We start from the raw sequence: 72,089 nt of genomic DNA, 5'->3' as shown, positions 1-72,089 counted from the left end.
CGAAAAAACACAAAATCGCACAAAAAAAAACGCTCGAAAAAACGTACGAACGCATGAAAAAACGCACGAAAAAACGCACAAAAAAAAGCACGAAAAAACAAAAAAACGCACGAAAAAACGCACGAAAAAACGCACGAAAAAACGCACGAAAAAACGCACGACTGATGTCTCCTCCTCAGGGACTGATGCCTCCTCCTCAGGGACTGATGTCTCCTCCTCAGGGACTGACGTCAAAACCCGAAAAAAAAAAAAAATAAACCCGAAAAACCAGAAAATAAACCAGAAAAAAACAGAAAATAAACCCGAAAAAACCCGAAAATAAACCAGAAAAAACCCGAAACACACCCGAAAATAAACCCGAAAAAGCCCAAAAAAAACCCTGAAAAAACCCGAAACACACCCTAAAAAACCCGAAACACACCCGAAAATACCTGGCGTGGCGTGGCGCTGCGGGTGGGTCGCGCTGCGGGTCCCGCCGCCTCAGGAGCCGTGGCTTGGCGGCCCGCAGCCTCTGCCTCACGGCCTGCCGGCTGCGGTGCCACCAGCGCCTCCAGCGCTGCGAGCTGCTGCTCACCCTGGCCCTGGAGCAGCTGCCAGGTCCGCCAGGGCCTGGCAGCTGCTCCAGGGTCCGCTCCCCGCATCCCTCCTCCATCCTGTCGCGCCCCACGTTGGGCGCCAGTGTAGCAAGGCTGGACTGGACCCAAGTCTAGACGTGGAGGGGGGGGGTTACAACTAACACACACTCAGACCCCGTTTCCACATAGCCGGGTATTTACAAAAACGGATATTTCCCCCTCTACGTTTTTAAAAATTCCATCGTTTACACAAGATCGTTTTCAAAATCTCTTTGTTTACACAAATCCGCATAAATAGGCTGTTAACGTCATGCCAGCCAATCAGAATCCTGGAAAAACATCAACAAATGACACGTGTAACTTCCAGTTAAGGCTGATTTATGGTTCCGCGTTAAATCGACGCAGAGCTACGGCGTAGGGTATGCGGCGACGCACACCGTACGGCGCGCATCGCCGCGTACCCTACGCCGTAGGCTCTGTGTCGATTTAACGCGGGACCATAATTCAGGCTTTACTTCTAAGACGGAACGAGAGTCTTTGGTTTGGAGTGACAGAGAAGTGGAGTTACTTTTAAGTGTGACGTTAGAATATAAAACAGGTAAAATACAAGAAAATATTGACGGTTACAAACTAATTGTAACCACAGGTGTCACTCATGACGCTGGTGACGTTTCTGTCTCATAATGTGACGTTCTGAAGCCTAAATGTCCGTTTTCCTCCGTTTTCCTCCGTTTTCCTCCGTTTTCCTCCGTTTTCCTCCGTTTTCCTCTGTTTAAACGCAAACGTGAAAACAGAGTTTTTGAAAATCTCCACTTTGGCCGGAGTTTTCAGAAATGATGGTTTTTGGAGACTTTGAGCTTCGTTTTCGTGTAAACGAACGAACAAAACGCACGAAAACACCACCGTTTTTGCTCCGTGGAAATTTTTTTCCAGTTTTGTGTGTCATTTCTGTATTTAAAACACACACACAGCGCACCGACCGAAAAAGGCGCCGTCTACACACACATATGGAGCGCCGCCTTACAACACACGCGCGCCGCACAACACACACACACACACAAGTGGGTATTTAAAAATAGAGCGGGAGCAAAACTTAGTTTGATTGTACTTTATTTAAGTTATTACATTAATCAGTTGTCAGGATTCAGTGATTCAGGTTTCATCCGAGCCTGATCAGCTGAGACCGGGAGAACTGATCAATGAGACCGGGAGAACTGATCAATGAGACCGGGAGAACTGATCAATGAGACCGGGAGAAGTGATCAATGAGACCGGGAGAAGTGATCAATGAGACCGGGAGAAGTGATCAATGAGACCGGGAGAACTGATCAATGAGACCGGGAGAAGTGATCAATGAGACCGGGAGAAATGATCAATGAGACCGGGAGAAGTGATCAGCTGAGACCGGGAGAACTGATCAATGAGACCGGGAGAAGTGATCAATGAGACCGGGAGAAATGATCAATGAGACCGGGAGAACTGATCAATGAGACCGGGAGAACTGATCAATGAGACCGGGAGAACTGATCAGCTGAGACCGGGAGAACTGATCAGCTGAGACCAGGAGAACTGATCAGCTGAGACCGGGAGAAGTGATCAATGAGACCGGGAGAACTGATCAGCTGAGACCGGGAGAACTGATCAATGAGACCGGGAGAACTGATCAATGAGACTGGGAGAAGTGATCAGTGCTGTCTTATTTCATTCAATATCAAAACAAATGCAGCGACGGGGACAGGAGTTTTCCGGCAGTAGCGCTGGTGCTCATGGGAAATGTAGTTCTTTCTGGTAAAGCACTACCGCTTTGGTCCAAAGGAGTCGCCAAACTCAACCAAAGCTGAAAGTTACATTGTGCTGCTTTAAAGCGACTTCGAACCAGAGTTGGTAGTAACGAGTTACATTTACTCAGTTACATTTACTTGAGTAAGTTTTGGGAAATGTTGTACTTTTAGGAGTAGTTTTGAATCACTATACTTTTTACTTTTACTTGAGTAGATTTGTGAAGAAGAAACTGTTACTCTTACTCCGCTACATTAGGCTACGTTGAGCTGTTACTTTTCTTTTATCCCTTTTATCCACGTACGCGTCAATCTCATGACATCACTGGGTGATTCTTTGGGAAAAATGTTAGTTTTTGCATGTTTTGTCACATTTACACAGACTCAAACACACACAGAGTTTCTATGAGTTCATGTTTGTTCTAGTTCTGCTGGTTAAAAAAGAAAAGGCTTGACATTTTGTGCTTAATTTATTTAATTAATTAACTAATTTTTTTTATTCTGTTATTATTTAATTTATTTTATTATGTATTAAAGTACTTGAATTTACTTTAAGATTATTTTAATTTAAGATATTTTTTATTTTTTATTAATTTTAATTAATTTTAATGTATTTTATTGATTTAATTTGCCTGAAGATGATTATTTTGTACTTTTGTCTGTTTGAATGGTTGTGTTAAAAAAATAAATCAGACGTTACTCAACAGTTACTCAGTACTTGAGTAGTTTTTTCACCAAGTACTTTTTTACTTTTACTCAAGTAATTATTTGGATGACTACTTTTTACTTCTACTTGAGTCATAATATTCTGAAGTAACAGTACTTTTACTTGAGTAAAATGTTTGGCTCCTCTACCAGCTCTGGTTCAAACAGAGGAAAACAATCAGTAACAAAGTGGATCACAAAGTGGGTGCAGATAAAATAGTATTCCTTTCGTAGTTTCACAAGGGATAAAAAGAAGAAGTGAAAGTTGGTAGAAAAAGGAAATACAAAAGAGAACCAAGCCATGGTAAAAAAAAGAAAAGGAAATAGCTTTTGCCAGAATAGTTGTATGTTGCAGGGGTGAATAAATCTGGTAAAAAGATAACGTTTATACATGTTACTTGTCTGATATCCAGTGTGGCGCAATCACCACATCCACCGTCTTAAGTCATGTGGGACTCTAGTCATTCTTCAATATTTGTTCTTGTCTGTTTTCGTGTTCCTCTTAAACCTCATTCATTTGGTTGAAGTTCTGGTCCACTCAGTACTGGAGTTGTAAAAATAAATCAGGGGGGATGGTGGATTTGATCATATGGGGACAGATCATTTGTGCTGATTACAAATAATATAATATATTACAAATAATAGCAGTGACCAAAACACCTGCAGAAATACTGCAGGAATGACATAGCAGCAGTTAAATGCAGCCTTCTGTAAGCTTTAAATATCCACTGGGCTTACATCAAATACATCAAAACACAACAATAAAAACACTTTTCTGAACTTATCAATATGACTCTGTCCTTCACAGGATAAGTAACATGGATCACTGCAAAAACTCACAATCTTAACAAGAATATTTGTCTTATTTCTAGTTAAAATGTCTCATTTTAGTAAAAAAATCTCATTACACTTAAAACAAGACTCATCACTGGAAAAAACAACAATTCTCACCTGTTTCAAATAGATTTTCACTTAAAATAAGTAGAAAAATCTGCCAGTGGAACAAGATTTTTTTGCTTGTAATGAGAAGATAAATCTTGTCCCACTGGCAGATTTGCCTACTTATTTCAAGTGAAAATCTACTTGAAACAGGTGAAAATTGTCAAATAAGTTATTTTTCTGGTGATGACTCTAAATGTTGAAATAGCAGTAAAACCACATTCATTGATGAAATGACATAAGGGATGGAAAGGGGGGATGGCAGTTTTACAGGGGGGATGATTTGGACCGTTTTTATTTCAGGGGGGGGATGATTTGGACCGTTTTTATTTCAGGGGGGGATGATTTGGACCCTTTTTATTTCAGGGGGGATGATTTGGACCGTTTTTATTTCAGGGGGGATGATTTGGACCGTTTTTATTTCAGGGGGGATGATTTGGACCGTTTTTATTTCAGGGGGGGATGATTTGGACCGTTTTTATTTCAGGGGGGGATGATTTGGACCGTTTTTATTTCAGGTTGATTTGGACCGTTTTTATTTCAGGGGGGGATGATTTGGACCGTTTTTTTTTCAGGGGGGATGATTTGGACCGTTTTTATTTCAGGGGGGGTGATTTGGACCGTTTTTATTTCAGGGGGGATGATTTGGACCGTTTTTATTTCAGGGGGGGATGATTTGGACCGTTTTTATTTCAGGGGGGATGATTTGGACCGTTTTTATTCCAGGGGGGGATGATTTGGACCGTTTTTATTTCAGGGGGGGATGATTTGGACCGTTTTTATTCCAGGGGGGATGCCACCCCCCCTCATCCCCCTCAACTCCAGTACTGGTTCCACTTCACATCCAGACCAGTTCCATCCCAATCCTGGATATGTGCTGTCACTCATCATTTTACCCAGAATGCACCTGGTGCACACCGTTGAGAATATGAAACAATGGACGAGGCATTTGGTCGCCTGACCCACTGAATGAATGAATGAATGAATGAATGAATGAATGAATGAATGAATTAATTAATTAATTAATTAATTAATTAATTAATTAATTAATTTCGAACATGTATATAAAAAATAAAAATAAACAGTAACATCTTCATATGCACATAGGTTCAAAAAAGGAGTAGGAAGAAGTTTACACTTTTTCCTAGTTCCTGCCCCTTTATAACTATGAATTTACATTATTATGGGCATGCCAAGTAGTGGCATGCCCATATTGCAATCGTCCAGAATGGCCCAAATGGCAATGTTGCTAGCATTTTGCTAACAAGCTAAAGTCGCAAAAGTCCCACGTCACACCAGCGGGTGTACAGCATGACCCCGCTCGGATGTGGAAAAAAAAAATCCCCAAAAACTAAAACACGGCCGGAAAAACGAGGAAAAACATGAAAATGAAGGCGATATATTAGTATCTAGAAAAGGTTTCCCTTTTCTTATTATTATTCCGCACTCTTTTTTCGTCCGTTAATACGGGCCGAACCGGAACGTGCACCCGTGCATGGCATACATCGTTGGATGCGTCTCCATCATGCCTCGATGGGCATTACTTTTCTCCGTAATAGGGGTTACCGTGGCAACGCTAGTTGCCAAAAAGCAAAAAAAAAGCCGAAAATTCAGACGCTTATTGCTCGGCCGAACTTTATCGTAGAGACATCGTTCAAACTTTCAAACACTCAACCCAATTGTCCCTAACCGACCGTACAACCTTATTATGCCAAGTATTACAGTTTTTGTGATATTGACCTTTCATTTTTTTTTTTTTTTCCGTTTGACTTTGGACGCTTGTTGCTAGGCAACAAGTTATCGTAGAGACATGGTACAAATGTTTCCCGACTCAGCACGCTGTGGAATTCAACATACTCAAATTTCATGAAGCTGGGATTTAAGGAAATTTTATGTCAAAATCCAGGCCACATGGCCCCATTCATTCGGATGGAGTTTTTTACCACGGTGAAACAAAAACCTATCCGTCAACGTAGCCTGAACCGGAACATGCACCCATACATGGCATACATCGTTGGATGCGTCTCCATCGTTCCTCGATGGGCATTACTTTTCTCAGTAAAAAGTGTTACCGTGGCAACGCTATACGCCAAAAAGCAAAAAAAAAGGCGAAAATTCGGACGCTTATTGCTCGGCCGAACTTTATCGTAGAGACATGGTTGAAACTTTCAAACACTCGGCCCGATTGGCACTAACGGACCCTACAACCTCATTATGCTAATTACTACAGTTTTCGCGATATTGACCTTTCATTTTTTTTTAAATTTCTGTTTGAATTTGGACGCTTGTTGCTAGGCAACACGTTATCGTAGAGACATTGTACAAATGTCCCCTGACTCGGCACGCTGTGCACTTCAACATACTAAAATTTCATGAAGCTGGGATTTAAGGAAATTTTATGTCAAAATCCAGGCCAAATGGCCCCATTCATTCGGATGGGGTTTTGTACCAGGGTGAAAAAAAAAACCTATCCGTTAACGTAGCCTGAACCGGAATGTGCACCCATGCACGGCATACATCGTTACATGCGTCTCCATCTTGCCTCGATGGGCATTACTATTCTCAGTCAAAAGCGTTACCGTGGCAACGCTAGATGCCAAAAAAGCGCGCCCCATTAATAACTATTGGGAGCACAGGAATGAATGAAATACAAGCGTAAAAACACCTCAAACTGACATAGAACCACCCCGAACACAACCACTACAGCCCCAAACCAAAGCAGCGAGAGGGGACGAATGGGCAGTAGGGCATGCCCATATCAAAATTTCCAGAAATTTTCTAGTTGCTATTATTATATCTACACAATATCCATGTAAATATAGTCTATATCAATACTACGTAAACATGCCTATTACTACATAATTATTCATATAAGTATATAGAAAATATAAATATTACAAAAATATTATATCAATATATAGAAAATACAAATATTATATAAATCTATATAAATATAACTATATAAACTACATAAATATCCCTATATATATATATATATATATATATATATATATATATATATATATATATATATATATATATATATATATATATATATATATATATATATATATATGCTACCTACATAAAAAATATATTACATATATTACATAATTATCCCGCCCGCCCGTCCCCGGCCGATGAGGGAACGCGGGTGATGTGGGCCCCCCTCCCGCCCCTGGTGTTGAGTGCATGTGGCTAATGCAATACAAACAGGGAGGGGGAGGTCAGGGTATCATATTGACAATGAACCCCCCTCCAGGATGCTAAGTATCGTGTAAATGTATTTATTAAATGTTGAGTGTGCGGTGTCTACGGTGTTATTAAAACCATGGGGAGTACTGGGCCACGCGGGACAATGTCCCCCACGCCTCGGAACCCCCGCCCCTGCCTATTATATGTGCGTATGAATCGTGTAGGGGGGGAGGAGGGGGAACAGAGGCCGAAGGCAGGAGGCAGGACCAGTAGAGCCGGCCCCGGAAGATGCCCACGCTCCCCCGCCGGCCATCCAAGTCGACGGGAGCCGGCCCTCCAAGCCGGGCCAGGGCCCCACCGTACCTCCATGAGCGCCCCCGGCACCGCTGGAGCCCCCAGGCGGAGGGGGAAATGGCCCAACATCTCTCCATTCATACGGACGACATAAGACATAGACACCTGAGAATGACTCCACCCCGCCGTCGCGCCCGCCCGCGCACCCCTGGCCAGGGGAGGCCCATCCTTTGTCCTGTATAATGTATTCTATGAAGAACTTTGTACTGTATAAGTTGTAAATTTGGATTCTTAGTCATAGTGAAAGTATTTAAACATATTTGTGACCAAGAGATCTGGTCCGTGTTAAGAGAAAGATCCGCTTCCCATTTTGAAATCGGAAGAGAGACTGAGTTGTCTATTTTGGACACTAACCTGTAGAGTTTCGACAGCAACTTTAGGGTGCTTAGGTTCAATAATTCTATTATCCTGGCGGGAAGTTGTAGATCCAATTGGTTAAGTTTATATTTTTTATTTATTATGGCCTTAAGTTGTTGGTATTCTAAAAAATTGTTACTGCTAATTCCATATTGAACAGTGAGTGTACAAAAGGGTACAAACTGTCCACCTATGATTACACGCTGTAGATAGGCTGATTGGGTAACGTATTGCGTCACGCATCGCGTCACTTCCTGGTGTTGCGGTCTGTGCTGCTGCCGTCTCACGGCGTTTGCAGGCTCAGATCTCTCCCGACTTTTTATCTAAAACTTAGACTGTTTTCTGGTAAAATAGCACTATATCTGGTACATTACTGTCTTTATTTCAACACTCGCTCATTTTCTCTTCCGTAACTTTCACTGTCACCAATCACCGATACATTTTCTGTCCGTTAGCCTCCGTTAGCATCTTAGCATGGCCGCTCCGGCTCCCACCGCTTCACCTCTTTCCTGCTCAGTGTGTGAAATGTTTAGTTATTCCTCTGCCTCCTTTAGTGAAGACGGTAAGTGCTTAAAGTGTAGCTTATTTGCAGGGCTGGAGGCGAGGCTCAGTCAGTTAGAGGTCCGGTTTGGCCAACTAAACCATAGTCCGAGAGCCTCCTCAGCTAACCAGGCTAAGCTAGCGGCGGACCGGCCCGTAGCAGCTGAGCGTAACCGCTCCCCTGCAGCTCCCGAGCAGCCGGCCAGGCAGGGCAGCTGGGTGACGGTTCGGAGGAAGGGTAGTCTTAAAGGGCTCACGGAACACCACCCGCTTCATGTGTCTAACCGTTTTTCCCCACTCAGCGACACATCTGTTGAGAAACAGACCCTGGTGATTGGAGACTCTATTGTGAGACATGTGAAGCCGACTCCAGAGACCTTAGTTAGGTGTATCCCGGGGGCCAGAGTGGGCGACATAGAAGCAAATTTGAAGCTACTGGCAAAGGGTAATCGTAAATATGGTAAAGTTATCATCAATGTCGGAGCTAATGACTCCCGTCTTCGCCAGTCGGAAGTAACCAGAATGAATATTGTCTCGGTGTGTAACTTCGCCAAGACCATGTCGGACTCTGTAGGTTTTTCTGGCCCCCTCCCCAATCTGACCAGCGATGACATGTTTAGTCGCATGCTCTCGCTCCGCCGCTGGTTGTCTCAGTGGTGTTCAGAAAACGACGTGGACTTTATTGACAACTGGGAGACATTCTGGGGAAAGCCCGGTCTGATTAGAAGGGACGGCATTCATCCCACCCGGGATGGTGCAGCTCTTATGTCTAGAAATCTGGCCAATGTTATTAGACACTCCCCCTGACAATGCAGGGTCCAGGCCAGGATGCAGAGCTGTAGTTTAACAGGGCTGGAGGCGAGGCTTAGTCAGTTAGAGGTGCCTAGCAAAATAGAAGTGGTTGCAGTTCCCCGCCCTCCAAAAGTTCACCAGGTGCAGCGTTATAGAGGCGTTAACCAAGATAACCTTGTAAAAATTAAAACCAATGTACATTTGGTACCAATTACAGACCTAAAAATTAGATGCGGACTACTAAATATACGATCATTAAGCTCTAAGTCTCTGTTAGTAAATGATATAATTACAGAGAGCAGGAGTGATATTTTCTGCTTAACAGAAACATGGTTACAGGAGGAAGAGTATGTTAGTTTGAATGAATCAACTCCGCCCGGCTACTTTAATCATCACATTCCTAGAAGCACGGGCCGAGGCGGAGGAGTCGCAGCAATTTATAACTCCGGTCTCGAAACAAAAATTGAACCTAAGTGCAACTATAATACATTTGAAAGCCTCATGCTTGGTCTGAAATTTCCGAGCCGGAAATCAGAGAAGCCAGTTGTGTTAGTGGTAGTGTACCGGCCCCCTGCTGGTGCGTATCTGGAGTTTTTGTCTGAATTTTCAGATTTCCTTTCTGGATTATTGATCAGCACAGATAAATTCATCATAGTGGGTGATTTTAACATTCATATGGATGTTGAAAGCGATAATCTTAAATTAGCCTTCGATTCTCTTCTAGAATCAATGGGTATCTCACAAAAAGTGGATAAACCGACGCACTGTTTTAATCATACTCTCGATCTCGTTCTCACCTACGGTGTTGAAACTGATGGTCTGTTGGTGTCACCTGTAAACTCCCTTTTATCCGACCATTACTTAATAACGTTTGAATTTAATTTTGTTGATGTTGAAGTGCAAAATAGGAGGTATTATTTTAGCAGATGTTTGTCTGATGAAGTTATTGTTAAATTTAGGGAGGCCATTGCTTATCTTACGACAGTGCGAAATAGTGATGTAGTCGAGGCCAGTGACCTGGGTTCTACCTCTGCAGATGTTGATTTCCTTGCTAGTAACACTGCTGATTTGTTGCATTCAGCTTTAGATGAAGTTGCTCCTTTGAAAAGGAGGGTTTCTAGCCACAGGAGCTTAACTCCCTGGTATAATTCAGATATCCGCATGTTGAAACAAAACGTGCGTAAAATGGAAAGGAAGTGGTACTCTTGTAGGTCTGTAGACTCTCATCGTGAATGGAAAGATATTCTAATAGTATATAAAAAAGCCATTCGCAAAGCCAGAACAGCTTATTATTCAACGTTGATAGAGGATAACAAAAGTAACCCACGTTTTCTGTTCAGCACTGTAGCCAGGCTGACAAAGAGTCACAAATCTGTTGAGCCGTGCATTCCTGCAGCTCTCAGTAGTGAGGACTTTATCTGCTTCTTCAACAGTAAAATCGCGAGAATTAGAGAAGAAATCAACCAGCCGGTTGTAGGTGTTTCTTCAGCTTTAGCGACTTCCCTAGGCTCTGACTTGTCTCTAGACTGTTTTGATCCTATAGACCTCCCTGAGCTGACTTCACTCGTTAATAGAGCTAAGTCAACCACATGTATGTTAGACCCCATCCCGACTCGACTATTCAAACATATTTTTTCTCTTATTGGTACGACAATACTGGACCAAATTAACTTATCCCTAAGTTTAGGATATGTACCACAGGTTTTCAAAGTCGCAGTAATTAAACCTTTACTTAAAAAACCTTCTCTTGACCCAGACACCTTAGCTAATTATAGACCAATTTCCAACCTTCCATTTGTGTCTAAAATTCTGGAAAAGGCAGTTTCAAGCCAGTTATGTGACTATTTGTATAGAAATGATCTGTTTGAAGTCTTTCAGTCAGGGTTCAGAATGCATCATAGCACAGAGACAGCACTTGTTCGAGTCACGAATGACCTCCTTATGGCCTCAGATAAGGGATTAGTGTCCATACTGGTTCTTCTGGACCTCAGTGCTGCTTTTGACACTATAGATCATGGCATTTTACTGCACAGGTTAGAGCATGTTGTTGGGATTAAAGGGACAGCTCTATGTTGGTTTAAATCATACCTATCTGACAGGTTCCAGTTTGTTCATGTACATGAGGTTTCTTCAGAACAGTCAAGGGTCTGTTATGGTGTTCCGCAGGGTTCAGTGCTAGGGCCAATCTTGTTCAGTTTATACATGCAGCCGTTGGGAAGTATAATCCAGAATCACGGCATACAATTTCATTGTTATGCTGATGATACGCAGCTCTATTTGTCTATGAAGCCGGATGAAACAGAACCGTTAGTTAAACTTCAGGCATGTCTTAGGGACATCAAGGACTGGATGTCCAGAAATTTCCTGCTTCTAAATTCAGATAAAACAGAGGTTATCATTCTTGGTCCAGAGCATCTTAGGAAGGGATTAGATGGTGTTGCGATGGCTTCCAGTGCAACTGTGAGAAATCTTGGTGTTATTTTCGATCAGGATTTGTCGTTTAAACCATATGTCAATCAGGTTTGTAAAATAGCCTTTTTCCATCTCCGTAATATTGCAAAGATTAGGAAAATCCTCTCACAGAGTGATGCAGAAAAACTAGTTCATGCGTTTGTATCTTCTAGACTAGATTACTGTAACGTGTTGTTAGCAGGATGTCCAAGTAATTTGCTGAATAGGCTCCAGCTGATCCAAAATGCAGCAGCACGAGTACTGACAGGAATTAGCAGGAGAGACCACGTCTCTCCAGTGTTAGCGTCGCTCCATTGGTTACCCGTAAAATTCAGAATCCAATTTAAAATTTTATTACTTGCGTATAAAGCCCAAAACGGCTTAGCTCCGCATTATTTGCAAGACCTGATAGTGCCTTATGTTCCTGTCAGAGCTCTCCGTTCTCAGAGTGCAGGTTTACTCGTAGTTCCTAGAGTATCTAAATGTAGATTTGGAGGGCGGGCGTTCTGCCATCAGGCGCCACTACTATGGAACCAACTTCCAATCTGGGTTAAGGGGGCTGACACCACCTCCACCTTTAAAACTAAACTTAAAACCTTTCTGTTTAGTAAAGCCTATAGTTAGTGTTTAGTAAACCTCTAGCTGGTGTTGGTAAATCTCTAGGTAGTGTAAACTTTTAGTGTGTCAGAGTCGCTCCTGTGGTTTCTTGTGCTGGCCCCCCCTTCTCCTCCCTTTTCTCTCTTTTGTCCATGTTGCAGCATCCTTTGCCGGACACCGGAACCTGCAGTGTGGGAGTGAGGGGGGCAGGGTAACGGCCCCTTTTGGGCGGGGGAGAATGTTCGTCCCTCAAGACTCCTCTCCCTGGCCCTGCCCCTTCTCAACCTTTCCCCGACCCTGCACCCCAACCTGGGACTTGATGATTGGGCCGGAGCTTCGGGAGCTGCGTGCTGGCCTGCGGTCCCCACCCCTGGTCATCCCGTTGCTGGCCCCCCCTTCTCCTCCCTTTTCTCTCTTTTGTCCTGCAGGTGGCCGTGGGTGGCTTGTAGCTTGCATTACGGAGCACAAGTCTTTTCCTGACCCTGCACCCCAACCTGGGACTTGCTGATTGGGCCGGAGCTTCGGGAGCTGTGTGCTGGCCTGCGGTCCCCACCCCCGGTCATCCCGTTGCTGCTTCCACCTGCCTGCTGTGCTGTTGCCGTCCCTGACCCACCAGTCTGGCCCTCGGCAGGAGGGTCCCCCCTGATGAGCCTGGTCCTGCTCAAGGTTTCTTCCCTCCTAAAGGGGAGTTTTTCCTTGCCACTGTTTGGCTTAAGGTTTTTCTCCCACTAGGGGAGTTTTTACCTGCCATTGTTTATGTAATAACTGCTCGGGGGTCATGTTCTGGGTATGGGTCTCTGTAAAGCGTCTAGAGACAACTCTGTTGTATTAGACGCTATATAAATAAAATTGAATTGAATTGAATTGAATAGATACCGTATTCCTTGGTCTCTCCATTGAACAAAGTTTACCATCTTTTTTATTTATTTTTTTTTATTTTCAGGATGTCTGGGTTGTTCCATATGGATGTGCGGTCACATGGAAAAAGTGAAACTTTAGCTACTTTAAGGAATTCCCACCAAGCTGATAAAGTGCTAATATTAATGCTTTTGAAACATTGATGATGTTTGATGCTTTGACTAATAAATGGTAACTCTGAGATTTCCAGATCATTGCAAAACACTTGTTCCGAGTCCAGCCATTGACTATCTAAAGGATGATTTTTCGACCATTTTAAAATATACTGTAGTTTATTCGCTAGGAAGTAATACTGGAAATTAGGTAACTCTAAACCTCCACATTCTTTGGGTTTTTGCAATGTCTTTAAACTAATACGTGGCGTTTTATTCTTCCACAGAAATTTTGACACATATGAATCAAAAGACTTAAACCAAGAAGGACGGGGTTTGGATGGTATCATTGAGAAATAATAGTTTATTTTCGGTAAAACCATCATTTTAATGGTGACTATTCTTCCCATAAGTGAAATGGGAAGAGAGTTCCATCTGGAAAGATCATCTTCTATTTTCTTTATAAGCTGAACATGATTTAATTTTATTAACTCTGACAGCCTAGGGGAGATGTTTATGCCTAAATATCTAATGTTCCCTGATTGTAATTTAGTATTGGCTATATTCCTAAAATTACAGTTAATACACAAAACAGTGGATTTAGACCAATTAATAGAATAGTCAGACAGAGATGAAAATCCCTCTATGAGTGCAATTGTCTGTGATAGTGAAGATCGTGAGTTCTGGAGGAAGAGGAGTACGTCATCTGCATAAAGACTTATTTTGTGCTCTAATATTTTGCATTGCATACCTTTAATATTTTGATTTTGTCTAATAGCTGCTGCTAAAGGTTCAATAAATATTGCAAATAGTGAAGGAGAAAGGGGACAACCCTGTCTAGTGCCTCTTTGCAAGTTAAAGCTTGTTGAGACTTGATCATTTGTCCTTACACGTGCCTTGGGAGAGCTATATAATATTTGTATCCAGTCGAAAAAAGATTTGCAAAATCCAAATTTATGTAAAGTTGCCAATAGAAATTTCTAATTTACCCAATCAAATGCTTTTTCAGCGTCTAAAGATATAATGGTAGTTTCCTGTTTATTGATACTCGAATAGTCTATAATATTTAATAATCTACGAGTGTTAGTAGAAGAATGTCTACCCTTAATAAAGGCCTGTTTGATCCGGATGTGTAATAGAAGGTAGGTAGGTAGGTAGGTAGGTAGGTAGGTAGGTAGGTAGGTAGGTAGGTAGGTAGGTAGGTAGGTAGGTAGGTAGGTAGGTAGGTAGGTAGGTAGGTAGGTAGGTAGGTAGGTAGTTAGTTAGGTAGGTAGGTAGGTAGTTAGGTAGGTAGGTAGGTAGGTAGGTAGGTAGGTAGGTAGGTAGGTAGGTAGGTAGGTAGGTAGGTAGGTAGGTAGGTAGGTAGGTAGGTAGGTAGGTAGGTAGGTAGGTAGGTAGGTAGGTAGGTAGGTAGGTAGGTAGGTAGGTAGGTAGGTAGGTAGTTAGTTAGGTAGGTAGGTAGGTAGTTAGGTAGGTAGGTAGGTAGGTAGGTAGGTAGGTAGGTAGGTAGGTAGGTAGGTAGGTAGGTAGGTATCAGAGGGATGTGGCAGAGCATCTAAGCCATTAGTGACTACAATCCCACCAACACCACCTCCTCTGACAATAATCTCAACTTCCTGAATGAGATAAACTACTTCTACACTTGCCCCTACCCCCAGCACCTAATTACGCACGTAAAAATCATGTATATAAGTTATATGCACATTACAAATGTCTTTTTTTGCACTTCATCCAGTTGCTGTAGACAGAGGTGGGCTTGGTTTGCTGTCACTTCTGGGACAGATAATCACAGTACCCTAGTCTTAATTCAGTTGTAGAGACCTGGACTGGTTGCTGTTTGTGTCTCTGCCTGTTCTTGTGTTCTTGTTTGTTTGTTTGTTTTCTCTCTTGCAGATTTCAAAGGCTTGTGTGCCCGTCTCAGACTTGCAGCAGATAGGAGCGAATACACATATTTTAAAAAATGATTATTTCATGCATGTCTCCTGCTGTTTTCCAGCGTGATGCAGGTCTTCTGTGATTTCAGAGTATCCTATGTTCCCTGTAATGTGTAGAAGCCGCCTGAACCTGTTAGTACTGTACTGCATCTCTGAATGCACAACACCGGAACCTGCAGTGTGGGAGTGAGGGGGGCAGGGTAACGGCCCGGTCAGGCGGGGGAGAGGTTTGTCCGTCGACACAAGACTCCTCTCCCTGGCCCTGCCCCTTCTCAACCTTTCCCCGACCCTGAACCAACCTGGGACTTGATGATTGGGCCGGAGCTTCGGGAGCTGCGTGCTGGCCTACGGTCCCCACCCCCGGTCATCCCGCTGCTGCTTCCACCTGCCTGCGGTCCCCACCCCCGGTCATCCCGCTGCTACTTCCACCTGCCTGCGGTCCCCACCCCCGGTCATCCCGCTGCTGCTTCCACCTGCCTGCGGTCCCCACCCCCGGTCATCCCGCTGCTGCTTCCACATGACTGCTGTGTGCTGCTGACGTCCCCGACCCACCAGTCTGGCCTTCGGCAGGAGGGTCCCCCCTTATGATCCAGGTCCAGGTCCAGGTTTCTTCCTCCTAAAGGGGAGTTTTTCTTGCCACTGGCTTAAAGGAGCTTGAGGCTCCTTTTAAGAAATGAGACTCTATAGCGCCACCCTTCACCACGACCAGCCAACAGCGAAGCCGGCACGGGATAACGGGGAGAACGCGCATGCAGCGTCATGTGATGTCACATCCGCAGGACAGCGCGGGAAATTCCAGCACTGCAGCACATTTTGCAGCACACAGCCTGTTCAAGGCAACGGAGAGATACACTAGAGGAAACATTCTTTTTGGTTTGGAACGCTTCATCTGACATTATTACTAGAAAACTTAAAATGTATACAAATTTTTTTCATAAATCCTGCCTCAATCCTGCCTCATGCTCCTTTAAGGTTTTTCTCCCACTAGGGGAGTTTTTACCTGCCATTGTTTATGTAATAATTGCTCGGGGGTTTATGTTCATGTTCTGGGTCTCTGGAAAGCGTCTAGAGACAACTTTTGATGTATTAGATGCTATATAAATAAAATTGAATTGAATTGAATTGAACCTGCTAGTTATCTTCTCGACTGGAACGTGCCCAGTAGTCTTGCTAAGACACACAAGAGGAGCCTCACCTACATAGATAGTCTTGTTCAGGATGTTGCTGAAGGGAAATGCATGAGTCTTTTAAACAAATAAGAAACTGTGGTTAATTCTTCCACCATTTCAACCCACCAGTTGGTTGTTATTTCCTATCACTGTTGAGCAGTTTAGACCATTTTCTATCATTTTCTGGCTTTTCCTGCAGGTCCGGTGTGCCACATGTGGACCGACGTCCAGCAGCGTCTCCAGATGTGTCGTCCCTCCTTCCTGGCTGCCAGAAGTGACAGAAAGACCTGCTTTTACATCAAGTAGAAAAGCTGTTTCCAGCTGAAGTCAGTGATGTTATCTGACTTCCACGTAGAAACACACCCACATTGACGCTGCAGCGTGTTGCAGGACTTCCCTCCATCCGTCAGCAGAGCTGAGCACTCGCTGGGGAACTACAGACCTCCACGGAGCTGCACTGGTGAGTCCACCTCTGATCCACATCACACTGCTTTAAACGGGCTCAGCCTCCTCCTGCTCCCTACACCCTCAAACCTAATTTCTGGTTACAAACCTTCAAAATCACGTTGTATTGATATTATCACGGGGAGATGCACTAATGTGTTGATTATTGGCAGTTCTCTAACAATCCGGACGTCATTAAATAAGTCAATTTAGTTCAGTTTTATTTATACAGCATCTATTACAACACATGTTGCCTCCAGGATCTTTCCAATGACCAAAAACCGACCCCCGATTAATTATTACATAAACCATAACAGCTAAAACTGCTCTTTACCCTTGTTTAAAGCAAAACTTAAAATATGGCTGAAGGAAAACCAAAGGTGTGAACATTAATTGCTAATTTAGTTTTTTTTTTTCCTTTTCTCTCTCTGTCGTGACCCGTCACTGTATTATTATATACCTTCAGTATATATGTATATGTATAATGGTCCATACATAATAAATATGTATGCAATAATTTCAACTTCTGCAATAAGTGCAATAGGGGAAACGCAATATGCATCAGCACTTTACAACTTTGAGCACTAAAAGAAATTAAAATGCAAAAAAAAAAAATGCAAGACATCAATATGCATTAACACTTTATACATCTGAGCATTGGAGCACTTTAAAGAAAATTGGAGCGCTTTAAAGAAAAAATGGGACGATGTGTAATCTGCATTGACACTTTAAATCTCTTGCACTTAAGCACTTTAAACATGACGGTCACTTAATTACTGGTATCAATTGTAACATGTTTTTATATCTTATTGATTTTATCTAGCTTAGTCGTGTTTTTAAATGTTGTGTTTCGTTGTTATATCTTGTCTTCCTTGTTTGCTGGTGTCTGATTTTATGTTTTATGTTGGGCATTGATTTGCCGCAGGAAGGAATGGTGGACATTAGCCTATGGCTACAACCATGCATGTTTACACTCGTGTTCATTAACATGTACAGTCCCTGTTAGCAAATAAATACATTAAATTGAATTGAATTGAACTTTAAGGGGGAAGACCAGCTGCTCTAGTCTGGTCCTGCAGCTGCAGCTACGACTACTGATCCTAACACACTAGTTACACTAACTAGAGGTTTACTAACACTAACTAGAGGTTTACTAACACTAACTAGAGGTTTACTAACACTAACTAGAGGTTTACTAACACTAACTAGAGGTTTACTAAACACTAACTAGAGGTTTACTAAACACTAACTAGAGGTTTACTAAACACTAACTAGAGGTTTACTTTTTTTTACCTTGTCTGCACACATATTAATGATTGATACCATGTAGGTAAAAACCAAAGGCATATATATGTGCATTATTGCTATATTTAATATATATACATATATACGCATACATACGCATACACATACATACATAAATATATACATACAAACCCAGTGATTTTTTTTTTTTTTTTTGTGGGGGGTTGGGGGGTGTGGTGACGACATCCACTGCCAATCCAGGAATCAGGAACACACGGAGACACACGTCAAGCACTGGAAATCTGCAACAAAAACCACAAACAAAACACAAAACCAACAAAACCAACACGGAGCCGACCAAAACACAAGCAGCAATCGACCCAAATCACAGTCTGAGCTAAGCTACCGCTAACTAACCCCAAACACTACAGAGCGAGCATGCAGGTGAACAAGCCAGTGTGTATGTCTATGTGTGTGTGTGTGCGTGTTTTGTGTGGCTGTTTATGTGTGTGACTGAGTGGCTATATATGTGTGAATGTGTGTGTGTGTGTGTGTGTGTGTGTATGAGTGTGTATATGTATGTGTGGCTAAATTTAACTGTGTGTGTGTGTGCATATGTGTGGCTATGTGTGTGTGTGTGTGTGTGTGTGTGTGTGTGTGTGTGTGTGTGTGTGTGTGTGTGTGTGTGTGTGTGTGTGTGTGCATGCATGAATGTATGAATATGTATACGTGTACGTGAGTGTGTATATGTCTATGTGGCTATGTGTATGTATGTGGGTATGTGTGAGTGTGTGTGCGCGTATGTGTGTGTGTGTGTGTGTGTGTGTGTGTGTGTGTGTGTGTGTGTGTGTGTGTGTGTGTGTGTGTGTGTGTGTGTGTGTGTGTGTGTGTGTGTGTGTGTGTGTGTGTGTGTGTGTGTGTGTGTGTGTGTATGTGTGTGTAATAAACCAAACAAAGCTCCACCTGAAGTGTATCTATAGTGGGGGAGGGGGGAGCAACCCCGCCACCCGCGAGACCAGAGGCCGACGAGGAAGAACCCGGAACCCAGGCCACCAGCAACCCCACAGAGGGGAGAAGTAGGAGGGAGGCAACCCACCGCCTGCGAGGTGCACCCGCCCCCACGAAAGTAACTAGAGGTTTACTAAACACTAACTAGAGGTTTACTAAAGACCAACTAGAGGTTTACTAAACACTAACTAGAGGTTTACTAAACACTAACTAGAGGTTTACTAACACTAACTAGAGGTTTACTAACACTAACTAGAGGTTTACTAAACACTAACTAGAGGTTTACTAAAGACCAACTAGAGGTTTACTAACACTAACTAGAGGTTTACTAAACACTAACTAGAGGTTTACTAACACTAACTAGAGGTTTACTAAACACTAACTAGAAGCTTTACTAAACACTAACTAGAGGTTTACTAACACTAACTAACTAGAGGTTTACTAACACTAACTAGAGGTTTATAAACACTAACTAGAGGTTTACTAACACTAACTAGAGGCTTTACTAAACACTAACTAGAGGTTTATTAACACTAACTAGAGGTTTACTAACACTAACTAGAGGTTTACTAAACACTAACTAGAGGTTTACTAAACACTAACTAGAGGTTTACTAAACACTAACTAGAGGTTTAGTAACACTAACTAGAGGTTTACTAAACACTAACTAGAGGTTTACTAAACACTAACTAGTGGTTTACTTACACTAACTAGTGGTTTACTAACACTAATTAACTTGCTCTTAAAGGTGGAGGTGGTGTTTCCTTTGGGATCAGAGTCTTTGACATCCCTTTTGACAGAAACAACTAAACAGCTGTCTAAGACTTTTGCACGTTATTGTTCTGATTCACTGATTGCACCAATTTCTATTTATTATCCTGACTTTTCAACTCTTTTTTTGACCATTTTCAACCCCGTCTATGATTCCTGACCATTTCCAAGCCCTTCCTGACGAAAATGTTGGAGTATTATCCACCATTTGTGAGCAGTGATGGCCGACCCCAGCAGCTGACACACGTCATTTCTGAGAGAAAACATTACTCAACAGCTGGACCAGTCACACTGCTTCTGTCAGCAGTTTCTCTTCTTGATTTCTCAGCAGGAAATATATTTTAAATGCCAACTGAAAACAGTGACAGAGGTGGTGGGAGTCAGGGGATTTAACTGCCAGTTCATGCAAAGCCACATCCTCCCAGCTTCTATGTTTGAAACCAGCTCAGCAACACCTTTAAAGAGCTCTAACCAACAAGTGTTGCACAGCTTGGTTTGATCAGCTCAGTGGAACAATGTGCTGTTGTCCAGATCAGTCTGGAGGAGAGGAGCAAATATGAAGCCATCTGGAAGAAGAAGCACATCTATTCCTTCATTCAGCCTCCATGGAGCACAGTTTTGAAGAGAAAGGGATGTTTAAGGGTTGTTAGGGTGTGAATGAAGTGTAGACGTGACTTTATTTGTAAGAGTCCTTACAAACACCAGGAAACTGGACCACATTACACCAGGAAACTGGACCATATTACACCAGGAAACTGGACCATATTACACCAGGAAACTGGACCATATTAAACCAGGAAACTAGAGGATAGAGTTTAGAATCTTACTGCTGGTCTACAAAGACCTGAATGGTCTTGGACCAAAATACATGGGGCACAAAGTTTTGTGGGGGGCGCTGTTGAGCCTTGACAGAGAGTGTTAGAGATTGACGGGAGAGGACGCTGGCACTGATTGTTTGCCACTTCTCCATCAGAGCTATGCAGCTTTTACTTAATTTTCGACTTTTAAAATCAGTATCAAAGTTAGTTTTAAAGTCAGTCTTTTAGTCTTAGTTTTTTTTTTAACAAGAACCAAGCAGGCTGTGGGGGTCCCACTCCGAGGGCCCGGCCCTGCCTGGGTGGGGGGTGGCTGTCTGCGCTGGGGGGGGGTTGCTGCCTTGGTGCTCCATCGCTGGGCGGGGGCCGCATGTCCCTGCGTCTGTGGGGACTCCGTGACCTTTGGGATGTCCGCCGGGGTGGCCCCGGGGGGGGGGGGGTGGGGCCAGGTCCGGGTCCCTGGCCGGGGCGTGCACGGGCGGGCGCAGCAGCCGGGTGGCACCATTCCCAGGTGTCTATGTCTTATGTTGTCAGTATGAATGGGGGGATGTTGGACCGGTTCCCCCTCCGTCTGGGGGCGCCCCGTCTACTGGATGGCCGGTGGGGGGACGCGGGTGTCTTATCAGGGCCGGCTCTGCTGGTCCTGCTTCCTGGCTTCGGCCTCTGCTCCCCCTCCTTCCCCCCCTACACGATTCATACGCACATAGGCGAAGGGCGGGGGGTCCGGGTCGTGGGGGGCATTGTACCGCGTGGCCCGGCACTCCCCGCCTCACGGTTTTAATAACACTGTAGACACTGCACAATCAACACTTATTAAATACATTTGACAAGGACATTTAGTTCGGGAGGGGGGGGGTCGGTGTCAAATCGATACTTGGCCCTCCCCCTCCCTGTTTTTATGGCATTAATCACATGCACTCAACACCAGGGGCGGGAGGGGGTCCCACATCACCCGCGTTCCCTCGCCAGCCTGGGATAGGTGGGTCGGGATACCCGGGCCTAGCGGAGCTCGCCGTGCAGCCTGGGGTGCCTTCTGGTGCTGGACCCCCCCGGGGAGGGGGAAACGGTGCGTGAATGTGCGTCTGTGTTGGTGAAAATGCCTCCCTCCTACTTCTCCCCTCTGTGGGGTTGCCGGTGGCCTGGGTTCCGGGTTCTTCCGTGTCGGCCTCTGGTCTCGCGGGTGGCGGGGTTGCTCCCCCCCTCCCCCACTATAGATACACTTCAGGTAGAGCTTTGTTTGGTTTATTACACACACATACACACACACACACGCACACACACACACACACACACACACACACACACACACACACACACACACACACACACACACACACACACACACAACACACACACACACACACACACACATACACAGACATACACACTGGCTTGTTCACTTGCATGCTTGCTCTGTAGTTTTTGGGGTTAGTTAGCGGTAGCTTAGCTCAGACTGTGATTTGGGTTGATTGCTGCTTGTGTTTTGGTCGGCTCCGTGTTGGTTTTGTTGGTTTTGTGTTTTGTTTGTGGTTTTTGTTGCAGATTTCCATGTGCTTGACGTGTGTCTCCGTGTGTTCTTGCTTCCTGGATTGGCAGTGGAGTTTTTATTATTTAACTTCTTTTCTTATTATTTTATTTGATTTATTCGTTATTTAAGCATACTCTTAAATTAGCAACCTGTGCTTTTATTATTTTACCTTCTTTTCTTATAAATTTATTTCATTTTATTTGCTATTTACTGTCCAATTAAGTCTTGCCGCTTTTAGTGTCGATGTAAAGCACTTTGAATCACTTTGTGTTGAATTGTGCTATATAAATGAACTTGCCTTTCCTTTATTTGCAGCATCCTTCTGTAATTGACCTTCACTTTTATTAATCAACCACAATAATCTACCCCTCTTTTTAAACTGGGAGGTAAAATATGCATTACTAAATTGGATTGCAAAGCGGTTGATAAAAACATGAGTAAATAACTTGGAAAGTGTTTTGAAGCCTCAGCTCTGCCGGTGACATCCCCCGGCTGCTTCCTCTGGCTAGCTGGCTAGCTGCTCACTGGAGCATGTTAGTATTTAACGGCACAACGAGACATATCTGTGGAACAGAAGTGATTGGAATAGTAGTATAAGTGTAATAGTATAAAGTGATTATACTCTGCTATTCTTAACTAACTCAGATGTCACGTTTACCAAAAACGCTGAGCAAAGTAGCTACAATAATCACAGCTAACTGCTAACATCATAGACTGTCACTCAAACAACGAAGAGAAAACATGCCCCTGGTTATCAATACTTTTGTTGGTTTTATATGATTTTACCTGATGGAGTACATAAAATTCTACCGTACAGTTGTCATGGATGTAAGATGGTTCTGAACGAGACAGTAAATATTTTCATTTCTGCTGTAAAGTTGTACATTTTAACCTGCAGGTCTTAGAACACCGTCCCAACGGGTGGACCGGTGTCTGTTCTGGTCCTGGTCTTCCTCATTCAGCAGACTTGGTCAGGGGGTTCCACAGAGTTCTACACTTGGACCGTTACTTTTCACTTTGTACACCCTGTAGACTCAGGTGGCATTTATATGCAGATGATACCCATATATATTGATAAACCATAATTAAACCAGTAAGATCTGGAAAACACTAAGACCTGGAGGACTTCTCATTTTACAAATATTGTGTCTCCTTTGTGTCATCTAACATGGATTTTTTCTCGTGTTTGTTTTGCCACAGGACAAGCGCCACCATGGACGATGATGAAGACCAGTACGATCTCTTCCTGAAACTGTTCGAAGAAACCATGAACATGACCGACCCAACCTACGTGGTCAGTAAAACCGTCCAGCTCTGTACGAAGGAAGACGTCAACGAGTTTGGAGCAAGATTCATCCCAGTCTTCTACTACGTCAACTTCGCCTTGAGTTACCTCGGTAATGGGCTTGTCCTCTTCATCCTCCACAAGTACGAGAAGCTCAACACGGTGACAAACATCTTCCTCCTGAATCTGGTCCTCTCCAACATCCTGTTTGCCTCCAGTCTGCCTTTCTGGGCCTGGTATCATCTGTCCGAGTGGATCTTCGGTGCTGCTCTCTGTAAGATGGTCAGTAGCGCCTACTTCATCGGGTTCTACAGCTCCATCCTCTTCCTCACACTCATGACCTTTGACCGATACCTGGCCGTGGTGCACGCGGTGGCGGCTGCCAAGAGCAGGAAGCGAGTGTACGCCATCATCGCGTCGGTGGTGGTTTGGTGCATCAGCATTCTCGCAAGTGTGAAGGAGCTGGTTCTTCAGAACGTTTCCAAGAACCCTTTAACCGGACTCATGTGCGAGGAGACGGGGTACTCAAAGAGCACCTTGCACAACTGGCGCCTGGTCAGTTCCTATCAACAGTTCCTGCTCTTCTTCCTCTTTCCTCTCATCATGGTGATGTACTGCTACATCAGCATCACTGTGCGTGTCCTAACCACCCAACTGAAGGAGAGGTGTCGTGCCATTAAGCTCATATTTGTTATCATCTTCACCTTCTTTGTCTGCTGGACGCCCTTCAATATCGTCGTCCTCCTTCGAGGTATCAAGATCTCCCAATCCAGCCCAGAAGAAGACCCATGTGATGACAGTCTAGACTACGCCCTGTACGTGACCCGGAACATCGCCTACTTGTACTGCTGCATCAGTCCTGTGTTTTACACGTTTGTAGGAAAGAAGTTCCAGAGTCACTTGAAAAGACTGATGGCCAAGAGGATTCCCTGTCTGAGGAGACATCTCAGTTTGGACAGCCAGACCACCAGGTCCACATCCCAGAGGACACCGTATTCTGTTTATGAGTACTGACCACATAGTTGGCCCAAGATGAAGCCTTGTGGTACTCCACACAGCGCAGATATAATTAAATGTACCCATAATTCCTCCTTAAAAACATCTGAAAGGTCTCAGTCGGCTGATATGTGTACCTAATGTTGTCTTTCTGCTGGATTCTCATAGTGCTATCCTGATATGGACAAAATCCCACATCAATAACATTACCCGGTCTGCCTACTTCCATCTACGTAACATCAATCCCCCGCCCCTCCTTCACCCCCCACACTGGCGCCATCCTTGTTCACAGCCTTGTCACTTCCAGCTTGGACTACTGCAACTCTCTCCTCTTCTGCCTCCCTCACAAATCCCTCCATAAACTCCAACTGGTCCAGAATTCAGCTGCCCGCATCATAACCCGGACCCCCTCCATCCATCACATCACTCCTGTTCTCCAACAGCTCCACTGGCTCCCGGTGTTCTGCCAATCTTTGCTACCTGCCGAGAAATGCTACTTTGTGGTTCTGCGAATGCGCACAGTGGATTTTCAAAGTTTGTGTAATTTCTTGCACAATGTAAAATTGATAATATAGGATGTTGAGTATTTGATCCTTCAAAATAAACTACAAATGACATGAATTGCATTACACTTTGTGAACATTATACGATACCACCTCAGACATATCTGTCTGATCTCCTCCACGTCCACAACCTGGACCCCCATATCTGTCTGATCTCCTCCACGTCCACAACCTGGACCCCCATATATCTGTCTGATCTCCTCCACGTCCACAACCTGGACCCCCATATCTGTCTGATCTCCTCCACGTCCACCACCTGGACCCCCATATCTGTCTGATCTCCTCGCCAACCTGGACCCCCATATCTGTCTGATCTCATCCACGTCCACCATCTGGACCCCCATATCTGTCTGATCTCCTCCACGTCCACCACCTGGACCCCCATATCTGTCTGATCTCCTCCACGTCCACCACCTGGACCCCCATATCTGTCTGATCTCCTCCACGTCCACACTCCCTCCCGAGCCCTAAGATCCTCCTCCTCCGTACAACTGTCTGCCCCCTCCGCCCCTCTCACCACCATGGGCAGCAGAGCATTCAGCCGCTCTGCTCCTCGTCTCTGGAACTCTTTACCTCCCAACTCAGGAACATTGACTCATTCCCTCTTTTCAAATCACAACTCAAAACTCATCTGTTCAAGACTGCCTATCTCACTTAATGTTCATTTCTTCTAATGTTCTTACCTTTGCTGTTTTTAAATGCTTTTTGATGTTTTTTTTAAATGTATTTTGCGGGTTCTATTTTTTAACATGTTGTGTACGGCGACCTTGAGTGCCTAGAAAGGCGCCTTTAGAAATAAAATGTATTATTAGGGCCCGAGCACTTACAGTGTGAAGGCCCTATTGTATCTGTAGGAATTCTTTATTCTTTCTTCTGACGAAAGGAGGGGCTTTTTTCCCCCTAAACGTGCCCCAAATTCACCAAATTTTGCACGCAAGCCAGACCTGGCGAATAATTTGTTATTTAATGGTTTGCATTAATGGGCGTGGCAAAATAGCTCAACAGCGCCCCCTAGAAAACGTTGTGCCTCAAGCCCCACAATACGGTTTGACGTACATGCACGAAAATCGCTACGTACCTGTATCATGTCGCAACTTAAAGAAAAGTCTCTTGCTGCCATGGCCGAAACCGAACAGGAAGTCAGCCATTTTGAATTAATCGTGTTATTTTGGCCAAATTTATGCCATTCCTTCGTCAGTTAACATGGCCCTAACCGTATCGTGAACCCAGATGTGTTATACATCAAAATGTGCGTCTTCATCTTGCGACAACACGCATTACTTTTCTCTTTCAAAAGTGTTACCGTGGCGACGCTAGACGCCAAAAAGCGCACCCACCCTTCATCTGATTGGTTCAGACAGAAAAAACTTTGTGCCTCAAGCCCCATAATACGGTTTGACGTACATGAACGAAAATCGCTACACACCTGTATCATGTCGCAACTTAAAGAAAAGTCTCTTGGCGCCATGGCCGAAACCGAACAGGAAGTCGGCCATTTTAAACATTCTGAATTAATCGCGTAATTTTGGCGCAATTTATGCCATTCCTTTGGCAGTTAATGCAGCCCGAACCGTAACGTTCACCCAGGTGTGTTATACATCAAAATGTGCGTCTCCATCCTGCGACACCACGCATTACTTTTCTCTTTCAAAAGTGTTACCGTGGCGACGCTAGACGCCAAAATGCGCCCCCCCCTTCATCTGATTGGTCCATATTTGATAGTTCCCCAAAAGTCACCAAATTTTGCATGCAAGCCAGGCCTGGCGATAAATTTGATATTTCATGGTTTGCATTAATGGGCGTGGCCTAACGGCTCAACAGCGCCCCCTAGAATTGTTTTCTCTACCATAACCTTTGAATGGTTTGACATAAAGAGTCGTGGGTGGTGTCATCGGACTCGGTATTGAGTCCTTGACCTTCATTGGTGAAAATTAGCCCCGCCCCTTCTTCTGATTGGTTCTCCCTATTTTCTGCTATAACATTTGAATGGTTTGACATAGGAAGTCGTGGGTGGTGTCATGTCTGATATGCTTATGGGGGCGGTGGCCGTGAGTGCGAGGGCCCGTTCATCACTGCTTGCAGCTTTAATTATTATTATTATTATTTTTTAAATGAAAATCAAAAGAACAGTGGAGTTATCTGCATATCCTGTAAGATGTATACTGATCATGTAAATGTTCATGCTTACAAATGTGGCATTAATTGTGAGGAGTTTTGTTTCTAAACGTTTGGCGTAATTTCAGATCACTTACGGTTTTTTTTTTTTTTTTTTGTGTGACTGACAGTGAAGTTTATGGCCAAACAGTTTCCAGATTCTACTCTTGCATATGTTTGCTGTACATAATCACGATATTTTACGGCTCTGAATGTTGTTTCCTAACGATCTACAAATGTGGGCGGAACATTCTAGGGCAGGATCCCCACACCCAAACATCTGGACATCCGGTGTTCAACTTCTGGTGTCCAAATATTCTGTAACAAATATTCTGTAACATACTGTATGTTTGTCAGAACAAATATGTGCAAAATAAACACAAACAACTTCTGTCATTCAAATCAATCTGATGTCTAAACTACAGATAAGCAAACAACGAACTGAACATTAAACACAAACTTCAGATATCTACGTGTGTGTGTGTGTGTGTGTGTGTGTGTGTGTGTGTGTGTGTGTGTGTGTGTGTGTGGCCCAAGATGGCTGTTTTTCATCAGGTCAATTTTAAAATAATAAAAAAAGAATATATTGCAGTAGTTCAAACATTAAGAATGTTGTGTACACATACATTCATATAAAAATGTTAAATTAAGTGATTTCAGAGTTTTTTGTCAAGATGAATTGGCACTAGGTCAAGGTCATGTGTTGCTACCATGATTCATGTTAAAATAAATTAGTTTCCTTAACATTTTGACATCTTTTTTTTTTTTTACAAGTTTTCAGTATTATACAAAAATATTTTTTTTAATGGTCGCGCAACATGATATTTCATAAAATGGACATCAGTCAAACTTTGTTTGTATATTATGATGGAAATATAAATACAAATGTGTATAAATCTTATACACTACAAGACATTTCGTAAATCATGCCAGATAGGGCAGAAGATTGATTTAAATACATTTAGAGTGATTTCAAAAAACTTTTCAAAACATGAGTCCTGGTGGGACGGTCGCACCACATGACATTTAGACGCTTAAAACAACAACAAAATCCCAAATAACTAGTCTTTTCTGTCAAATTCAAGTGAGTCCATATGTGGGACAGAAGGTCATATATATGGTATTTATTTATCCATTTAAACCTTTTTTGAATTGAAAAAAAATCTTTTTTTCAGGAAAATATAGGCGTCACGTCATTGACCCTCATACATGTGGTGGCAAAAGAAAGATGGGAGAGGGAAAGAGAGAGCAGAGGGGGATCCTGCTCTTTATAGCCGGGCCTGGGCTGCAATAAATCGGCTGCGTTTGGGGTTCCTGCCCAATGAGGTTATTCCTCATCACCAGTACTCGAGTTGTAAAATAAATCAGGGGGGATGGTGGATTTGATCATATGGGGACAGATAATTTGTGCTGATTACAAATAATATAATATATTACAAATAATAGCAGTGACCAAAACACCTGCAGAAATACTGCAGGAATGACATAGCAGCAGTTAAATGCAGCCTTCTGTAAGCTTTAAATATCCACTGGGCTTACATCAAATACATCAAAACACAACAATAAAAAACACTTTTCTGAACTTATCAATATGACTCTGTCCTTCACAGGATAAGTAACATGGATCACTGCAAAAACTCAAAATATTAACAAGAATATTTGTCTTATTTCTAGTTAAAATGTCTCATTTTAGTAAAAAAATCTCATTACACTTAAAACAAGACTCATCACTAGAAAAAACAACAATTTTCGCCTGTTTCAAGTAGATTTTCACTTAAAATAAGTAGAAAAATCTGCCAGTGGAACAAGATTTTTTTGCTTGTAATGAGAAGATAAATCTTGTCCCACTGGCAGATTTGCCTACTTATTTCAAGTGAAAATTTACTTGAAACAGGTGAAAATTGTCAAATAAGTTATTTTTCTGGTGTTATTTTTCTGGTGATGACTCTAAATGTTGAAATAGCAGTAAAACCACATTCATTGATGAAATGACATAAGGGACGGAAAGGAGGGATGGCAGTTTTACAGGGGGAATGATTTGGACCGTTTTTATTTCAGGGGGGATGATTTGGACCATTTTTATTTCAGGGGGGATGATTTGGACCGTTTTTATTTCAGGGGGGGATGATTTGGACCATTTTTATTTCAGGGGGGGATGCCATCCCCCCTCATCCCCCCTCATCCCCCCCCATCCCCCCTCAACTCCAGTACTGAGCGTAGAGCAAACGCAAACAGCAGCCAACGTTTACCAACCTTGTAACTTAACCTAACTGGCTAGCTCTAATGTTAACGTACATAGCTTGTATAAAAACCTGACACGACACGTTATCTTTGACAGAAACAGTTGAATTTGGTAGCTCCGTCAGAGAAGATGAGACACAGAGGAGAGAGACATCATATATAAATATAGTCAGATAAAAATCACATTACCGTTCCTGCTGTATGTTTAAACCATGGATGTAAACACTGTGGTTCAGTCAGCAGCGCCCCCTGCAGGTCTGGAGGAACTTCCGGTTGTAGTGACCGGTTATGAAGCGTTTTTCTTTTGATGATGGTTTCTTGTTTTATATCGTTTTGTGCTTTGCATCGTTTCTCTATTTGCAGCGTTTGATGATGCTGCATTTGTCTTTGTTTTTTGCAGCACATGTTTTCATTTGCACCACGTTCCTCTTTTTGTACCTGGTTTTGAGTTTGTGAATTTGAATCGTTTCTGTACTTGAAGCCGTTTTCCTGAACTGAGACGCATTAGGCCGTTGCAGTGCGTTTGGCCCTTGTCGGCCACCGTACTAACCAGTGTGTGTAGTTTGTTCATTTTAACCATTATTGTCAATGCCTGTCACTTTTCTTTTGCAGAGAGAGAGGAGAGGAGAGGAACAGGATAGGGAGGGGAAGTGCTGAGGAGAGGAGAGGAAGAGGAGAGAAGGAGAGATCCGGGCGCAGGGGGGCCCATCTTAGATTATTTTGTCCCGGGCACAAGCCAGACTGTCAGCTGGCCTGGCCACGGCCCCCCCTACAAATTTGCGGGCCACCCCACTAGCCACTCAAATTACCTCAATAAAAAAAAAAAAACACTTGCCACGATTTGTCGACTTTGTCGACAAAAATCGGTACTCAAAATTTTGAACAATGAATTCCATTGACAACAATTGTCGCCAGACGTGTTTTTCCAACGGAGTGAAGCATCTCACTTCAATACAGTCTCGGCCGAGCGAGCGGTAGCGGTTAAACAAAAATGAAGGCGTCCTGTACGGCAGCTGCGCGTAACAAAACTTCAAAAGTTCGGGAGCCTTTTAGCCTCGATACGGTAAATAAGAAAAGACGACTTGCAAGGTTTGCAAAGCAGAACTTGCTTATCACGGGAGCACGTCGGTAATACACGAGCATTTGAAGAGAAAGCACGTCGGAGTGTTGAACGAAACGGACTCGCCTTGGTAAGATATTAAGCGTATTTTGGCTTTAAAAGGGAGCTTTAACGTTACGCCTGACTGTGCCTGACAAAAGTATTTTAAATTAAATGCAATGCAGTCTGAAGAAGAGCTACCATGGAGCCTTTTCTGCAAGAGAAGGAGACGTGTTCCTGCATCAGGCGACTGCCGTCACTGATCAATAACTGATCAATAACTGATCAATAGATGCTGATCTGTGATATGAGCAGCTCTGATGGTGACGGGTTTCAACAAATGATACACCAGTTCAACCCAGAGAACGTCCTGCCATCCAGAACCCATTTACCCACTTGATGGAGAAAAAATACGAGACGTTTTATTTTATTTTATTATTCATTTTGTATATAACACATTTGCCTTCTTAAAAAATGAAAAATAATGGACAGAGGTTTATTTATTTATGGATTTATGTCTATATTGACTGATCACTGAGTAGCAGCAGCAGTAGTAGCATTATCAGTATTAGCAGTAGTAGTAGCAGCAGTAGCAGTAGTAGCAGTAGCAGCAGTAGCAGCAGTAGTAGCAGTAGCAGCAGTAGCATTAGCAGTATTAGCAGTAGTAGTAGCAGCAGTAGCAGTAGTAGCAGTAGCAGCAGTAGCAGCAGTAGTAGCAGCAGTAGCAGTAGCATTAGCAGTATTAGCAGTAGTAGTAGCAGCAGTAGCAGTAGTAGCAGTAGCAGCAGTAGCAGTAGTAGTAGTAGCAGTAGTAGCAGTAGCAGCAGTAGTAGCAGTAGCAGTAGTAGCAGTAGCAGCAGTAGTAGTAATAGTAGTAGTAGCAGCAGTAGTAGTAGTAGTAGCAGCAGTAGTAGTAGTAGTAGCAGTAGTAGTAGCAGTAGTAGTAGCAGTAGTAGCAGCAGTAGTAGTAGTAGTAGTAGCAGTAGTAGTAGTAGTAGCAGTAGTAGTAGCAGTAGTAGTAGCAGTAGTAGCAGCAGTAGTAGTAGTAGTAGTAGTAGTAGTAGTAGCAGTAGTAGTAGCAGTAGTAGTAGCAGTAGTAGTAGTAGTAGTAGCAGCAGTAGTAGCAGTGGCAGCAGTAGTAGCAGTAGCAGCAGTAGCAGCAGTAGTAGTAGCAGTAGTAGTAGTAGTAGTAGTAGTAGTAGTAGTAGTAGCAGTAGCAGTAGTAGCAGTAGCAGTAGCAGCAGTAGCAGTAGTAGCAGTAGTAGTAGTAGCAGCAGTAGTAGCAGTAGCAGCAGTAGTAGCAGTAGCAGTAGTAGCAGTAGCAGCAGTAGTAGTAATAGTAGTAGTAGCAGCAGTAGTAGTAGTAGTAGCAGTAGTAGTAGCAGTAGTAGCAGCAGTAGCAGTAGTAGCAGCAGTAGTAGTAATAGTAGTAGTAGCAGCAGTAGTAGTAGTAGCAGTAGTAGTAGTAGCAGTAGTAGCAGCAGCAGCAGCAGTAGTAGCAGCAGTAGTAGTAGTAGTAGCAGTAGTAGTAGCAGTAGTAGTAGCAGTAGTAGCAGCAGTAGTAGTAGTAGTAGCAGTAGTAGTAGCAGTAGTAGTAGCAGTAGTAGTAGTAGTAGTAGTAGCAGCAGTAGTAGCAGTGGCAGCAGTAGTAGCAGTAGCAGCAGTAGCAGCAGTAGTAGTAGCAGCAGTAGTAGTAGCAGTAGTAGTAGTAGTAGTAGTAGTAGTAGTAGTAGTAGTAGTAGTAGTAGTAGTAGCAGTAGCAGTAGTAGCAGTAGCAGTAGCAGCAGTAGCAGTAGTAGCAGTAGTAGTAGTAGCAGTAGCAGTAGCAGCAGTAGCAGTAGTAGTAGCAGTAGTAGTAGCAGTAGTAGCAGCAGTAGTAGTAGTAGTAGCAGTAGTAGTAGCAGTAGTAGTAGTAGTAGTAGTAGCAGCAGTAGTAGCAGTGGCAGCAGTAGTAGCAGTAGCAGTAGTAGTAGTAGTAGTAGTAGTAGTAGTAGTAGTAGTAGTAGTAGTAGTAGTAGTAGCAGTAGCAGTAGTAGCAGTAGTAGTAGTAGTAGCAGCAGTAGTAGCAGTATTAGCAGTAGTAGTCGTAGCAGTAGTAGCAGCAGCAGGAACAGTAGTAACAGCAGTAGTAGCAGTAGCAGCAGTAGTAGTAGTAGTAGTAGTAGTAGTAGTTGTAGCAGTAGTAGCAGTAGCAGTAGTAGTAGTAGTAGTAGTAGCAGTAGTAGCAGTAGCAGTAGCAGCAGTAGTAGCAGCAGCAGGAACAGTAGTAACAGCAGTAGTAGCAGTAGCAGCAGTAGTAGTAGTAGTAGTAGTAGTAGTAGTAGTAGTAGTAGTAGTAGTAGTAGTAGTAGTAGTAGTAGCAGTATTAGCAGTAGTAGTAGTAGTAGTAGTAGTAGTAGTAGTAGCAGTAGTAGTAGTAGTAGTAGTAGCAGTAGTAGCAGTAGCAGTAGCAGCAGTAGTAGCAGCAGCAGGAACAGTAGTAACAGCAGTAGTAGCAGTAGCAGCAGTAGTAGTAGTAGTAGTAGTAGTAGTAGTAGTAGTAGTAGTAGTAGTAGTAGTAGTAGTAGTAGTAGCAGTATTAGCAGTAGTAGTAGTAGTAGTAGTAGTAGTAGTAGTAGCAGTAGTAGTAGTAGTAGTAGTAGCAGTAGTAGTAGTAGTAGTAGTAGCAGTAGCAGCAGTAGTAGTAGTAGTAGTAGCAGTAGTAGTAGTAGTGGTGGTAACAGCAATAGTAATAGCAGTGGTAGTAGTGAGATATGAACAGAACTAAAAGGAGTGTTAAACGTACTAAAAACAACATAAATGAATGTTAATACAAAAGATAACTTATGGACACTAAGGCAATAGAAGCAACATTAAAAAATAAATAAGTAAATAAGTATGAAAAAAATAAATAAATAATGAAACCTTTAAGAGGAAATTAAGAACAATAAAATGACATAAAATAATAAATAAGTAGTGCTAAACAAGTAAAAGGGGACTCAGTTAAAATCTAAATTAAAAAGGTGAGTCTTGAGCCGGCCTTTAAAAGCATGGACAGACTCTCCGGCCCTAAAGCTCCTCCTGCAGGCTGTTCCACAGGCCTGGGCCATAAAAGTGGAATCAGGCTTCACCAAAGGTTTTGGTTCTAACGTTGGGAATAGATAAAAGACCAGTACCGGAGGATCCCACTGAGACCTTTACTTCCACATCAAGAATGGTGTGGAGACTTTCTTGATGAGGAGACCTCCTGAATCATGAGCTACGATCAATCGAAGATAGACTTATCCACAGTAGTATTCACACTTTACTCGTAGCTTTGATGTCATCAACAGAATGTGGTGTCCTCTGGGATGTGGACCTGGTGGTCTGGCTGTCCAAGCTGAGATGTCTCCTCAGATAGGGAATCCTTTTGGCCATCAGTCTTTTGAAGTGACTCTGGAACTTCTTTCCTACAAATGTGTAAAACACAGGACTGATGCAGCAGTACAAGTAGGCGATGTTCCGGGTCACGTACAGGGCGTAGTCTAGACTGTCATCACATGGGTCTTCTTCTGGGCTGGATTGGGATATCTTGATACCTCGAAGGAGGACGACGATATTGAAGGGCGTCCAGCAGACAAAGAAGGTGAAGATGATGACAAATATGAGCTTAATGGCGCGACACCTCTCCTTCAGGCGGGTGGTTTGGATACGTACAGTGATGCAGATGTAGCAGTACATCACCATGATGAGAGGAAAGAGGAAGAAGAGCAGGAACTGTTGATAGGAACTGACCAGGCGCCAGTTGTCCAAGGTGCTCTTCGAGTACCCCGTCTCCTCGCACATGAGTCCGGTTAAAGGGTTCTTAGAAACGTTCCTAAGAACCAGCTCCTTCACACTTGCGAGAATGCTGATGCACCAAACCACCACCGACGCAACGATGGCGTACACTCGCTTCCTGTTCTTGGCAGCCGCCACCGCGTGCACCACGGCCAGGTATCGGTCAAAGGTCATGAGTGTGAGGAAGAGGATGGAGCTGTAGAACCCGATGAAGTAGGCGCTACTGACCATCTTACAGAGAGCAGCACCGAAGATCCACTCGGACAGATGATACCAGGCCCAGAAAGGCAGACTGGAGACAAACAGGATGTTGGAGAGGACCAGATTCAAGAGGAAGATGTTTGTCACCGTGTTGAGCTTCTCGTACTTGTGGATGATGAAGAGGACAAGCCCGTTACCGAGGTAACTCAAGGCGAAGTTGACGTAGTAGAAGACTGGGATGAATCTTGCTCCAAACTCATTGACATTGTTCTTCGCACAGATCTGGACGGTTTCATTGACCACGTAGGTTGGGTCAGTCACGTCCATGGTTTCGGAACTTTCGTTGAACATTTTCATGAAGTAATCGTACTGGTCTTCGAAATCGGCCATGGTTTCTTCCAACATTTTCATGTAGAGATCTAACTCGTCCATGGTGGCGCTTGTCCTGTGCCAAAACAAACATTAGAAAATATTCTAGGTTAGATGACTCATAACCAGACATTTGTGGAAAGAGACACAATATTTGTAAAATGAGAAGTCCTACAGGTCTTAGTGTCATGAAGACACTGTTGTTGTGGAGTGCTCACAGGCCTGGAAAATACCGGCTCTTTAAAATAAGGCTACATTAATAACATCTCTTCTCATTCGTGATGTTTTTTTGTGATTTCCTTTTCTAACTTTTATACATTCATCTCAGTAAAGTGAAAATGATTCCTCTTCCAACAGTGTTTCTCTTGTGTAGATGGTTATACTTTCGATTCTGCCCCATATAGAGACCAATAGTATCACAATTACTTCCCACATAATTGGTTGAGCTTGAGAACAGACATGAACATTTGGTCAAACTGCAGTTGTAATCCAGATCTTACTGGTTTCATCATGGTTTATAAATATATATGGGTATGATCTGCATAGAAATGCCACCTGAGTCTACAGGGTGTACAAAGTTAAAAGTAACGGTCAAAGTGTAGAACTCTGTGGAACCCCCTGACCAAGTCTGCTGAATGAGGAAGACCAGGACCAGTACAGACCACCTGTTGGGATGGTGATCTAAGACCTGCAAGCTGCCTTGTTTTTACATCCAACATCAGGCTTTCCAAGACGTTTAACCGTTTACAGTGTGACTGAGAGCTTTCAGGCTGAAGTCAAGGTAGATGTAGCCAAAACCTGCTGTTCCATACCGACCACCAGGGTCCTGATCCAGATCTGCAGTTCCTCTACCGACCTCTAGGATCTGGATCTGGTTGGCCGCTGTTTCCGAGGTGGTGGTTTGGGAGGGGTTGGGTGATGTGGGGGGTTTAATAAAGGATTTTGGCATGGTGTTAGCTAGGCCTGTGTTGAAAAAAATCGATTCTCCGATTTTAAATCGATTCTCATATTAATTCCTAAAAATCGATTCATATGTCTAAAGATCGATTTAAAAATAAAAAAAAAAAAATTTCATCATTACAACTTTTGGTACTATTTTGTTTATGCCCAAAAAAGGAATATTTTGTTGGACAGGAGAATAACTGGTGCCATGTTTTTGCCTTTAAATATGTTTGAAGGTATGAAAACATTAAAGTTTTCAGTTATAATTGCATAAATTGTCTATATTTCTTTGCTTTATTTACTGTCTTGGGGTTACATTTGCATAAATGTTAAAAACCAAATTCTCATAAATGGGGAAAAATAAAAGCGATTTATTTCGTCCTCTGTTTCCTCCCTGGATCTGTTTGGTAATTCTGACCCACCATGTTTCTGAAAGCAGTTCTCTCAGCATTCTGGGAGCTGATTGGTCCTTACAGCATCATTAGCTGCAATACTTGCTGTTGAATCTCAATATAATACTAGTATTAATATGTTGCAGAACTACAGTCATATCATTCATGCAACAGCTGAAAAAACAGTTTTATTAACACTAACCCAAATCAATATCGGATCGAATCGAATTGGATCGAATCGGATCCTGATAATCGATTCTGAATCTTAAGAATCGGAATCGAATCGATTCTTGATATTTGAATCGATGCCCAGCCCTAGTGTTAGCTGGATTCCAATATTTACAAGGCTCTTCATCCTGTCAGTGAATTCCAGAAGTGGGGAGTCCTGACTGCCTGGAGAGAGAAAGCTGGGTGGGCTCTAGGGGGGGTGAGGGTTGGATTTCTCCGGTTGGGGCTGGGGAGACTCCCCTCATGGGGGCGTTGGGGCTGGGGGAGACTCCCCCTGTTGGGGCTGGGGGAGACTCCCCTCATGGGGCTGGGGGAGACTCCCCTCATGGGGCTGTTGGGGCTGGGGGAGACTCCCCTCATGGGGCTGTTGGGGCTGGGGGAGACTCCCCCTGTTGGGGTGAAGATAAGGATGATGACCCTGCAGTTTCTCTCTGACTCTGTCCTCCGTGGTGAGTCCTTATCTCAGCGTCCTCCCCAGAGCGTCGTCTTAACGGTTGTTCTTGACGGGGGCTGCTTGGTTGTGGTGCGAATGATAAAAATGTTGCAGCTTAGCAACTGTCTTTCTGGCTTGTTCAGACGAGAGTCACCTGCCTTAAAGAGATGTCTGCGACTCCAAAAGATGTTGAAATTGTCAATAAAATTCATTGATTGAGCGGAACATGCATCTTTGAGCCATCTGTAGTTAGTGTTTAGTAAACCTCTAGTTAGTGTTCAGGAAACCTCTAGTTAATGTTTAGTAAACCTCTAGTGGATCTACTTTTTCTTGCTCTTCAGCAGGACGGCCCCCCCTTCTGAACCAGGTCCAGGTCCAGGTTTCTTCCCTCTTAAAGTGGAGTTTTTAGCTGTTGTGGTTTATGTAATAATTGATCTGGGTCAGTTTTTGGTCATTGGAAAGATCATGGAGACCACTTGTGTTGTAGTAGATGCTGTATAAATAAAACTGAACTGAATTGAATTATTTAATAACGTCCAGATTGTTAGAGAACTGCTAATAATCAACACATTAGTGCATCTGCCCGTGATAATATCAATACAACGTGATTTTGAAGGTTTGTAACCAAAGTATAGAAACGTTTTGCACACCGGTTCTGCAGAAAGGTGCGTCGGAGGAGGAAAGCCACAGCCAATTTAAAAAAAGAAAACTCCCGCACACGTTCTTCTCACCAAACTACAGTATTTATTGGGCCAACGTTTCGGTCATCGATCTTTCTCAAGGCATCTATGCCTTGAGAAAGGTCGATGACCAAAACGTCCAATAAATACTGTAGTTTGGTGAGAAGAACGTGTGCAGGAGTTTTCTTTTTTGAAGATTTGTAAGCAGAAATGAGGTTTGAGGGTGTAGGGAGCAGGAGGAAGCTGAGCCCGTTTAAAGCAGTGTGATGTGGATCAGAGGTGAACTCACCAGTGCAGCTCCGTGGAGGTCTGTAGTTCCCCAGCGAGTGCTCAGCTCTGCTGACGGATGGAGGGAAGTCCTGCAACACGCTGCAGCGTCAATGTGGGTGTGTTTCTACGTGGAAGTCAGATAACATAACTGACTTCAGCTGGAAACAGCTTTTCTTCTTGATGTAAAAGCAGGACTTTCTGTCACACGTCTGAAACGGGAACGCAAGCCTTTGAAATCTGCAAGAGAGAAAACAAACGAACAGACAGACACAAGAACAGGCAGAGACACAAACAGCAACCAGTCCAGGGGCCTCATGTGCTAAGAGTGCGTGGATTTCAACGTGAATCCGTGTGACAAACTACAACTACAAAAGGAATACTATTTTATCTGCACCCACTTTGTGATCGACTTTGTTACTGTAGCTTGATTGTTTTCCTCTGGTCGAAGTCGCTTTAAGGGGCAGATGGAGATAACGAGACTAGAGGAACCTGCAGTTCATCTCCTGACCACTAGAGGTCAGTAAATGGTCTGACCCTTGTGCAGGGGTCGGCAACCCGCGGTTCTAGAGCCGCACGCTCTTTAGCGCCGCCCTAGTGGCTTCTGGAGCCTTTTCAAAAATGTTTGACCTTTTTTTTCATTTTTTACATTTTTTTCTCTTTTTTTCTTCCTTTTTCTTTTCTTTTTAATCTAGAAATTTTGACTTTTTTTTTCGACATTTTGACTTTTTTCTCGAAATTGTACTTCAACATTAATTTTGACATTTGGACTTTTTTCTCGAAACTTCGACTTTTTTCTCAACATTTCAACTTTTTTCTCGAGATTGTACTACAACATTAATCTCGACATTTGGACTTTTTTCTCGAAACTTTGACTTTTTTTCTCGACATTTCGACTTTTTTCTCGACATTTCAACTTTTTTCTCTAAATTTCGACTTTTTCCTCGACATTTCGATTTTTTTTCTCGAAATTTGGACTTTTTTCTTGATATTTTGACTTGTTTCTCGACATTTCGCCTTTCGCCATTTGTCTTCATTCTAAGGCTTATACAAGACTTTTCATTTTTTGCGGCTCCAGACATATTTGTTTTTTGTGTTTTTGGTCCAAGATTACTCTAAAACATTTTGGGTAGCCGACCGCTGCCCTAGTGGATCCTCTAGTCCTGCAGGATCCAGACTCTGGTGGATCCTCTAGTCCTGCAGGATCCAGACTCTGGTGGATCCTCTAGACCTGCAGGATCCAGACTCTGGTGGATCCTGTAGTCCTGCAGGATCCAGACTCTGGTGGATCCTCTAGACCTGCAGGATCCAGACTCTGGTGGATCCTCTAGTCCTGCAGGATCCAGACTCTGGTGGATCCTGTAGTCCTGCAGGATCCAGACTCTGGTGGATCCTCTAGACCTGAAGGATCCAGACTCTGGTGGATCCTCTAGACCTGCAGGATCCAGACTCTGCTGGATCCTCTAGTCCTGCAGGATCCAGACTCTGGTGGATCCTCTAGACCTGCAGGATCCAGACTCTGGTGGATCCTCTAGACCTGCAGGATCCAGACTCTGGTGGATCTTCTAGACCTGCAGGATCCAGACTCTGGTGGATCCTCTAGACCTGCAGGATCCAGACTCTGGTGGATCCTCTAGTCCTGCAGGATCCAGACTCTGGTGGATCCTCTAGTCCTGCAGGATCCAGACTCTGGTGGATCCTCTAGTCCTGCAGGATCCAGACTCTGGTGGATCCTCTAGACCTGCAGGATCCAGACTCTGGTGGATCCTCTAGTCCTGCAGGATCCAGACTCTGGTGGATCCTGTAGTCCTGCAGGATCCAGACTCTGGTGGATCCTCTAGTCCTGCAGGATCCAGACTCTGGTGGATCCTGTAGTCCTGCATGATCCAGACTCTGGTGGATCCTCTACTGACCTGCAGGATCCAGACTCTGGTGGATCCTCTAGACCTGCAGGATCCAGACTCTGGTGGATCCTCTAGACCTGCAGGATCCAGACTCTGGTGGATCCTCTAGACCTGCAGGATCCAGACTCTGGTGGATCCTCTAGTCCTGCAGGATCCAGACTCTGGTGGATCCTGTAGTCCTGCAGGATCCAGACTCTGGTGGATCCTCTAGTCCTGCAGGATCCAGACTCTGGTGGATCCTGTAGTCCTGCATGATCCAGACTCTGGTGGATCCTCTACTGACCTGCAGGATCCAGACTCTGGTGGATCCTCTAGACCTGCAGGATCCAGACTCTGCTGGATCCTCTAGTCCTGCAGGATCCAGACTCTGGTGGATCCTCTAGACCTGCAGGATCCAGACTCTGGTGGATCCTCTAGTCCTGCAGGATCCAGACTCTGGTGGATCCTCTAGACCTGCAGGATCCAGACTCTGGTGGATCCTCTAGTCCTGAAGGATCCAGACTCTGGTGGATCCTCTAGACCTGCAGGATCCAGACTCTGGTGGATCCTCTAGTCCTGCAGGATCCAGACTCTGGTGGATCCTCTAGACCTGCAGGATCCAGACTCTGGTGGATCCTCTAGTCCTGAAGGATCCAGACTCTGGTGGATCCTCTAGACCTGCAGGATCCAGACTCTGGTGGATCTTCTAGACCTGCAGGATCCAGACTCTGGTGGATCCTCTAGTCCTGCAGGATCCAGACTCTGGTGGATCCTCTAGTCCTGCAGGATCCAGACTCTGGTGGATCCTCTAGTCCTGCAGGATCCAGACTCTGGTGGATCTTCTAGACCTGCAGGATCCAGACTCTGGTGGATCCTCTAGTCCTGCAGGATCCAGACTCTGGTGGACCCAGTCCTGCAGGATCCAGACTCTGGTGGATCCTCTAGTCCTGCAGGATCCAGACTCTGGTGGATCCTCTAGACCTGCAGGATCCAGACTCTGGTGGATCCTCTAGACCTGCAGGATCCAGACTCTGGTGGATCCTCTAGTCCTGCAGGATCCAGACTCTGGTGGATCCTCTAGTCCTGCAGGATCCAGACTCTGGTGGATCCTCTAGTCCTGCAGGATCCAGACTCTGGTGGATCCTCTAGTCCTGCAGGATCCAGACTCTGGTGGATCCTCTAGACCTGCAGGATCCAGACTCTGGTGGATCCTCTACTGACCTGCAGGATCCAGACTCTGGTGGATCCTCTAGATCTGCAGGATCCAGACTCTGGTGGATCCTCTAGTCCTGCAGGATCCAGACTCTGGTGGATCCTCTAGACCTGCAGGATCCAGACTAATGTCGGCGCTTGTACGCCGGCCGAGACCCGCCATTGCTGAAAATTAAAGAAACGCTACAAATAAAACAAAAAAACGCCGCAAATAAAAAAGCCACAACGGAAGTGAATTACCGGGGACTATTTTTGCTGATGCACCGGTGTTTTTTACGTGAGAGGAGAAGAAGACGAAGAGGACGTAAGTGAAAAGGAAGAAATAAGAAGAGCGAGGAATAAGAAGAACAACGAAGGAGAAAATAAGTGAAAAGGTTAGTGTTCAACGTTGCTACGTGTAATTTTTAATGTGCAACACCGGTGCATCGGCAAAAACAGTCCCCGGTAATTCACTTCCGTTGTGGCTTTTTTATTTGCGTCGTTTTTTTGTTTTATTTGCAGCAGCATTTATTTTATTTGCAGCGTTTACTTTATTTGCTAAGCGTTTCTTTAATTAGCAGCAGCTCTTATGAACTTGTAAATGTACCAGTTCATATTTACGTCACAATAACAGTGAGTAAGACGGGGATTCTGGCTTGAAATGGTTCCAAATGTGTTCACATTTTAAATAACTAAATAAACACAGAATATAAGATGAGTTTAATGTTTCAGGACAAAGAACTGTGGTTAAGGGTCAGTACTTTAGATGTGTACTACAGTAGTACTTTAGAAGGTCAGAACATTCAGTAATGATGCGCCAGACGTTCAAATACTATTAAAGTATTCTGTATTCATTTAAAAAAAGTACAAAAACGTTCTGTTCTTCTGAATTTATGTTAATTCTCCTCTTACACGTGTACTCTTTCCTTATTTGGTCTTTCTGACCACATCCTTCTTGTTTGACAAAATATTTCTCTTTTTCTTTACTGTTATAATATATTGATGATTATTGATGTACATTTTCAGTAACACTGGCTTTTGTTTCAGAACTTCCTTAAAGGATCAAAAACGTTTAGTTTTTCCTGAGTCCAGTTTTACTCTGGTTAAGTGTTTACAGTTATACAGATACCATTAAAGAGTAAAGGTAATAGGTGATTAGTTATAATTACCTGGAACCTTTAATGACCTTAGTTAGTGTTAGTTGTAACAGTTTAGAGAACTTTAATGACCTTGGTTGTAACAGTTTAGAGAGCTTTAATGACCTTAGTTAGTGTTAGTTGGAACAGTTTAGAGAGCTTTAATGACCTTAGTTGTAACAGTTTAGAGAGCTTTAATGGCCTTAGTTGGAACAGTTTAGAGAGCTTTAATGACCTTTGTTGTGCCCGCCCATGTGCCCATGTGAACTCTGAACTTATAAATGATTATGAATTCATGATTGGGTGAACATTTTCAGACCAGTAAAGGCCGAAAGCCATGGTGTGTTTTTATGACCCCCTGCCGCATGCCGCATGCCGCATGCCGCATGGCCTCAGAACAAAGGGAGCAGTGGAAAATCCCCAGAGAAGAGACCCCCTAAAGTTTACGACACCTGGGGGGGATGAGACACTGTGGAAATTCCACTGAAACCAGCAGGGAGTCTGTGATCCCCTGAGGGGCGGACCGGACTTACAGTAAAACCTCCTCCAAAACCTTTAAATACCAGGAGTCCCCAAAAGACGCTCTCTCTTCCGATCAACTTTCCGTCCTGAGCAGCTGGATCTTTTGGCTGCGGGCCAAAGATCCCATCTCCCTCCCACCCCCCAGCTGGGGGGAGGCGGAAGGCCCGCAACGGACCGGGCCTGCGGGGCCCGCCCGTTGAAGCCGCGGTCCGCGGAGCCGCGATCCGCGGGGCTCCGGCTCCCATTAACTCTTGGTCTCAACTTCTCATCCGGAGCTCCGACTCCCACCTCACGTGTCCCCGGCCCCTGGGAGCTGTAAAGGGGGGGAGGGCCGCTTCGAAGCTCGGGCCCTGGTCCAGGGTGAGACCCGTTCCTCTTTCCTAACCTCTGTCTCTACTCTCGAGTTTCTCCTGGAAGGACCTGTGGCCAGCCTGCCCAGCGCAGACTGAGAGGCATCCCGCCGCCCCGTCCGGGGCCACGCGCTCATCAGCCCAACGGTAACCCGCACGTCCCCGAAGTGGACCCGCCCCGCGCGCACCAGAGACGACGTGAGAGCCTCCGAACCGGGGGGGGGAGTGCCGGCTGCTTCACGCTGCACCACCGTCCTCTTTTGATTCCAGAGTCAGGAGGAGGAGCGGGAGAGGCGGGAGATCTCTTGGGTTGGGGACTCCGGCCAAAGACCCGGCAGGAACCCCTGATCAGCACCCGGAGACCCGAGGAGGCGTCAGGTTTTGAGACCTGGGTGTATGAGTTTAACTGGGAGTGTTTCAGAGCTAAATCTGTGTTCAGAGCTGAGATTACACCAGCATCATTATCATGACTGTTGTCATTAATTTGTAGTCACCACTTTCTGCTAGTCATTCATGCTTTAAAGCGCCGTTTCGCCAGTTGATCACGGTTTAAACACCGGGATCACCATCCGGTCTTACAGTCCCGCCATCTTTAAACACCGCAGCCATCTTTGTGCAGCCACAATGTTTTAAACCGTAGATGTTCGTTGATATCATGTTTGTTATTGCATTTGATTTCTTTTACATCCCATGCACTTAACTTTCATTTCATTTTTATTGATTGTTGTTTTTCTTAATTAATGGTTTTATAATGATGTAGTGTGCCATCAGGATTTATTTGGGTATTTAATTACATCTGCTTTGATACCCGTGTGTAAATAAATTCTGATTGATTTTTAATGAGTGGTTTCTGTTGTTTCATGCAAGTTTCGGTCACAAACTGATTGTTTGAGCAGAGCCAGTGCTCGAATCTCACTCCTTCAATTATATTATACTATACTTAAACCTTAATCATCTGAGACTGATTTTCTGCTGTTAAGTTATCATTTTTCCCCGGATTAAGGCCCCGGGGTGGTGCCCCTACGAGAATTATTATCATTTTGATAATTCAATTTGATAAATAATCGACTTTATTAATTATTAATAATTATTAATAATATTCATTAATAGCCTTCGATAACTGTTCAGCTTAGCTACCTGAGTTGCACAACACCTTGGTTAGTGTTAGTTGTAACAGTTTAGAGAACTTTAATGACCTTAGTTAGTGTTAGTTGGAACAGTTTAGAGAGCTTTAATGACCGTAGTTAGTGTTAATTGTAACAGTTTAGAGAGCTTTAATGGCCTTAGTTAGTGTTAATTGTAACAGTTTAGAGAGCTTTAATGACCTTAGTTAGTGTTATTTGTAACAGTTTAGACCCCCCCCCCTCCACGTCTAGACTCGGGTCCAGAACTTTCCATCTTAGAGTCTAACATTGACTGGCTTTACACATCTTTATACACATCTTTATTATGTCATTCATATCCTGTTCTAGAGAAAAACGGTACATAAAAACAATCATAAACATTTTGCCATACGTACCTTTGCAAAAGTACAAAAAATTTAAAATAGAAAACACCAAGGTGCATATTTTACCGTTCAAATGTTTTGGGGAAGCAGAACAAAAAGAAAAGAAACACAATTTGAGGAAATACGTATAAAAGTTCACTGCAAACACTATTCATACTGCACAAACAACTTCTCTCATTCAAATGAATCAGAATGTATTTACACAAGTGTTAAAAGATAATGAAATAACGCTTGGGATGCCTAAACTACACATAAGAAAACTAAACATTAAACACAAACTTCAGATCATCTACGTGTGTGTGTGTGTGTGTGTGTGCGTGCGTGCGTGCGTGCGTGCGTGCGTGCGTGCGTGCGTGCGTGCGTGCGTGCGTGCGTGCGTGCGTGCGTGCGTGCGTGCGTGCGTGCGTGCGTGCGTGCGTGCGTGCGTGCGTGTGTTTAACACATGTGGTGTGGCAAATGAAAGATGGGAGAGAGAAAGAGGGGGATTGTAGCTCCTATAATGTAATAATTTCACCCTATAATGTAATAATTTCACCCTATAATGTAATAATTTCATCCTATAATGTAATAATTTCACCCTATAATGTAATAATTTCATCCTATAATGTAATAATTTAATCCTATAATATAATAATTTCCTCCTATAATGTAATAATTTCACCCTATAATGTAATAATTTCATCCTATAATGTAATAATTTCACCCTATAATGTAATAATTTCACCCTATAATGTAATAATTTCATCCTATAATGTAATAATTTCACCCTATAATGTAATAATTTCATCCTATAATGTAATAATTTAATCCTATAATATAATAATTTCCTCCTATAATGTAATAATTTCACCCTATAATGTAATAATTTCACCCTATAATGTAATAATTTCATCCTATAATGTAATAATTTCACCCTATAATGTAATAATTTCATCCTATAATGTAATAATTTCACCCTATAATGTAATAATTTCACCCTATAATGTAATAATTTCATCCTATAATGTAATAATTTCACCCTATAATGTAATAATTTCATCCTATAATGTAATAATTTCCTGAAAATGTAATAGAATTTGCACTTAACTGAATTGAAAATGTAATAAAACCCAATAATGTAATAACTTCCCCAAAAATGTAATAAAATATCCTGACGGATATTGTAATAACATTTTTACCAATAATGTAATACCTTATTACGTTTTTGGAAATGTATTCCATGCTACTAAAAGTCTGCAATTTAACCCAATAATCATTCTGGTGTTTCAAATCCAGCATATATAACATTCTTAGATTCTTAAAACACAAAATGTAGAACTCTGGACTGAAAATGAACATATATATTACATTATTTGTCAAGTATTACATTATCAGTTTTGGAAGAAAAAAAAAGACCCACCTGAATATGTAATAAATTCCCATTAATATAATAAGGTATTACATTATCGGTAAAAATGTTATTACAATATCAGTCAGGATATTTTATTACATTATTAGTGAAGTTATTACATTATTGGATTTTATTACATTTTCGATTGAGTTAAGTGCAAATTTTATTACATTTTCCGGCGTTATTACATTTTCAGGAAATTATTACATTATAGGGTGAAATTATGACATTATAGGGTGAAATTATGATATTATAGGGTGAAATTATGACATTATAGGAAATTATGACATTATAGGGTGAAATTATGACATTATAGGGTGAAATTATGACATTATAGGGTGATCCACAGTCGTATCCACACGTTACTCGTAGCTTTGCTGTGAGCTGAAAACTCTCAGGAGAACGTGGTTCCGCTAGGGTCGCCACCCGTCCCTTGAAACACGGAATTGTTACGTAACTGGGAATTAAAAGTTGCGTTCCGCATTGAATCTATTCGAACATATATTATGCTCTTATTTATTGATGTCATAATATGCAGGCGAAGGTCGGAAAATTTTAATATATTGCAAAACTTCATTCGTAGTAAATTCAACTAAAGTTGAAACAAATATATTATTTCCCACTACATTTAAAGTGAGATATTTCAAGCCTTTATTTGTTATAATGTTGGTGATTATGGCTCACAGTTTATGAAAACCCTAAATAAAAAATTAGAATATTTAATGAAATCAATAAAGAATTAAATCATCAAAATTACAACAAATAAAGGTTTAACATATATTGCTTTGCATGTAATGAGACTACCTGCCCTGCTGCTGCTGATTTTTGTCCTGTCTTGTCTTTCAGAGCCTCTCTTTTTCACTCCTTTCAAATTCTACAATCATAGAATTGATTAACTGGTCTCTCAGCACAATTGACCAAATTTTTGCGACGAGAAGTCAGGGGGTAAGGGAGCCCTCTTGCCCCGATGGGATGTTTTTTGCCGGATACACAATGGACTCCTGGAAACATTGGAGGCCTTTGTGTCTGGCGATCCTTCCTGGACGTTGAAGATGCTTCATAATTGGATTTATGATAGCAGGATTTCTGCTAATTGGAGTTGGGGGATTCCTAGTCTATCGACAAACACGTAAGTCGTCGACAGCTGTTCTGGCTCTTTCTGAGCTGCCGGACGTGGCTGAGGGGAATAGCTCTGCGACTAACACTCAGACTTTAACGCTGGGGGAGCAAAACCGCAAGCTGGATGTGATTCTTGAACAGAATCGCAGTCTGGCGGCGGCCTTTGAACTCATTGGCAAGATGGATAAGACCTTGGAGAAGTTGGAAGCTCGGCTTGGCGGGAATTGATCACAAATTCGTCTGTTTGGAGTCGCCATTGATGAACCAGAGACTAAAGGCAGATGGATCATTACTGGAGTCTGCCTGTTCTTTCAATACAATTGTTGATTCTATAATCTGGCCTTGGCAGGGCGGTTTTTGGCCGATCGCTCTGGTCACAATCTCCCTGGTGGAATGTAAACAAGTTGCTCTGCCCCCACTAATCCCTCCCCTCTCAGGAACATCTGTGGACCTGGATCAGAACTGTACCGAGCCGTCTGATAACATCAAGGACATTGGCTGAGGAGCAGCTCTGAGGCGAAGTTCACAGACTTACCTCTTACACACACACAATGATAAATACACCATCCTTTATAGTCAACGCCTTCCTCGGCTCCCCCCTCTTATCAGCCCCCCCCCAACACAGTCAACAGGTTTGAGAGCCGCGCCAATGGCTGCGGTGCTCACTTGGGGTACTGTGCCGGGATCCCCCCCGCCCATAGAACCACCCCCCCCCCCCCCCCCCCCACACACACACACATGTGCAAGTCTTGTGATGATGATGTTAAATTTGTCATGTTGCTTTCTGTGCTGAGGTTTTTTTTTGCACTTTCACACTGTGTATTTACACACAGTGTGTGGATGCCTTTTTTTCCCTCCTCCCTCCCCAATGTCATCCTTTCTCTGATCTGTTCTCACCAGTTCACTCATGTTTCATGTAATTTGTTTTGTCTGTTGTCTTGATGGGTTGTACTGGTTGTCATCTCACTGTGCTGGGACGCCAGACCAGCGACAATAAAGCTATTCATTCATTCATTCATTCATTCATTCATTCATTCATTCATTCATTCATAGCATAGGAGGATATTTCCGTTGCTAGTATGGTTGTCTGTCTGTACAGTCATGCAAGTTCAATGCTATTAAAGCACTTTAAACTTTAAACCAAAGAATTTAGTTTTTTCATATAAAATAAATACATTTCTATGCACTTTAGAAGTTTTGGGGATGTCCCTTTTTTTTGGCTCCTGTGCTGCTGAAATCGGGGCGTCCCTTATTTCAATTTCTGAAAGGTGGCGACCGTAGCTTCCGGTCTTGGTCAGTGAGAAGAGGGAAGTCACATTAGTCCTAGGATTCCTGGCGCCATGAGAAAGTTATCTGAAGGCTTCTTATGACGGAGATGTGATGATGGGGGGGATCAGTCGTGCAGCGTAAAGGCACGTTAGTCGCACTAGGTTCCACCCCGGGCCGGATCATCACTGATGGTGTGGTCATTACTCGTGAACAGAATGTGGGGTCCTCTGGGATGTGGACCTGGTGGTCTGGCTGTCCAAGCTGAGATGTCTCCTCAGACAGGGAATCCTCTTGGCCATCAGTCTTTTGAAGTGACTCTGGAACTTCTTTCCTACAAATGTGTAAAACACAGGACTGATGCAGCAGTACAAGTAGGCGATGTTCCGGGTCACGTACAGGGCGTAGTCTAAACTGTCATCACATGGGTCTTCTTCTGGGCTGGATTGAGAGATCTTGATACCTCGAAGGAGGACGACGATATTGAAGGGCGTCCAGCAGACAAAGAAGGTGAAGATGATGACAAATATGAGCTTAATGGCGCGACACCTCTCCTTCAGTTGGGTGGTTAGGACACGCACAGTGATGCAGATGTAGCAGTACATCACCATGATGAGAGGAAAGAGGAAGAAGAGCAGGAACTGTTGATAGGAACTGACCAGGCGCCAGTTGTCCATGATGCTCTTCGAGTACCCTGTCTCCTCGCACATGAGTCCGGTTAAAGGGTTCTTAGAAACGTTCCTAAGAACCAGCTCCTTCACACTTGCGAGAATGCTGATGCACCAAACCACCACCGACGCGATGATGGCGTACACTCGCTTCCTGCTCTTGGCAGCCGCCACCGCGTGCACCACGGCCAGGTATCGGTCAAAGGTCATGAGTGTGAGGAAGAGGATGGAGCTGTAGAACCCGATGAAGTAGGCGCTACTGACCATCTTACAGAGAGCAGCGCCGAAGATCCACTCGGACAGATGATACCAGGCCCAGAAAGGCAGACTGGAGGCAAACAGGATGTTGGAGAGGACCAGATTCAAGAGGAAGATGTTTGTCACCGTGTTGAGCTTCTCGTACTTGTGGATGATGAAGAGGACAAGCCCGTTACCGAGGTAACTCAAGGCGAAGTTGACGTAGTAGAAGACTGGGATGAATCTTGCTCCAAACTCGTTGACGTCTTCCTTCGTACAGAGCTGGACGGTTTCATTGACCACGTAATCCAGATCGGCAGTGGTTCCATTGAGTCCCGGAAGGATCCAATATTCATAATCCATGTTGCTGTTTGTCCTGCGGTGAAACATAAAAGAGCCAAGTTAGTCAGATTGATGCTTGGTTATGCTCAGTCACCTAGCTGGAACCTCTGGCACACATCCACCCTACGTTCAGATGTCAACCGTCCTCCTTCTAGACGTGGTCTTGATCGTAAGACAACGTCCCTCGAACATACCGACGAGGACTAGTTGTACTAGTGAACCTACGGTGATTAGCTGGATATGTGATTTCTCTCAGCGTGACCTCAGAAGTCTGTGCTGAATTCGAAGCCTGAGATCATGTGATTCTTGAGTTCCCATCAGCAGGATGGAACCAGAACCCTTTTGATTTAATCAAAGACGTTTGGCGGCTTAAGTTTGATTCTTTTCGTCCACAACTCGTTCGCCGGGGGACGAGCGGAGTATTCTTAAAACAGCCGGGCATTGATTAATTTCCCTTCAGGGATTAAACGAGTGTTTTGAATGGATCTTAATGTTAAAGACGAATTCATCAAGAAACAAGTACTCAAGACATTATTGTGAAAAACTTCTTTAGAACACGAGCCAATGGCAACTAGAAGGAATATTTTAAATTTATGATTGATTTTATGGGAAAAAGTGACAATTTTCCATAAAATTTGAAGAGAAAAGTTTGGAGTTTTGTGAGAATGCACATTCCCATCAGTCATCCCAATATTCCCATCAATCATCCCACCATTCCCATCAGTCATCCCACCATTCCCATCAATCATCCCAATATTCCCATCAATCATCCCACCATTCCAATCAGTCATCCCACCATTCCCATTAATCATCCCACCATTCCCATCAGCCATCCCACCATTCCCATCAGTCATCCCACCATTCCCATCAATCATCCCACCATTCCCATCAATCATCCCACCATTCCAATCAGTCATCCCACCATTCCCATTAATCATCCCACCATTCCCATCAATCATCCCACCATTCCCATCAATCATCCCACCATTCCCATCAGCCATCCCACCATTCCCATCAGTCATCCCACCATTCCCATCAATCATCCCACCATTCCCATCAATCATCCCACCATTCCCATCAGCCATCCCACCATTCCCATCAGTCATCCCACCATTCCCATCAATCATCCCACCATTCCCATCAGCCATCCCACCATTCCCATCAGTCATCCCACCATTCCCATCAATCATCCCACCATTCCCATCAATCATCCCACCATTCCCATCAGCCATCCCACCATTCCCATCAGTCATCCCACCATTCCCATCAATCATCCCACCATTCCCATCAATCATCCCACCATTCCCATCAGCCATCCCACCATTCCCATCAGTCATCCCACCATTCCCATCAGTCATCCCACCATTCCCATCAGTCATCCCACCATTCCCATCAGTCATCCCAACATTCCCATCAGTCATCCCACCATTCCCATCAGTCATCCCACCATTCCCATCAATCATCCCACCATTCCCATCAGTCATCCCACCATTCCCATCAGTCATCCCACCATTCCCATCAATCATCCCACCATTCCCATCAATCATCCCACCATTCCCATCAGCCATCCCACAATTCCCATCAGTCATCCCACCATTCCCATCAATCATCCCACCATTCCCATCAATCATCCCACCATTCCCATCAGTCATCCCACCATTCCCATCAGTCATCCCACCATTCCCATCAGCCATCCCACCATTCCCATCAGCCATCCCACCATTCCCATCAGTCATCCCACCATTCCCATCAATCATCCCACCATTCCCATCAGTCATCCCACCATTCCCATCAGTCATCCCACCATTCCCATCAGTCATCCCACCATTCCCATCAGTCATCCCAACATTTTGGTTCCTGTGCAATATAATTTATCTCCGCGCACTAAGCACTTTAAAATATAAACACTTTAACATATATCCACTATAACTGTACTCTACTGTTTAGACTCGTTTACACACTGGTCGTTGGTCTCCTGTTTTTATTCTTTGTACTGAGTTTCGTGTTGTGTTGTGGTATTATGTGTTTCTGTCTTTGTTTTTTCTTATTCCTTGTACTGATTTTCGTGTTGTGTTGTGGTATTATGTGTTTCTGTCTTTGTTTTTTCTTATTCCTTGTACTGATTTTCGTGTTGTGTTGTGGTATTATGTGTTTCTGTCTTTGTTTTTTCTGATTTGTTTATGTTCATGTTACCATCAACCTGCCAGGGGACTACAGATGGAAATTAGCCTGAGGCTATAATCTGGCATATTTACATGTGAATGTTCATTAATATGCACTGTCCCATTTTAAATAAATAAATAAATGAAATGAAATCATCCCACCATTCCCATCAGTCATCCCACCATTCCCATCAATCATCCCACCATTCCCATCAGTCATCCCAATATTCCCATCAATCATCCCACCATTCCCATCAGCCATCCCACCATTCCCATCAGCCATTCCCATCAATCATCCCACCATTCCCATCAGCCATTCCCATCAATCATCCCAACATTCCCATCAGTCATCACACCATTCCCATCATTCATCCCACCATTCCCATCAGTCATCACACCATTCCCATCAATCATCCCACCATTCCCATCAGTCATTCCCATCAGTCATTCCCATCAATCATCCCACCATTCCCATCAATCATCCCACCATTCCCATCAATCATCCCACCATTCCCATCAGTCATCCCAACATTCCCATCAATCATCCCACCATTCCCATCAGTCATTCCCATAATTCATCCCAATATTCCCATCAATCATCCCACCATTCCCATCAGTCATTCCCATCAATCATCCCAATATTCCCATCAATCATCACACCATTCCCATCATTCATCACACCATTCCCATCAGTCATCACACCATTCCCATCAATCATCCCACCATTCCCATCAGTCATTCCCATCAGTCATTCCCATCAGTCATTCCCATCAATCATCACACCATTCCCATCAATCCTCCCACCATTCCCATCAGTCATTCCCATCAATCATCCCAATATTCCCATCAGTCATCACACCATTCCCATCAATCATCCCACCATTCCCATCAGTCATTCCCATCAATCATCCCAATATTCCCATCAGTCATCCCACCATTCCCATCAATCATCCCACCATTCCCATCGGTCATCCCACCATTCCCATCAATCATCCCACCATTCCCATCAATCATCCCACCATTCCCATCAGTCATCCCACCATTCCCATCAATCATCCCACCATTCCCATCAGTCATTCCCATCAATCATCCCACCATCCCCATCAATCATCACACCATTCCCATCAATCATCCCAATATTCCCATCAGTCATCCCACCATTCCCATCAGTCATTCCCATCAATCATCCCAATATTCCCATCAGTCATCACACCATTCCCATCATTCATCCCACCATTCCCATCAATCGTCCCAACATTCCCATCAATCATCCCACCATTCCCATCAGTCATTCCCATCAATCATCCCAATATTCCCATCGGTCATCCCACCATTCCCATCAATCATTCCCATCAATCATCCCACCATTCCCATCAATCATCCCACCATTCCCATCAATCATCCCACCATTCCCATCAATCATCCCACCATTCCCATCAATCATCCCACCATTCCCATCAATCATCCCAACATTCCCATCAGTCATCCTACCAACCCAGAAACGGAGTTCAGTGACCTGGACCAGCGTTTCCGTGGAGACCTGGTTGGATGTGTAAAATCTTAGAACTGAAAGAGTCGACAACGATGATGAAATAGTTTAAATATGACAAAGATCAGCAGTGTGTGGGATGAGCTCGGTTATTGATTCCTTATTGGTTCAACGACCGTTACCGTCGAGTCGGTTGACAGTTTTTCTGTTTCCTGATTGATTCCCGGCAGATTTTTGCATTATTCCAGGTTGGTGGACAGTTGGACTCGTGGATCCTCGGAGGATTCTCACATTTTCTTTTGAAGACAGTTTTCCCCTCTGGTTTCTGACTGTACCTCACTTTGGAGGTACGTCTCAGATGGATGCTGCATGTAAAGGATGTGGCTTTGCACCAACTGACACCTCCATCACATCGTTCTGAGCTTGTTGTCTTGTTTTTTTTATTATATATTTCCTGCTGAAAAATCGAGAAGAGGAACTGCTGACGGAAGCGGTGTGACTCGCTCAGCTGTTGAGTAACATCAGTTCTCAGAAATGATTCGCTACCTAGGATCATCACCGGTCAGAAAACGATCAGAAGTTGTTGGATAAAAGGTACATTCTCGTCAGGAAGCGCCGGAAAAAAAGAATAAATCATTAATCCTATTTTAGTCCCAATAGATCATAAAAGACATCAGATGTTGAAACTGAGACATTTGACCGTTTCACATCTCATTTTGACCAACCAACCAACAGGCACCAGGAAGACCCAAGAGGAACCAGGAAGGAACCAGGAAGGAACCAGGAGGAACCAGGAAGGAACCAGGAAGCAAGCAGGAAGAACCTGAATGGACCAGGAGGAATCAGAATTGATCAGGAGGAACCAGGAAGGAATCTAGGTAGTGTAAACTCTAGTGTGTTAGAGTCAGTAGTCATAGTTGCAGCTATAGAACAAGACTATAATAGTTAGTCTCAAATATAGCTTGGTGGTAGATATGCTGCTATAGGCCTATGCTGCAGGGGGGACATGATCCACTGGGCGGTGCCTCTCACCCTTCTTCACCTCTCCTCTTCCCTTCCTCTCTTCTCCATTTCCATTTTTATTTATTATAAATATCTCATAGCTATCATTTTTGTCCATCGTTCCTGTAGTTTCTTGTGCCGGCCCCCCTTTTTTCTCTTTTGTGCATGTTTGCAGGCCGGAGCTTCGGGAGCTGCGTTCTGGCCTGCGGCCCCCCACCCCCCCCGCCCCCTCTGGTCATCCCGCTGCTGCTTCCACCTGCCTGCGGATTGCCCACCCCTGTCCTAGACTCTTTAGCTGAGTCCGTCTTCTTTGGGTGAAGACAACAAAGAGAAACAGATGTTTTGAAACTGATGGGTCCCATCCTGTTGTTATTAAAGCTTTACATCTTTGCAGATTTGACACCTCAAGCAGGAAGTAGCACCAGAGATCTGAGGTCGGAGGTGTGACATGTTCGGGTGTGTTTCCTCGCAGCTCCACAGTTTAACATTCGATTCTGTTCACTGATTTTCTTCTGCTGCACCGGATAAACCAGCTGCTGAACTGGTCTACTGCAGTCCAGAGGGTCAGACGGTTCATGAAACCTCAATCTAGAACTTACCCCTGTACCCCCAGTAACCCTAGTAACCCCGGTAACCCCAGTAACCCCGGCAACCCCAGTAACCCTGGTAACCCCAGTGACCCCTGTAACTCCGGTAACCCCGGCAACCCCAGTGACCCTGGTAACCCTGGTAACCGCAGTGACCCCTGTAACCCCAGTTACCCTTGCAACCCCCAGTAACCCGGGAAACCCCGGTAACGCCAGTAACCCCAGTAACCACTGTAACCCCGGTTACCCCTGTAATCCCTGTAACCACGGCAACCCCTGTAACCTGGGTAACCCCAGTGACCCCAGTAACCCCGGCAACCCTGGTAACCCGGTAACCCCTGTAACCCCTGGACCAATTGAGAATCCATCCATCTTCACCCAAAAGCAATGTAAGACCATCACTTAACCAAGAACGGATTAGAATCGGAAATAAAACAGCATTTATGAAGTTTGAAGATCCTTTTCTTCTGCTTTTATGCACATTTATCTGGAATTAACCTGCAAAAACGAACTTCTGAGGAAGGAGAAGGCCTCGCTTCGAGCTCGCCGGGCGAACCGTTAACTTCCTGAGCCCCGTCCACAGTTTATTCATATTCTTATCTTCATAAGTAAGACCAGATCTGAAGACGCTGCAGGGTGGGGTTGTGGGGAAGTGGCGTAATTAGTTTATTTTACCGGCGAGGCGCGGACTGACGTTTGTTAGGTCGACTGCAGGCGACGGCGGTTATGAAGCAACGATCAACAAACCTTTTATCATGTCATTCGATGATTCCAGTTGTTTCAGCAGAGATGTGATGCTAAGGCCAAGCTAAAGCAGTGTGATGTGGATCAGAGGTGGAACTCACCGTGCAGCTCCGTGGACGTCTGTGGTTCCCCAGAGAGGACTCAGCTCTGAGGACGTCTGTGGTTCCCCAGAGAGGACTCAGCTCTGAGGACGGAGGGACGTCCTGCAGCTGCTGCTCCGTGGACGTCTGTGGTTCCCCAGAGAGGACTCAGCTCTGGAGACGGAGGGACGTCCTGCAGCTGCTGCTGCGTGGATGTGGGTGTGTTTCTACGTGGAAGTCAGATAACATCAATGACTGTGTTTCCAGCATCAATAACCCTTTTAAGACCAGAATATTGGCAATAACCCGGTTTTGCACGTCCATGTAAACACCAATAAACCCCTTTGAATAACCAGAATTTGCTCATATTCTGGTTTTTAAAAACCCCAATATGACCCCTGGGTTACTCCTTTTAAAACCTGAATATTGGGTCATGTAAACACCAAACGGAATATCTCCATCAAGCGGAACAGGAAGTTGTTTTCTGCACATGCTCTGTTCACAAGGAATCCTGGTCTTTTGAGTCCAGGAAGTTCTTATAAACACGGAGAAACCAAGACCAGGAGGAGACTAATCACTTCATAAATGTAATGAAGGATATGAACATTTCTGCATTTGTAGACGGTAGAAAGTACCGGGATAGAAGATTTACAAGAAGGTGAGAGAAAAGTAGAGCAAAGACGCATTTGTTTTGGATTTGGATACAGGAAGAAGAAGTGGAGATGATGGGAATTGCGTCATTCCTCTTTTTTCTCTTTTTTCATTTTTTTCCTATTTTTTCTGTTTTTTTCCTCTCTTTTTTTCCTCTTTATCATTTTTCCTTTTTTATTTTTTTTCATCTTTTTTTCATCTTTTTTTCTTTTCTTTTTTTCCTCTATCATTTTTCCTTTTTTTTCTTTTTTTCGTCACTTTTTCCTTTTTTTCATCTCTTTTCCCCTTTTTCCTCTTTTTTTATCATTTTTTTCTCCTTTTTTCTCTTTTTTCATCTTTCTTCTTTTTTCATCTTTTTTCCTCTTTTTCTCCTCTTTGTCTTTTTTCATCTTTTTTCATCTTTCTTCCTCTTTTTTGATCTTTTTTCCTTTTTTTCCCTTTTTTCATCTCTTTTTCATTTTTTTTCTCTCTTTTTTCCCTCTTTTTTCATCCTTTTTTCCCCTCTTTCTTTTTTTCCTTTTTTTCATCTCTTTTTTCATTTTTTTTTCTCTCTTTTTTTCCTTTTTCCATCTTTTTTTTCCTTTTTTTCATCTCTTTTTTCATCTTTTTTCTCTTTTTTTCCCCTTTTTTCAGCAAGTTCTTCTAAACACAGAGAAACCAAGACCAGGAGGAGACTAATCACTTCATAAATGTAATGAAGGATATGAACATTTCTGCATTTGTAGACGGTAGAAAGTACCGGGATAGAAGATTTACAAGAAGGAGAGAGAAAAGTTGAAGCAGCATTTGTTTTGAATTTGGATACAGGAAGAAGAAGTGGAGATGATGGGAATTGCTTCATCACGTTCTCCGTCCGTCGCTGGTTTGATCCAGATATCCTGAATGATTAATTACCATGGAAACGGAATATTCCCAATGTTTCAGTAACAGGAATATTAGCAATAACCTGAATTTTAACTGAAGTAAACGTATTCATCGACTTTAGCTGGAAACAGCTTCTCTACTTGACCTGAAACCAGGGAGGACGGACATCTGGGGACGATGCTGGACCTCGGTAGGAGGGACGAACATCAGCGAGGTCAACGAGGACGTGGCTGACGGCGGTTCTGGTTCTGGTGAACCATTGGAAGGATCATTACTGTGTCACAGACCTTTAAAGGAGAACTATTATGAAAACCAGGTTTTTTTTTGCTTTAACATATATAAAGTGGTCTCCCCTCAGTCTGCCAACTCAGAGAAGGAGGAAACAACCAAATTCTGCAGTGTCTGTACAGCCGCCCGGATGAGCCGTCCAGTGTGATGTGGATCTACGAGCCAATAAGATTCTGATCCATCGTTACGTAACCAAAATGCAAACCACGCCTCGGTCTCCTCTGCTGCTGAAACCACTAACAAATAACTCCACTGGCCGGAGCGTCCGCCATTGTTTAGAAGCGGTGGCTGTTTCAACAGCGGGGACAGTAAAATTTACCCTCATAAAAGGATCAGTTCCCACAGAACGGACCCGGTAACTGCACACGAGTTAGCGGTAAGTGACGTTATTTTTTTATGTTATTTATATTTGTCTACAAGTATGATCTTTGCATGGGCTAAGTATTTAGCTTAGCTCCGGTGTTACTCCGTGTTACGGAGCTCTATTAGTAATACATTTATTTCTGTTCATGGTTTCAGATCTTCCAAGCACCTGAAGCTTTTCAACGACACCTTCAGAAAACGCACGGTCCTTCCTTGAGCCAGCAATAGTGCATACATGTTATTTATATATAACTTATGTTCTTTTTTTTAACAATAAAGTTGTCATTGTGAACATTCAGTGTTGTGATTTCTTTACAGTTAACATGATTCATTTGTCTTGTGACATAATAAATGAAATGATGAGGAATCAGAGTAAATAACTGTGGTGTACCTGTTTAGAATTCAATTAAATCTTCCTGTGTGAATTAGTGTGAAGACGAGGTGACCCGTTCCGTCTTCAGGGAACTAAAGGCTGATTTATGGTTCCGCGTTTCACCAACGCAGAGCCTACGGCGTAGGGTACGCGTCGATTTAACGCAGAACCGTAAATCAGGCTTTAAGATCCATGTAATTGAATGAGAGCGTCCGACTGTCGTGTCGAGCTGCGTGACATCAGACGCTCTCTGTCCACACTGAAACCGTTAAACTCTCTCTGTCCACACTGAAACCGTTAAACTCTCTCTGTCCACACTGAAACTGTTAAACTCTCTCTGTCCACACTGAAACCCTTAAACTCTCTCTGTCCACACTGAAACAGTTAAACTCTCTCTGTCCACACTGAAACCATTAAACTCTCTCTGTCCACACTGAAACCATTAAACTCTCTCTGTCCCCACTGAAACTGTTAAACTCTCTCTGTCCACACTGAAACTGTTAAACTCTCTCTGTCCACACTGAAACCATTAAACTCTCTCTGTCCACACTGAAACCATTAAACTCTCTCTGTCCACACTGAAACTGTTAAACTCTCTCCGTCCACACTGAAATTGTTAAACTCTCTCTGTCCACACTGAAACCATTAAACTCTCTCTGTCCACACTGAAACTGTTAAACTCTCTCTGTCCACACTGAAATTGTTAAACTCTCTCTGTCCACACTGAAACCGTTAAACTCTCTCTGTCCACACTGAAACTGTTAAACTCTCTCTGTCCACACTGAAACCATTAAACTCTCTCTGTCCACACTGAAACCGTTAAACTCTCTCTGTCCACACTGAAACCATTAAACTCTCTCTGTCCACACTGAAACCGTTAAACTCTCTCTGTCCACACTGAAACTGTTAAACTCTCTCTGTCCACACTGAAACCTTTAAACTCTCTCTGTCCACACTGAACTGTTAAACTCTCTCTGTCCACACTGAAACTGTTAAACTCTCTCTGTCCACACTGAAACTGTTAAACTCTCTCTGTCCACACTGAAACCATTAAACTCTCTCTGTCCACACTGAAACTGTTAAACTCTATCTGTCCACACTGAAACTGTTAAACTCTCTCTGTCCACACTGAAACCTTTAAACTCTCTCTGTCCACACTGAAACTGTTAAACTCTCTCTGTCCACACTGAAACTGTTAAACTCTCTCTGTCCACACTGAAACTGTTAAACTCTCTCTGTCCACACTGAAACCGTTAAACTCTCTCTGTCCACACTGAAACCATTAAACTCTCTCTGTCCACACTGAAACTGTTAAACTCTCTCTGTCCACACTGAAACCATTAAACTCTCTCTGTCCACACTGAAACCATTAAACTCTCTCTGTCCACACTGAAACCGTTAATCTCTCTCTGTCCACACTGAAACCGTTAATCTCTCTCTGTCCACACTGAAACCATTACACTCTCTCTGTCCACACTGAAACTGTTAAACTCTCTCTGTCCACAGTGAAACTGTTAAACTCTCTCTGTCCACACTGAAACCATTAAACTCTCTCTGTCCACACTGAAACTGTTAAACTCTCTCTGTCCACACTGAAACTGTTAAACTCTCTCTGTCCACACTGAAACTGTTAAACTCTCTCTGTCCACACTGAAACCGTTAAACTCTCTCTGTCCACACTGAAACCATTAAACTCTCTCTGTCCACACTGAAACTGTTAAACTCTCTCTGTCCACACTGAAACCATTAAACTCTCTCTGTCCACACTGAAACCATTAAACTCTCTCTGTCCACACTGAAACCGTTAATCTCTCTCTGTCCACACTGAAACCGTTAATCTCTCTCTGTCCACACTGAAACCATTACACTCTCTCTGTCCACACTGAAACTGTTAAACTCTCTCTGTCCACAGTGAAACTGTTAAACTCTCTCTGTCCACACTGAAACCATTAAACTCTCTCTGTCCACACTGAAACTGTTAAACTCTCTCTGTCCACACTGAAACTGTTAAACTCTCTCTGTCCACACTGAAACTGTTAAACTCTCTCTGTCCACACTGAAACTGTTAAACCCTCTCTGTCCACACTGAAACCGTTAAACTCTCTCTGTCCACACTGAAACTGTTAAACTCTCTCTGTCCACACTGAAACTGTTAAACTCTCTCTGTCCACACTGAAACCATTAAACTCTCTCTGTCCACACTGAAACCATTAAACTCTCTCTGTCCACACTGAAACCGTTAAACTCTCTCTGTCCACACTGAAACTGTTAAACTCTCTCTGTCCACACTGAAACCTTTAAACTCTCTCTGTCCACACTGAAACTGTTAAACTCTCTCTGTCCACACTGAAACTGTTAAACTCTCTCTGTCCACACTGAAACCTTTAAACTCTCTCTGTCCACACTGAAACTGTTAAACTCTCTCTGTCCACACTGAAACTGTTAAACTCTCTCTGTCCACACTGAAACTGTTAAACTCTCTCTGTCCACACTGAAACTGTTAAACTCTCTCTGTCCACACTGAAACCATTAAACTCTCTCTGTCCACACTGAAACTGTTAAACTCTCTCTGTCCACACTGAAACCATTAAACTCTCTCTGTCCACACTGAAACTGTTAAACTCTCTCTGTCCACACTGAAACTGTTAAACTCTCTCTGTCCACACTGAAACCATTAAACTCTCTCTGTCCACACTGAAACTGTTAAACTCTCTCTGTCCACACTGAAACTGTTAAACTCTCTCTGTCCACACTGAAACCTTTAAACTCTCTCTGTCCACACTGAAACTGTTAAACTCTCTCTGTCCACACTGAAACTGTTAAACTCTCTCTGTCCACACTGAAACTGTTAAACTCTCTCTGTCCACACTGAAACTGTTAAACTCTCTCTGTCCACACTGAAACCATTAAACTCTCTCTGTCCACACTGAAACTGTTAAACTCTCTCTGTCCACACTGAAACCATTAAACTCTCTCTGTCCACACTGAAACTGTTAAACTCTCTCTGTCCACAGTGAAACTGTTAAACTCTCTCTGTCCACACTGAAACTGTTAACCTCGCGGCCAGTTAGGACAGTCCAATACAAAAAAATAAAGCAATGGAATTTATTTTGTCACCGAAGCTCCCTGGCATGGGACACGCTTTGTGTACGCAGCCGGCTCTTCTGGCTGGAGAGGCTTTGTGTCCTCCCCTGCTACTCTTCTCTTTTGTACATGGTGCAGCATCCTCTGCCGGTGGCAAAGAGCATCTCTGAATGCAAAACACCGGATCCTGCAGCATGGGAGTGAGGGGGGCAGGGTACCGGCCCGGTCAGGGTAACGGCCCGGTCAGGCGGGGGAGAAGGTTTGTCCGTCAAGACTCCTCTCCCTGGCCCTGCCCCTTCTCAACCTTTCCCCGACCCTGAACCCCAACCTGGGACTTGCTGATTGGGCCGGAGCTGAATTTCTGATTTATGTAGAAAAAACAAGCTTTAGATTGTTTTTAAGACATTCAAGGCCTGTTTAAAATATACATTAAATGCCATAATAGGTTCCCTTTAAGGGTTGATCAGCAGCATTGATCAGCTGATCAGCAGCATTGATCAGCTGATCAGTAGCATTGATCAGCTGATCAATGCTGCTGATCAATGCTACTGATCAGCTGCTGATCAGCTGATCTTCAGCTGCACCTCTGCGGCTCGGAGGGGAACTCTGGGTTTTAAACCCAGCTGAAGCCGGAGGTGAGAGAAGAACCAGAACTTCCTGTTTCTAACACCGAGAGCGGATGCGGTTTCCGTGTCGACATCCTGACCGTCTTATCGAGATCAAGCTGTTTTTAGCTTATTTCCCCCGAAGCAGCTGATTCCAGCTCAACACGGAGTTTCTCAGAACCAGAGGTGTCAGGTAACCAAGTACAAATACTAAGTTACCTTACTTAAGTAGAAATGTTGGTTATTTATACTTCACTGGAGTAATTATTTTTTACTTTTACTCCTTACATTTTCACACAATTATCTGTACTTTTTACTCCTTACATTTTAAAAACAGCCTCGTTACTCTATTTAATAAAAACTATCCAGTTAAATTGCTCCGTCCGGATAGAGTGAATTTGGTTGTGGTTGTTTCAGATGTTCTTGTCCAGTTTTGTTCTTACATCCGTTCCCTCAGATTCCTGCAACTAAACTTGGATGTACATTCCAATAAAGGTTAGGATAAATGAGAACATGAACATGAAGTTTGACTTTTTGCACCATTACAATACTTATAGGCAACTAGTCATCATATCTGCTGCTCTCTGAAACACATGTTAATGCTCAATAGTACACATATATGCTTCTTTAATATATTTATATTAACACATGTTAATGCTCAATAGTACACATATATACTTCTTTAATATATTTACATTATACTAAGATGATTCATTTTCAATGGCTTTTTTCCCCCTTACATTACTTTTACTTTTATACTTTAAGTAGTTTTGAAACCAGTACTTTTATACTTTTACTTGAGTAAAAAACTTGAGTTGATACTACAACTTGTACAGGAGTATTTTTAAACTCTAGTATCTATACTTCTACCTGAGTAATGAATGTGAATACTGAAGAACCCCATCATACAATGTGTTTTCTGGGTATGTTAATTGATGATAAAGTATCTTGGAGAGAACAGGTCGGCATCGTCTGCATAAAGGTCACTAAATCTCTTGAGATCCTGAGAAAAATAAGAGATTTTGGACACATTTGGTCACAGTTTCCTTTCATTATATTACTCTTTGATTTATGCATATTTAACATTCTGTAATATTGTGTGGGCGAGTAACTTTCCATCTTATTTGCAGGAAATATTATCGTTGCAGAAACGTTTCGTTAGATTAGCAACTTTTTCCAAAGCTGATGCTTCAAGTTTCACCTCTCTTCTTTAAATTACAATTATTTACTGTCGATGACGTCAGCATTCTTCAAATCTGTTCATTTGTCTTTAAAGTGAATCATAAGACTGATGACGATGGAAGAGAATCAGGGCCATGCAGGAGAAAAAATATTCTTTTACTGTGCACTTCGAGAAGAAAGTATAAATGTCGAGATTAATGTTGAAATACAATTTCAAGAATAAAGTCGAAATTTAATGAATGAAGTCGAAATTCCACCTTTCTGAACATTTCAACTTTATTCACAAAATTTTGACTTTTATCTCGACATTTGGACTTTTTTCTTTTTTTTCTTCGAAGTGCACAGTAAAAAAGAAAAGTCTTCCGTAGATGATTGACCTCATGGTTTTAGATACTATTTGGTTAATAACTCTCAAGTTCATAGTTATTCAACCCGACAGGTTAAGAAACTTCATCTTTAATTGTATAAAACATCCCGTGGTCAGTTTTCTATTAAATACCGTGCAGTTTTCATGTGGAACAATTATGTACATTTAATTATTTGAATGATTTATCTTTGTCACTGTCCAAGTACAAAAGTAAACTTCAGAATGTTCTGCTCTGTAAATCATTTCATTTAGGATAATAGGACTTTTTCCTTTACAGGAAATGTTCAGTTTGTGCGTTTAATATGTGTGGCCTCCTCGTGCTACTGGGGTCTGACAGGAAAGAGGACACGGCTTTTATTATCTTTATTTTATTATCACCCAGACACACACGAGTATCAGCAGCCGCTCCTTCAGTACCAGGCGGGAGAACCAGGCCCGCCAGGCAGGGAGGAGAACCGTCGCCCGCGCCGCGTCGCCCGCGTCGCCCGCGCCGCCTCACAATATGTACTAGTGATTTTTATATTTGTTAATATCTTAACTTCAGTATATTGTTTGGGTGTGTTTTCATACAGACCTATAGACTTCTAAGGTCCGTGAACTTCACAGCCATCTGTTTTTTGTTTTGAAATGACAAAATAAAAATAGAGAAATAATCCAAAATAATCCGTTTCCCATCTTTTGTTTTGATAATAAAAAACGGAAAACGGATCGTTATCCGTTATCCGTTTTCATTGATGTTTGAAAATCGAAATTGGGAATTAAAACAGCGAGTGGAAAACTCTTTTCTCTATTTCCTATTGGTTTCCAGTTTGTTAGAGTTCAGTACATGTTATTGATTATTGATTGGTTTCCAGTATGTTAGAGTTCAGTACATGTTATTGATTATTGATTGGTTTCCAGTTTGTTAGAGTTCAGTACATGTTATTGATTATTGATTGGACGCTGCAGCTGAACGGACTGTCACCACATCACTGCAGTTTCATGACGGAGTGAAGACAGATTACAGATTAAACTCATGTTTCACTCCCAGGTTTATATTTGATTTATTTTCTGTTTCAACATTAAAAAAATCTAAAACTGTTCATTTTCAATCTGATCAACAAAAGAACCAGAAACAACTTTCCTAATGTATTACTGCACATGTGCAGTAATCTTATATCCCCACATTTGTCCAATCCTTGTTTTCAGTTTCCTTGGAAACAGCTGGTTGCTACGGCGACGGTTGTCTGGGGGCGTATTCCACGTCCTGGCTGCAGGGTGACCCCCCCAGGGACGGGCTCACGTCTCCGGGGGGTCCAGCAGGTCCAGGGCCCCCCCGGCCCGGGTCTACGGGTCCAGCAGGTCTAAGGCCCCCCCGGCCCGGGTCTAGGGGTCCAGCAGGTCCAGGGCCCCCCCAGCCCGGGTCTACGGGTCCAGCAGGTCTAAGGCCCCCCCGGCCCGGGTCTAGGGGTCCAGCAGGTCCAGGGCCCCCCCAGCCCGGGTCTACGGGTCCAGCAGGTCTAAGGCCCCCCCGGCCCGGGTCTGGGGGTCCAGCAGGTCCAGGTTCTGGCCCTGCCGGAGCGCCAGCACGGCCTGCTGCAGCCTCCACCTGCAGGAGACCAGGGAGACCAGGGGGGTCAGGTTTAGTCAGGGGGGGTCGGGGCAGGGGCGCCACCAGGGGGGGGCCAGAGGGGGCCCCCATACAAATTTGCATATAAATTATATAATAAAAATGCATGTATGTATGTATATGTATGTATATATATATATATATATGTATATATATATATATATATATATATATATATATATATATATATATATATATATATATATATATATATGTATATGTATATATGTATATATATATATATATATATATATATATATATATATATATGTACAAAGAGAAATGATATCAGGGGGGACTGGAGGACTCACCCCCCCGTCTCTCCGTCCCTCACAGCGAAGGCGTACAGGTATCCGCCCGACTTCGGTCCCGTCACCGGAATCTTCACCTAAACGGGACGAGAGGGAAACGGGTCCGTTCATCAGAACTCTGCTGGTCTGGGTCCGGGTCAGAGACGGGACGGCCCAGGAAACCGGGACGGGTCGGCCCAGGAAACCGGGACCAGAAAACTCTCTCCTAAACTCCTGAATCACTCTGGTGAAACTACCAGAACCAGTTATGCACTTCGAGAAAAAAGTCGAAATGTTCAGAAAAAGTCGAAATGTCGAGATTAAAAAGGAAAGGAAAAGGAAAAAAAAGAAAGAGAAAAAAGAAAAAAAGGCAAAAAAGAGAAAAAATAAAAAAATAAATAAAAAAGAAGAAAAAAGTAAAAAAATAAATAAATAAAAAAGAAGAAAAAAAGGAAAAAGGCCTTAGAATGAAGGTACACATGTATCTATATTAGTTAGAACTGGGGGAAGATTTTTTTTTCATTATGCACAAATTTCGAAGTGTCGAGATTAAAAAGGAAAGGAAAAAGTAAAAAAAGAAGAGAGAAAAGAAAAAAAGAAATAAAAAAGAGGAAAAAAGTAAAAAAAGTTGAAATGTCGAGAAAAAAGTCAAAATTTGGAGAAAAAAGTCAGAATGTCGAGATTAAAAAGGAAAAAAAGGAAAAAAGAAGAAAGAAAAAGAAAAAAAAAGAAAAAAAGAGAAAAAAGAAATAAATAAATAAAAAAAAAAAAGTAAAAAAGAAAGAAAAAAAGAGAGAAAAAGGAAAAAAAAGGTGAAACATTTCTGAAAAAGCTCCGGGAGCCACTAGGGCGGCGCTAAAGAGCCGCGGGTTGCCGACCCCTGGTCTAGAGGAAAGACGCGCTCACGTCAGCGGAGGGGGCGGAGTTAGTTACTAAGACCAAGGACGACAGAGACTGGGGGACGGAGAGTCTTCACCTGGGCCGAGTGCTGGTCCATGCGGTTGGTCCTGTCAGACAGGTGGATGTTGTGGACGGTCAGGGGCGGAGCTCCCAGGGCGGCCAGGGCCGGAGGACAGTCCTGCAGCTGCTGCACCGCCAGCCGGTGGTACTGGGACCCCGCAAACCTCCCTGGGGGGACAAGAGAGATCAGGACTCCAGCCGGTGGTACTGGGACCCCGCAAACCTCCCTGGGGGGAGAAGAGAGATCAGGAATCCAGGACACAGTCAGTACTGGAGGTGAAATAAAACCGGTCCAAATCATCCCCCCCTGAAATAAAAACGGTCCAAATCATCCCCCCCTGAAATAAAAACGGTCCAAATCATCCCCCCTGAAATAAAAACGGTCCAAATCATCCCCCCCTGAAATAAAAACGGTCCAAATCATCCCCCCCTGAAATAAAAACGGTCCAAATCATCCCCCCCTGAAATAAAAACGGTCCAAATCATCCCCCCCTGAAATAAAAACGGTCCAAATCATCCCCCCCTGAAATAAAAACGGTCCAAATAATCCCCCCCCTGAAATAAAAACGGTCCAAATCATCCCCCCCTGAAATAAAAACGGTCCAAATCATCCCCCCTGAAATAAAAACGGTCCAAATCATCCCCCCCTGAAATAAAAACGGTCCAAATCATCCCCCCCTGAAATAAAAACGGTCCAAATCATCCCCCCTGAAATAAAAACGGTCCAAATCATCCCCCCCCCTGAAATAAAAACGGTCCAAATCATCCCCCCCTGAAATAAAAACGGTCCAAATCATCCCCCCCCCTGAAATAAAAACGGTCCAAATCATCCCCCCCTGAAATAAAAACGGTCCAAATCATCCCCCCTGAAATAAAAACGGTCCAAATCATCCCCCCCTGAAATAAAAACGGTCCAAATCATCCCCCCCTGGAATAAAAACGGTCCAAATCATCCCCCCTGTAAAACTGTCATCCCTCCTTTCCATCCCTTATGTCATTTCATCAATGAATGTGGTTTTACTGCTATTTCAACATTTAGAGTCATCACCAGAAAAATAACTTATTTGACAATTTTCACCTGTTTCAAGTCAATTTTCACTTGAAATAAGTAGAAAAATCTGCCAGTGGGACAAGATTTATCTTCTCATTACAAGCAATAAAATCTTGTTCCACTGGCAGATTTTTCTACTTATTTCAAGTGAAAATTTACTTGAAACAGGTGAAAATTGTTGTTTTTTCCAGTGATGAGTCTTGTTTTAAGTGTAATAAGATTTTTTTTACTAAAATGAGACATTTTAACTAGAAATAAGACAAATATTCTTGTTAAGATTGTGAGTTTTTGCAGTGATCCATGTTACTTATCCTGTGAAGGACAGAGTCATATTGATAAGTTCAGAAAAGTGTTTTTTATTGTTGTGTTTTGATGTATTTGATGTAAGTCCAGTGGATATTTAAAGCTTACAGAAGGCTGCATTTAACTGCTGCTATGTCATTCCTGCAGTATTTCTGCAGCTGTTTTGGTCACTGCTATTATTTGTAATATATTATATTATTATTTGTAATCAGCACAAATTATCTGTCCCCATATGATCAAATCCACCACCCCCCCTGATTCTTTTTTACAACTCGACTCCAGGACACGGTCCCAAAGGTCCTGGAGTCCAGGTAGACCAGGACCAGAACCAGAACCAGAACCTGGACCCCGACCAGAACCTGGAGACCAGCTCGGGTCCAGACCTCAAACCAGAGACGTGTCTTAAGGAGGATTTATAAAACAGGAAGTGAGTCTGTGAAGTTGGGCAGCTTCCTGTTTCTCTCAGACACGACCAAACACAACTAATACGTAATAAGTACATAAATAAGTAAATTAACTTATTTTCATAAAGCATCTTTCTACAAAGAAATGTACGTTTTACGTCTCATTTATTCATTCACACACGCACTAATATACTTGGAAACAGTTAGGACCAAATATAATATATTTAATTTTCTCAGATGGTAAAAATAAGAACTTTATTGATCCCACATAGGAGTAATTCATGTTATATCAGCTATAGAGAACAAGGTAGTGCCGAAAAACTATATATATCCCCCTCACAAAAATAAGAAACATAGAGAAACATATTTTCTCACCAACAAAACATATTTAAAAAATTTCAAATTTACAAAATAACATATTTGAACAATTTTTCAATAAAATAACTGAAAAAATCTGAAAAATGGTTCAAATATGTTATTTTGTTACTTGACAATTTTTAAATATGTTTATGTAAAATATGCTTGTTGGTGAGAAAATATCTTTCTCTATTTGTCTTATTTTTGTGAGGGGGATATACCAGAGAGATCAATCACAGATCAATCACAGATCAATCACAGATCAATCACAGATCAATCACAGATCAATCAGAGATCAATCACAGATCAATCACAGATCAATCAGAGATCAATCACAGATCAATCACAGATCAATCAGAGATCAATCACAGATCAATCACAGATCAATCAGAGACCAATCACAGATCAATCACAGATCAATCACAGATCAATCACAGATCAATCACAGATCAATCAGAGACCAATCACAGATCAATCACAGATCAATCACAGATCAATCAGAGACCAATCACAGATCAATCACAGATCAATCACAGATCAATCAGAGACCAATCACAGATCAATCACAGATCAATCACAGATCAATCACAGATCAATCACAGATCAATCAGAGACCAATCACAGATCAATCACAGATCAATCACAGATCAATCACAGATCAATCACAGATCAATCACAGATCAATCACAGATCAAGAGAGACATGGTGACATCACCGGGGGCGTGTCCCCCAGGTAACTCACTCTGCATCAGGTGGTACATGGTGACCCCCCCCCCCCCAGGTAACTCACTCTGCATCAGGTGGTACATGGTGACCCCCCCCCCCCCCAGGTAACTCACTCTGCATCAGGTAGTACATGGTGGTGACCCCCCCCCCCCCCCAGGTAACTCACTCTGCATCAGGTAGTACATGGTGGTGACCCCCCCCCCCCCCCAGGTAACTCACTCTGCATCAGGTAGTACATGGTGACCCCCCCCCCCCCCAGGTAACTCACTCTGCATCAGGTAGTACATGGTGGTGACCCCCCCCCCCCCCCAGGTAACTCACTCTGCATCAGGTGGTACATGGTGACCCCCCCCCCCCCAGGTAACTCACTCTGCATCAGGTAGTACATGGTGGTGACCCCCCCCCCCCCCAGGTAACTCACTCTGCATCAGGTGGTACATGGTGACCCCCCCCCCCCCAGGTAACTCACTCTGCATCAGGTAGTACATGGTGACCCCCCCCCCCCCAGGTAACTCACTCTGCATCAGGTGGTACATGGTGACCCCCCCCCCCCCCAGGTAACTCACTCTGCATCAGGTAGTACATGGTGACCCCCCCCCCCCCCCCCAGGTAACTCACTCTGCATCAGGTGGTACATGGTGGTGACCCCCCCCCCCCCCCAGGTAACTCACTCTGCATCAGGTGGTACATGGTGACCCCCCCCCCCCCCCCAGGTAACTCACTCTGCATCAGGTGGTACATGGTGACCCCCCCCCCCCCCCCCCAGGTAACTCACTCTGCATCAGGTGGTACATGGTGACCCCCCCCCCCCCAGGTAACTCACTCTGCATCAGGTAGTACATGGTGACTGACCCCCCCCCACGCATTTTTTCGTGCGTTTTTGCGTGCATTTTTTCGTACATTTTTTCGTGCGTTTTTTCGTGCGTTTTTGCGTGCGTTTCGCGTGCGTTTTTTTGTGCGTTTTTGTGTGAGTTCGTGCGTTTTTGTGTGAGTTCGTGCGTTTTTGCGTGCATTTTTTTCTTGCGTTCGTGCGTGCATTTTTTCGTACATTTTTTCTTGCGTTTTTGCGTGCATTTTTTCGTGCGTTCATACGAAAAAACGCACGAAAAAACGTACGAAAGTACGTTTTTCCGTACGTTTTTGCGTGCGTTTTTTCGTGCGTTTTTGCGTGCATTTTTTCGTGCGTTTTTGCGTGCGTTTTTGCGTGCGTTTTTTCGTGCGTTTTTGCGTGCGTTTTTTCGTGCGTTTTTTCGTGCGTTCGTACGAAAAACGCACGAAAAAACGTACGAAAGTACGTTTTTCCGTACGTTTTTGCGTGCGTTTTTGCGTGCGTTTTTTCGTGCGTTTTTGCGTACGTTTTTTCGTACGTTTTTGCATGCGTTTTTGCGTGCGTTTCGCGTGCGTTTTTTTGTGCGTTTTTGCGTGAGTTCGTGCGTTTTTGCGTGCATTTTTTCGTGCGTTTTTTTGTGCGTTTTTTCGTGCGTTTTTGCGTGCGTTTCGCGTGCGGTTTTTTGTGCGTTTTTGCGTGAGTTCGTGCGTTTTTGCGTGCGTTTTTTCATGCGTTCGTGCGTGCATTTTTTCGTACATTTTTTCGTGCGTTTTTGCGTGCGTTTCTTTGTGCGTTTTTGCGTGCGTTTTTTTGTGCGTTTTTTTGTGCGTTTTTGCGTGAGTTCGTGCGTTTTTGCGTGCATTTTTTCGTGCGTTTTTGCGTGCGTTTCGCGTGCGTTTCGCGTGCGTTTTTTTGTGCGTTTTTGCGTGAGTTCGTGCGTTTTGCGTGCGTTTTTTCGTGCGTTCGTGCGTTTTTGCGTGCATTTTTTCGTGCGTTTTTTCGTGCGTTTTTGCGTGCATTTTTTCGTGCATTTTTTCGTGTGTTTTTGCGTGCTGGGGCCCTGCAGACATGGTGACATCACCGGGGGCGTGTCCCCCAGGGGGCGTGTCCCCCAGGGGGCGTGTCCCCCCAGGGGGCGTGTCCAGGTAACTCACTCTGCATCAGGTAGTACATGGTGACCCCCCCCCCCCCCCCCAGGTAACTCACTCTGCATCAGGTAGTACATGGTGACTGACCCCCCCCACGCATTTTTTCGTGCGTTTTTGCGTGCATTTTTTCGTACATTTTTTCGTGCGTTTTTTCGTGCGTTTTTGCGTGCGTTTCGCGTGCGTTTTTTTGTGCGTTTTTGTGTGAGTTCGTGCGTTTTTGTGTGAGTTCGTGCGTTTTTGCGTGCATTTTTTCTTGCGTTCGTGCGTGCATTTTTTCGTACATTTTTTCTTGCGTTTTTGCGTGCATTTTTTCGTGCGTTCATACGAAAAAACGCACGAAAAAACGTACGAAAGTACGTTTTTCCGTACGTTTTTGCGTGCGTTTTTTCGTGCGTTTTTGCGTGCATTTTTTCGTGCGTTTTTGCGTGCGTTTTTGTGTGCGTTTTTTCGTGCGTTTTTGCGTGCGTTTTTTCGTGCGTTTTTTCGTGCGTTCGTACGAAAAACGCACGAAAAAACGTACGAAAGTACGTTTTTCCGTACGTTTTTGCGTGCGTTTTTGCGTGCGTTTTTTCGTGCGTTTTTGCGTACGTTTTTTCGTACGTTTTTGCATGCGTTTTTGCGTGCGTTTCGCGTGCGTTTTTTTGTGCGTTTTTGCGTGAGTTCGTGCGTTTTTGCGTGCATTTTTTCGTGCGTTTTTTTGTGCGTTTTTTCGTGCGTTTTTGCGTGCGTTTCGCACGCAAAAACGCGTTTTTGCGTGAGTTCGTGCGTTTTTGCGTGCGTTTTTTCATGCGTTCGTGCGTGCATTTTTTCGTACATTTTTTCGTGCGTTTTTGCGTGCGTTTCTTTGTGCGTTTTTGCGTGCGTTTTTTTGTGCGTTTTTTTGTGCGTTTTTGCGTGAGTTCGTGCGTTTTTGCGTGCATTTTTTCGTGCGTTTTTGCGTGCGTTTCGCGTGCGTTTCGCGTGCGTTTCGCGTGCGGTTTTTTGTGCGTTTTTGCGTGAGTTCGTGCGTTTTGCGTGCGTTTTTTCGTGCGTTCGTGCGTTTTTGCGTGCATTTTTTCGTGCGTTTTTTCGTGCGTTTTTGCGTGCATTTTTTCGTGCATTTTTT

General features: G+C 43.5%; 4 protein-coding genes across 4 annotated transcripts; 1 reads left to right on the top strand and 3 right to left on the bottom strand.

The window, feature by feature from the left end:
• Positions 1–23,417: 23,417 nt before the first annotated feature.
• On the top strand, positions 23,418–24,812 carry LOC133451789 (C-C chemokine receptor type 3-like). The gene has a single exon (XM_061730934.1). It carries the CDS (start codon positions 23,421–23,423, stop codon positions 24,504–24,506), a length of 1,086 nt encoding a protein of 361 aa, XP_061586918.1. The 5' UTR covers positions 23,418–23,420; the 3' UTR covers positions 24,507–24,812.
• An 8,836-nt stretch (positions 24,813–33,648) lies between these two features.
• Positions 33,649–37,948, bottom strand: LOC133451788 (C-C chemokine receptor type 3-like). Its single transcript, XM_061730932.1, has 2 exons — positions 37,878–37,948; positions 33,649–34,989 (listed from the first exon to the last, which is right to left on the bottom strand). Exon 2 carries the CDS (start codon positions 34,974–34,976, stop codon positions 33,822–33,824), a length of 1,155 nt encoding a protein of 384 aa, XP_061586916.1. The 5' UTR covers positions 34,977–34,989; positions 37,878–37,948; the 3' UTR covers positions 33,649–33,821.
• Positions 37,949–48,392: 10,444 nt separating this feature from the next.
• LOC133451745 (C-C chemokine receptor type 3-like) lies at positions 48,393–49,487 on the bottom strand. The gene has a single exon (XM_061730886.1). It carries the CDS (start codon positions 49,485–49,487, stop codon positions 48,423–48,425), a length of 1,065 nt encoding a protein of 354 aa, XP_061586870.1. The 3' UTR covers positions 48,393–48,422.
• Positions 49,488–64,771: 15,284 nt separating this feature from the next.
• LOC133451787 (cytochrome c oxidase assembly factor 1 homolog) lies at positions 64,772–69,245 on the bottom strand. The gene is made up of 4 exons (XM_061730931.1): positions 69,227–69,245; positions 66,183–66,334; positions 65,228–65,304; positions 64,772–64,895 (listed from the first exon to the last, which is right to left on the bottom strand). The coding sequence occupies exons 1-4, from the start codon at positions 69,243–69,245 to the stop codon at positions 64,790–64,792; spliced, it is 354 nt and encodes a 117-aa protein (XP_061586915.1). The 3' UTR covers positions 64,772–64,789.
• Positions 69,246–72,089: the final 2,844 nt, after the last annotated feature.

Source organism: Cololabis saira, chromosome 10 (genome assembly GCF_033807715.1).
Source record: "Cololabis saira isolate AMF1-May2022 chromosome 10, fColSai1.1, whole genome shotgun sequence".
In the NCBI taxonomy this organism is placed as follows: domain Eukaryota; kingdom Metazoa; phylum Chordata; class Actinopteri; order Beloniformes; family Belonidae; genus Cololabis; species Cololabis saira.
Note: the sequence above shows the minus strand (reverse complement) of the source record. Positions and strands in the feature narration are given on the sequence as shown.

Bases quoted from the DNA above. Each gene is read 5' to 3' on its own strand.
- LOC133451788 (XM_061730932.1), bottom strand. From the start codon at position 34,976: ATGGACGAGTTAGATCTCTACATGAAAATGTTGGAAGAAACCATGGCC.
- LOC133451787 (XM_061730931.1), bottom strand. The intron at 65,305-66,182 runs GTGAAGACTCTC...CGTCCCGTTTAG, and splicing joins TGGACCAGCACTCGGCCCAG to GTGAAGATTCCGGTGACGGG. The intron at 64,896-65,227 runs GTGAGTCCTCCA...GGTCTCCTGCAG, and splicing joins AGGGACGGAGAGACGGGGGG to GTGGAGGCTGCAGCAGGCCG.
- LOC133451789 (XM_061730934.1), top strand. From the start codon at position 23,421: ATGGACGATGATGAAGACCAGTACGATCTCTTCCTGAAACTGTTCGAA.
- LOC133451745 (XM_061730886.1), bottom strand. From the start codon at position 49,487: ATGGATTATGAATATTGGATCCTTCCGGGACTCAATGGAACCACTGCC.